Raw genomic sequence first — 72,089 nt, forward strand, 5'->3', positions numbered from 1 at the left:
ACGGAAATTGTCAAATGGTATTCTGGGAAAGAAAAAGGTGAGCACGGGGGTACCATTTATAGAAACTTAAAATTAGGGGTACCATGTGTAATCTATCAAAATTCAAGGTTATAATGAGAAATTTCCAATATTATAATGATATAGTTTAAATCTTTCATTTAAAAGAGAGAGAGATATTCATACCAATAAAACAATAAAGGGAGTATTATTTTTTAATTGTTATTTTATTGCCACGCCATCAAACTTAACGTCCATTTACAACGGAGGTATAAATCCAACCCAACCAACACCTTTTTTCGGGGTGATAGAGTGATACACCCCTCCGTTATAATTTACAACGGTTATAAGCAAGACTAATTGAAATAAATAAGAGTTAACCCACGTATGTATTAATCTTTTATTTTTTTTGAAAGAGATATTTTAATAACATGTAAACAAATCATTAGATATAGAATGTAAACATTAAACACTTATAATGTTTTTTTTTTTTGCATTATAAATAAGTTAATTACCTCGTTGCAACGCACGGGCATTCAAACTAGTTTTAGAATATTATAGAGTGTATTACGTTATGGAAACTCTACCCCTCATACTAGAATAAGAATACAGTTCTGACTCTTATTATATTCTCTCTAACTTCTCTCTACAATTCACTCATTTCTTTATTTCACAACATTATTATCTTATCTTGACTATTATCAATATTATATATTAAATCCAGAAACCAAGGGACTTCACCGTAATTAAAGAAAGTTATACAAATTAATTATACTATATAGTTTTAAATCATTAGCACCGTGTGATGGGCCCGATTAAGAGATCTTAATGCAAATATTATATAGTTTGGGTTAAAATTAAATTATATAGAAGTTTGGTAATTTTCCTAAACATTTGTAAGAGACTAAAACATGGTCAATTTCCTTAAAATAAAATAATTAATTAAGATGGTCAATTTCCTTAAAATAAAATAATTAATTAAGATGATCAATTTCAAGGAGACTAAAAGAAAGAAGATGCTTGGTAATTTTCCTAAATATTTATAGAAGACTAGAAGATGGTCAATTTCCTTAAAATAAAATAATTAATTAGTATAAATATGCACACTTATGGTATTAATTATTATCATCATAAAATTATATATTAAATTTAAAATCTATCCAATTTTATTAAACTTCATAGTTTATTAAATGTACAGAAATGTTAATTATTTAACATACAAAAATATAATATAAGTAGGTTATAAATAATTCAAGTTAGATTCCATAATATATAATATTGCATAATTCTTTCGATTTGATTTAATGCATATATGTAATATATTTATATAAATATATAATCCAATTAAAACTGCATGCCTAAGTAGTAAAAGTAATTTCGTCAGTAAAGAAAATAATTGTAGTAACATTAGATATAGTTATATGATAGTAATCACTCGTTTGAATAGTAAAAGTAACAATATTATCAGCGAGATTAGTGAAAGTGGTAGAAACAACAATATGAGTAGTGAAATAATCAATATTAATGCGGCAATAGTGAAAGTAACAATAATTACGGCGGGTGTGACACCCTTAAAAATTAGCGATAAATAAACGCGTAAATTCTACGGAAAAACTGGTAGGATATGTTTGTAATTGGTCCAACTATATAAAAACCTGTAATTTCAAAAAAATTTCTAAACCAATCACAACATTTCCAACATTCCCAAGAGGCGGGTGCCAAAACCTGCAATGCTAACGAACTAATTTACATGCTATAGCTAACGATAAGAAAATGTAATGATACAATCCCAAAATAGAAAAGGGAGACATATGTCCCTTCAAATTATATACAAAACCAAAAGTTAAAAGGTTTACTATAAGAATAGCCAAAACTAGGTCCAAGGTTCCTTATGCTCGTCTGTGACCCCAACAAAGCATCATCAACCTGTCAATCGCATTTTATACAAACACGAAAGCCACAATTACGTGGGGAGTAACTTCGAGTCCTCCCAGCCACGAATCGTCATAATTAATGTAACATGTAGTAAAACATGTAAACAATATGATAATTAATCTAATTTCCAAGTATTATAACATATGAATACTAATTTGACCAATTTAAACTATCATGTGAAACATATAACAAATTGTAATCCAAACATTATCAATTGTAACCGGCTTACATCTCACCTATTACAACTCATAAAATCACCATACAAGAAAGGGCAATATATCAAAGACAGGCATAAGTTCTTAGTACCGTCAATAGTCACTCTGTAACTCGAGTCTATACCACGAGGTAGGGAAGGTAATCGAACCGGTATCTTGGCTCAGCGGTTAATATTAATAAAACATGGCCAAGACACAACACAACCCTAGCCTAAAATCTGCGCAGACCTAGACATGCGGATACACACCACCGCACCCAAGACCCACAATTTTTCTAAAACAAAGTGAGTACCCTAAGGAGTCCACCAAAGGGTTGGCTAGTACTTAAGCTGACCACTTACTATCAAAATAAGTAACGAGGTCATGCCCCAACTTGGATATAAATCCACTAGTCAGGAACACAAAGGCTATTAAGCAGTGAACATATACTCGTCAGAGACTATAAAGACCTATCTATGACAAACACAACAACCTGCAAGAGATATTCAATACCCATTTCAATTCTAGCAAATTTTAACAATATTAAAGGCTTTAGGGGAACCTAGGGCCATTTCTACAATACAAGACACTATTAAATTCAATCAGCTATACATGTGAACTAAAGCTTGATAAATGGCCTAAAACAAGAAAAAGGCCGATTATCTAATTCATATAAAATTTCATCCAACCGAATTTTTACCCGCAACCCCCGCCTGCGACAGTGTACGGGTTAAATTGCGGCCGACCAATCACTCAATTAATCGACATCGAATCGATCAAAGGGACTAAGGCTCAGTTTTCGGCACAATCATCAAAACATTACAATTATAGCTATATAATTCATTTTGAGCCTATTAATTACAATTTCATTTTGTAAACTATCCTAACATGTGATAACTATCAATATAACATAATTTTTTTACCATTAACATAATTTTTAACTACTATTATGATTCATTTCCTAAGTTTAACCATATGTTACTTATTCTAATTATATCATTAATGACCCTAAAATGACGAACAAAGCATGGAAAACCGCGAAACAAGCACCGGGTGACCCGAGCCGCCGTGGCCTGCCGAAATTTCTTCTTAGAACTCGCCGCCACCCCCACACCTCCATTTTTCCATTTTTGTTCAGTATAAGACCGTCTGAAACATAATTAATCGTTCCCAATACTAACTTGTTAACTAAAACTAACAAAAATACATGGATTAAACATGCATGCAATCATTTTAACATGTGAAATTAACTACTTAATTAAAAATCACAAAAACATACAAAAATCAAAGCATGTGACGATTTTTCGTCGAGTAACTCGAAATATGTTACCTTAAGCTAGAAAATGAGCAATTAGCACCTTAAAACCCAAACCCTAACATGTACTAGCCGCTATCCTCGACAATATACGAGTCCCCAAACTCGTCCTCCAATTCTTCACCTAAATAAACAATAAAAACACAAAAATAAGTATATAAAACCGAAATTACCCAAAATTCGTCTTAAAACAACTTCAAGAAAACTGAAATTAAAACATACTAGGTTGTAGATCTCGACGAGGGGATTCCGGAAATGTAAATTTCGTGAAAATCCGATAAGAAACGAGAAAGATGTGATGATTTTTAGCTTGAAATGTATAAAAATGGTGTTTTTTAATCTTTTGGAAGGTTTTAGAAGATGAACACAAGAAAATTCAGAAAAAGAAAGGAAAGGGGGAGGGGGAGCCGCGGGATAGGAGAGGAAGAAAGGAAAAGAGCGGGTTTGAGTCGGGATTTTACGAGTCGGTTTTGGCTCGTTTCGATAATAATTAGAACCGTTGGTCAAATACAAATTCCGACAAGACCAAAGTTCTTAAACACGAGATTACAAGAAAATTGAATACTCATACGACCCATTTCCAAATTCGTTTACCCAATGTTCAAAAGAATTGTCATTTTCCCCCCGATACGCCCTTATTTCGAAATAAAAAGTTTTACACGGTTTAAACTATTTTTAAACATTTCGAAACTATCAAAATAAATACTTTTCTTCAAAATATAATAAAATTATATTTCTTTGAATTATTTTTACTTTAAATACTTAAATATCAAATTTTATTTGATTAACAAATTATTTCCGAAATATACTAACGGTCCGAAATTACGGGGCGTTACAATCACCCCTCCTTTTAAAAAGTTTCGTCCTCGAAACTCAGAAGGAGAAATTATAGTATACAATATCTTAATAATATAATTATAAGAAAATATAGGTATCTTTTCAATGAAACGGTGATACTCTCGTTGATCAGACAAGAACATCCACATTTATATCAAGACATAAAAATATTTCTACACCAATAAATGAGAAAACCCATTATTGGGACGTCACCAACAACGAGATTTAACATTCACTAATGTTAAAACCATTAAAAATCCTAAAAGCATTTTCAAAATTTTTGGTTTAAAGTTCTATAATAAGAATAATATCTTACTAAATTATAATTAGATAAGGCTTAGTAACTCGGAAAAAGAGTAAGAAAAGGAATACCTTACGAGAATAATTCAGGATATTTAGCTAACATAGAAGCTTCAGTCTCCCAAGTCTCTTCTTCGACATTTCCACAACGCCAAAGAACACGGACTAAAGGTACAACTCTGCTCCTAAGTTGCTTATTGGCTTTTTCAAGAATCCGAATTGGCCTTTCTTGAACCACCAAGTTAGGCTCCAATTCAAGAATCTCTTCTTGGATGATATGGCTAGGGTCACTAATGTACTTCCTCAACTGAGAAACATGGAAGACATTATGAACCTTGCTCAGATTTGGGGGCAATTCTAAACGATAAGCAGCTGGACCAATCTTTTCAATCACCTGAAAAGGTCCAATATATTTAGGGCTCAGCTTCCCTTTAACACCAAACCGTTTCACCCCTTTCATAGGTGACACTTTAAGGAATACTTGATCATCAACCTCAAAGGAAAGTGGTCGACGACGGACATCAGCATATGATTTTTGACGATCCTGAGCGGCCTTCATCCGCTCCCGAATGATTTTAACTTGTTCAATGGACTCGGTCACCAAATCAGGTCCTAACATTGGAACATTTTGGGTTTGATCCCAACAGACAGGAGTACGGCATTTTCTACCATACAGAGCTTCATATGGTGCCATTTTAATGGAGGCTTGATAGCTGTTGTTATATGAGAATTCAACCAGAGGTAAACATTTCTCCCAAGAAGTTTGGAAATCTAAGGCACAAGCACGAAGAAGATCCTCTAAAGTTTGAATTGTTCTCTCAGTTTGACCATCAGTGGCGGCGTGAAAAGCAGTGCTCATCAATAGTTTACTACCCAAGGCCTCCTGTAATGCAGTCCAGAAACGAGAACAAAATCGAGGGTCTCGATCTGAAACTATATTTTTAGGAACCCCATGATAGCGTACTACTTCATTCACATAAGCACCAGCTAGAACTTCTAAACTCCAGGCCTCTTTGATGGGAATAAACCGAGCACACTTAGTCAATCGGTCCACAACCACCCAAATAGCATTCTTCCCAGTGGAAGTCCTGGGTAAAGCCATCACAAAATCCATGGATATAGACTCCCATTTCCAAAGAGGAACATCCAAGGGTTGAAGCAAACCCCCGGGCTTTTGATGCTCTATCTTTACTTTCTGACAGGTGAGGCATTTACTGACATACTCCATAACTTCAATCTTCATCCTAGGCCACCAGAATTGCAATCTCAAATCTTTGTACATTTTGGTAGTTCCCGGATGAACGGAGTAAGGAGAGAGGTGTGCTTCATCAAGAATTCTTTTTCTCAAATCAGCTACACTCGGAACATAGATTCTATTATGATAACGAAGATACCCATCATCATCAATCTTACAATCCTTAGCTTGCCCAAATTGAATTTTAGCTCGAATAGATATGAAAGTAGGATCATTAGGAAGGCAAGTACGGATCTCACGGTAGAAGTCAGGTTCAGCTGACATGGCATCAAGATGGTGAGAGCCCCTTTTTACAAGGCTTATTCCTAGTTTTTGAAGTTCTAAAGCAAGTTCAGGAGGTAAGTCCCGAAAAGAGTTCAAAGAATGACAGGATTTTTCGCTAAGAGCATCACCACCACATTAGCTTTTCCTTCATGATAAATTAGATCGGCATCATAGTCATTCACCAATTCTAACCATCTTCTTTGTCTCATGTTCAGCTCTTTTTGGGTAAAGAGATATTTCAGGCTCTTGTGGTCGGTGTAGATGTTGCAATGGACTCCAATGAGGTAGTGTCTCCAAATCTTCAAAGCATGCACCACCGCAGCTAATTCAAGATCATGAGTCGGGTAGTTAATTTCATGAACTCTAAGCTGTCGAGAGGCATAAGCAATGACTTTCCCTTTTTGCATCAAGACACAACCTATACCATGCTTAGAAGCATCACAGTATACATCAAAGTCCACTCCTTCTTCAGGTAAGGTCAACACCGGAGCGGTAGTCAACCTCTTTTTCAATTCCTGGAAGGCATTTTCACACACCTCAGACCACACAAACTTGGATTCTTTCTTTAGCAACTGAGTCATCGGCCTAGCAATCTTTGAAAAATCCTTCACAAATCGCCGATAGTAACCCGCCAAGCCAAGGAAACTACGGATTTCCGAAACATTGGTTGGACTTTTACAATCAACAACGGCTTCAATTTTGGCAGGATCTACCATAATGCCCTCTTTTGAAATGACGTGCCCAAGGAAGGTCACTTTAGGTAACCAGAACTCACATTTAGAGAATTTAGCATACCATTTTTCATGGCGCAAAATCTCCAAAATAGCACGAAGGTGTTGGACATGTTCTTCTTCAGATTTAGAATAGATCAAGATGTCATCAATGAACACTACAACGCATTTTTCAAGGTGTTCTCTGAAAGTACGGTTCATCTGATCCATGAATACAGCTGGAGCATTGGTCAAACCGAATGGCATCACCGTAAACTCGAAATGACCATATCAAATCAAGGCGGTTTTAAGAATGTCAGCTTCTCGGACTGGAATTTGATGATAGCCCGAACGAAGATCAATTTTAGAAAAAGTAGAAGCACCACGGAGTTGGTCGAAAAGATCATCAATTCTAGGAAGAGGATATTTATTCTTGATAGTAACTCGGTTAAGTTCACAATAATCTATGCATAATCGCATAGATCCATCCTTCTTTCTTACAAAGAGAACAGGAGCACCCCAAGGTGAAGAGCTAGGTCGGATAAAACCTTTGGCAATCAAATCATCCAGCTGAGTCTTCAGCTCTTTCATTTCATACGGTGCCAGCCTATAAGGAGCTTTAGCAATAGGGCCGGTACCCGGAATAAGATCAATAGCAAATTCAACTTCCCTTTCAGGAGGAATTCCCGGTAGCTCATCAGGAAAAACTTCGGGAAATTCACATACTACAGGAATGTTCTCTTTAGGAGGAAGAGAGGAAGAATTTGAAGTAGTCACCATACACAAAAAGGCTTGATGACCCTTTTTCATCGCATTGACAAACTTCATAGCAGAAATTAATTTAGTACCGGTTTGTCTTTTAACCATTTGATAAGACACACGGTGACCTGAAGGGCGTGTAAGAATTATTTTCTGGTCTCGACATTCAAATCGAGCATGATAAGTATGTAACCAATCCATGCCCAAAATGACATCAAATTCTTCAAGTGGAAATTGGAAAAGATTTGCTGGAAATATAGATCCCATAATAGAAATAGGGACTTCCAGATAGATTTTAGAACAGGAAAAGACATCACCAGAGGGTAAGGATATAGGCGTGCTTTCTTCATGTGATGATTCAAGTGATAATTTATTGGAAAGTTTTATTGAAATAAAAGATAAAGAGGCACCCGTATCAAATAGTACCAAACAAGGAACATCAAAAATAGAAAATGTACCAGTAATGATATCAGGATGTGCCTCAGCTTCTGCTCGGCTCATGACAAAGATACGGCCCTTCGGCCTCACTGGAGCGGCAGGAGTAGTAGGAGCCGTCACCTTCCTCTCCGGGCAAACATTGGCCTTGTGGCCCGGTTTGTTACAAGAAAAACATATGATAGGATCAACAAAGCATTTACCAGGGTGCGCTGGTTTCTTGCAGTTATAGCACACTCGGTCTTTAGTACCTTTATTATCATTAAAAGCTGAAGATTGACCACCCCGGTTAGCTTGCACATTAGAAACAAATCTCCTCTTGTTTGAGTCAGAGGGAGAAGAGATGAACCTAGGTGAAGGAGTAAAGGGCCTAGAAGATGGATATAAAGGCCTCTTGCCAAGATTAGAACTAGTTGCACGAGCTTCAATTTCAATCTCTTTCAATGAATTTTCAGCCCATAAAGCATCATTATAAATTGAAACAAAGCTAGTGGAATCCCGACGGACCATGCTTTTGATCTTAGGGGAGAGCTTTTCAAGATAAAAGAAGGCTTTTTCATTGTCATCCTTCACCAATCTAGTGGCATAATGAGCCAACTCATTGAATTTATCAGTGAAGGTCTGAACAGGAAGGCTTCCTTGCTTCAACTCCATGAATCCCTTCAACTTCTTTGTTTCAGACTCTTGCGGATAGAAACGGGCCTCCACTAACTCCTTGAAACGTACCCAGTCAAATCCGGTTCAGTGAAACGGTAGGCCCGATCATGGACCACCATCGATCGCTTCTCGTACTAGGAAGTGAGAGGCTAGCTTCACTTTATGTTCCTCCTTAACATCATACAACGTGAAGCTTTTCTCCAACTCCCGAAACCACCCTGTAAGAGCAGCTGGATCAATCTCTCCACCATAAGTGGGAGTGTTGATTCGGGTTAATTGATTAGCCACCCAAGTATAGGTGCCTGGAGTACCCTCAGCAGGCGGAGGAGGAGGAGGAGCTTGTTGATTCTGCTGATTTTGTTAATTTTGGAGAATTTGAGTAAGAACTAATAAGATAGCATCATCAATGTCCCTTCTTGGCGGAGCCATCTTACAAAAGAGAAAATTAATTAGTACCTAACAATTAGCAATCACAAATAGACTACCACATAAAATCCTAATTCTACCCATCCTACCCATCTCTCAAGTTTATTATTTAAAGGTCAAGTGATTTTTAAGTGGGGTGCACAAACGTGCGTCGGGAGCAATAGGCTCTGATACCAACTGTGACACCCTTAAAAATTAGCGATAAATAAACGCGTAAATTCTACGGAAAAACTGGTAGGATATGTTTGTAATTGGTCCAACTATATAAAAACCTGTAATTTCAAAAAATTTTCTAAACCAATCACAACATTTCCAACATTCCCAAGAGGCGGGTGCCAAAACCTGCAATGCTAACGAACTAATTTACATGCTATAGCTAACGATAAGAAAATGTAATGATACAATCCCAAAATAGAAAAGGGAGACATATGTCCCTTCAAATTATATACAAAACCAAAAGTTAAAAGGTTTACTATAAGAATAGCCAAAACTAGGTCCAAGGTTCCTTATGCTCACTAGCTGCCCAAATCGTGACCCCAACAAAGCATCATCAACTGTCAATCGCATTTTATACAAACACGAAAGCCACAATTCGGTGGGGAGTAACTTCGAGTCCTCCCTACCTACGAATCGTCATAATTAATGTAACATGTAGTAAAACATGTAAACAATATGATAATTAATCTAATTTCCAAGTATTATAACATATGAATACTAATTTGACCAATTTAAACTATCATGTGAAACATATAACAAATTGTAATCCAAACTTTATCAATTGTAACCGGCTTACATCTCACCTATTACAATTCATAAAATCACCATACAAGAAAGGGCAATATATCAAAGACAGGCATAAGTTCTTAGTACCGTCAATAGTCACTCTGTAACTCGAGTCTATACCACGAGGTAGGGAAGGTAATCGAACCGGTATCTTGGCTCAGCGGTTAATATTAATAAAACATGGCCAAGACACAACACAACCCTAGCCTAAAATCTACGCAGACCTAGACATGCGGATACACACCACCGCACCCAAGACCCACAATTTTTCTAAAACAAAGTGAGTACCCTAAGGAGTCCACCAAAGGGTTGGCTAGTACTTAAGCTGACCACTTACTATCAAAATAAGTAACGAGGTCATGCCCCAACTTGGATATAAATCCACTAGTCAGGAACACAAAGGCTATTAAGCAGTGAACATATACTCGTCAGAGACTATAAAGACCTATCTATGACAAACACAACAACGCAAGAGATATTCAATACCCATTTCAATTCTAGCAAATTTTAACAATATTAAAGGCTTTAGGGGAATCTAGGGCCATTTCTACAATACAAGACACTATTAAATTCAATCAGCTATACATGTGAACTAAAGCTTGATAAATGGCCTAAAACAAGAAAAAGGCCGATTATCTAATTCATATAAAATTTCATCCAACCGATTTTTACCCACTTGTTGACCCCTACTCGCGACAGTGTACGGGTTAAATTGCGGCCGACCAATTACTCAATTAATCGACATCGAATCGATCAAAGGGACTAAGGCTCGAGTTTTCAAGACAATCATCAAAACATTACAATTATAGCTATATAATTCATTTTGAGCCTATTAATTACAATTTCATTTTGTAAACTATCCTAACATGTGATAACTATCAATATAACATAATTTTTTTACCATTAACATAATTTTTAACTACTATTATGATTCATTTCCTAAGTTTAACCATATGTTACTTATTCTAATTATATCATTAATGACCCTAAAATGACGAACAAAGCATGGAAAACCGCGAAACAAGCACCGGGTGACCCGAGCCACCATGGGCCGTGGCTGCCGGCTCACGCCGCCACCCCCACACCTCCATTTTTCCATTTGTGTTCGTATAAGACCGTCGAAACATAATTAATCGTTCCCAATACTAACATGTTAACTAAAACTAACAAAAATACATGGATTAAACATGCATGCAATCATTTTAACATGTGAAATTAACTACTTAATTAAAAATCACAAAAACATACAAAAATCAAAGCATGTGACGATTTTTCGTCGAGTAACTCGAAATATGTTACCTTAAGCTAGAAAATGAGCAATTAGCACCTTAAAACCCAAACCCTAACATGTACTAGCCGCTATCCTCGACAATATACGAGTCCCCAAACTCGTCCTCCAATTCTTCACCTAAATAAACAATAAAAACACAAAAATAAGTATATAAAACCGAAATTACCCAAAATTCGTCTTAAAACAACTTCAAGAAAACTGAAATTAAAACATACTAGGTTGTAGATCTCGACGAGGGGATTCCGGAAATGTAAATTTCGTGAAAATCCGATAAGAAACGAGAAAGATGTGATGATTTTTAGCTTGAAATGTATAAAAATGGTGTTTTTTAATCTTTTGGAAGGTTTTAGAAGATGAACACAAGAAAATTCAGAAAAAGAAAGGAAAGGGGAAGGGGAGCCGCGGGATAGGAGAGGAAGAAAGGAAGAGCGGGTTTGAGTCGGGATTTTACGAGTCGGTTTTTGGCCGTTTCGATAATAATTAGAACCGTTGGTCAAATACAAATTCCGACAAGACCAAAGTTCTTAAACACGAGATTACAAGAAAATTGAATACTCATACGACCCATTTCCAAATTCGTTTACCCAATGTTCAAAAGAATTGTCATTTTCCCCGATATATCCTTATTTTGAAATAAAAAGTTTTACACAGTTTAAACTATTTTTAAACATTTCGAAACTATCAAAATAAATACTTTTCTTCAAAATATAATAAAATTATATTTCTTTGAATTATTTTTACTTTAAATACTTAAATATCAAATTTTATTTGATTAACAAATTATTTCCGAAATATACTAACGGTCCGAAATTACGGGGCGTTACAGCGGGAGTGGTGAAATTATTAATATTAATGCGGCAATAGTGACAGTAACAATAATTACGGCGGGAGTAGTGAAAGTAACAATGATTATGGGCAAGTAGTGAAATGTTATTACTATTGTTTCATTAATAAGAGTAAAATATTAATAGCGGGAGTAGTGAATTTGTCTCAAAATTTATTTAATCGTAATTTTAGGATATGTCATAGAAAAATATATTAATGATATATTTATGGGTTATACAACTTTAAGTAATTTTATTTAATGAAAAAAAAAATAATGGTAAGAAGAGGTAGCCCGGGCGAAGCCGGACACCAATACTAGTTTCTTTAAAACTTGATAACATATTAACAATTAGTCCGTTTTTCTTAAGATCATTGCTTTTGGTCTGAAATAAGGCGGGTAACATGTCATCATTTTACAATAAAATGTTGTTAATTTTTGATAACATGTTACCATTATTGTTCACATCATTTTCAGGGTAAAAAATGACACCTTTAGTCATAACATTTTGTTAATTAATTGGTTACATTTTCTTAAAAAATGGCAATATTTTATCCATCTGATAAATAAGACCAAAAATATCGGTCTGAAACAAGAATTTGTGATTAACAACCCGATCTAAAATTGTGAAAATCTGAAGTGACCCGACCTAAGCAGCAGTTGACCCAATGGCACCGTTCAGCATTTTTAAAAACTGTAGCGGTGTAGGAAGGGCGTACGCGTAGAATACCTATAATGCGCGTTTCTGGTATAGTTGTATGCCATCATAGTCCCCAGTTTGAGGAGACAGAGTAAATGAGTGAGAGAGAAACCATTATTACTGCAACACAACTCAACACTTGAACTTGTTCCTTCACGTAATTTGTATTCATTACCCATATTTATCATCCCTCACCGACTTCCATCATTTTCCCTAATTTCCCATCATTTTCCTTGCTTTTCATATTCATACTGTAAAGTTAAAACAAAATTAAAAAGAAAAAGAGAGCGTATGTTCCTCTGTTCTTTTTATTATTAATCATACATTCTTTCATAGATCTGTCACTTACTTAACCCCCAAGTTTCTACAATCTCTACTTTTTTTTTTGTTTTTTTAGTGATATACCCCCAACTTATTATAAAACTCGATTTCAGTCACATTGTTCAATTTGTTTCATTTATTTTTGAAAGAAAAATGGGGAAAATGAGAAATGGTTTTTGTTATTTGTTGTTGTTGATGATGGTGATTGGAAACAGTAAAGGAGAGAGTCCGTACAGATTTTATACATGGAATGTCACTTATGGTGATATCTACCCTCTTGGTATCAAGCAACAGGTATGTTAGTTGCTAGCTAAATTCTGGTATAAGGCGGTCTTATTTTGACTAAAATAATAATGGTGAAATTGGGAAAATGCAGGGGATATTAATAAATGGGCAATTTCCAGGACCTCCAATTGAAGCAGTCACTAATGACAACTTAATTATTAGTGTTTATAATGGATTGGATGAACCCTTCCTCATTTCCTGGTAATTTGTCTCTTTCCATTCTTTTTTATTCATTGCCTTTTTTTTTTTTTTTTTTTGTGATTTGTTATCACTTTTACTACTGTACTTTATTTTACCCATGATAATATACAAGGTAAATACCATGTCCTTCGAAATATGAACGACTGAGCCGTGGCAACTAGTCACACATATTCTACTCAACTTAATCGACCTAAACTAAACTTATAAGAACTGAAATTAATTCCAAAAGTAGAGATCCTAATTAATCGACTATTTGTAAGGTCGGTGTGGGAGTCAATTATAATTGTCGTACATAGATGATAGATACTTCAATACATACTTGGTTACATGTTACTATTTCGTCTCATTAGTCTTTTCGAAATCCTTTAGTTGATGACCAATATTTCCATAATCACAATCGATTATAGTTCTCCCTCTTGGCTTATTTCTAAATGATGATTTCTCGTCTCTCTAACATTATGATTTATTGAGAGACCGTCTCTCAGAAGACCAACTCGTAATAAGAATAAGAATAGTGGAGGAGTTTGCCCATCCCGCGTTCACTAGTCGCTAGAGCCTAGAAATCTTGGAAAGTAAATTGATAAGAGTATAGGAGGGTTAGGAAAAGATGGTTAATGAAGCACATGCAACGTTGATTGAACGATACTGAATGCCGATACTTAATACTTTATTCCACAATTTAAGACCAACGCCCACAATGTTGGACTATCTATCACATATTCACATGGACTACATACTGTTTCCTAAATCATTCTGCTTTAGATTTCATTCATACTCTTATTATATTAAATTGATGGCCACCGTCACTATCTACGACGGCCTATCAGTTAGTCTTGTGAAAAAGGATTGTATAAATTAAAGATAAAATGAGACATTGAATATAATCTAATGTGTCTTATACGAGTATAACATAAACACAAAAAGGAATTATTAATACGGGTTATGGTCTAGTAAAGTCTTTGAAACTCTGATGCAATATGGAGTAGTTTATTGTGAGATTTGGAAGAGCCTCCTTTGAATGAAAAGGCCGGTAAGAAAATGGAATGAGAGCCAACTTTGAGTTAAGAGATTGATAACAAATGGAATTAGCGCTAACATTAGTTTGTTTAGTTGAAAAAGTCATAGTTGTTAATAACATATAATCAACCCCATTAATATCAAAAAAACCCTTGATAACGTTCTTTGCGTTCAAAAGACGAGTGAACTAATTAACTAAACAAAACAAAGACCAAATTGTATTGATCTTATATAAAATTGAAGTAAATTTAATGGAATTGAATCAGTTTAAACAACACTGGTTTTGTTTTTCACACAAGATTAGGATCTACAAATGTTACACTTATATAGAAATACAGAAATAGGAGAGACCCATAATTTAAGCACCCGGATCAACTAGTAAGTTTTTTCGGGTTAACTAGCATTCATCTTCATAACTCTTCTGATGAACATACTCCAGCGATTCTTGACATCATTAAAAAATCCATACAGTTTTCTACAGATGCAAAGGCCTTAAAGATTTGAAAACAGAATGGTTGTGAGTTTTTTTCTGTTTTAAATGATAAGCAGGAATGGAATACAACAGAGAAGAAACTCATGGCAGGATGGTGTATATGGCACCAACTGTCCAATTCCTGCAGGCCAGAACTTCACCTATATCCTCCAAGCCAAGGACCAAATCGGCAGTTACTTCTACTTCCCTTCTCTCGCTTTCCACAAAGCCGCTGGTGGTTATGGTGGCATTAGAGTCGATAGTCGACCCTTGATACCAGTGCCTTTCCCTCCCCCTGCTGGTGACTTCACAATTCTTGCTGGAGACTGGTTTAAAACGAGCCACACAGTACGTAATGCTTGTGTTTGAAACTTAAAACTACTAGTTTTCACTGAGGAAGAAAAGTTCAAGTATCTGATTTCTTGTCGATTGATTCATTTTGGTGTTTTTCATTGTAGGATTTGAAGGCAGTATTGGACAGTGGTAGTAACCTACCTTTCCCTGATGGACTTCTTATCAATGGCCGTGGATCAAATGGATTCACATTTACGGTTGATCAAGGTACTCCTTTCTTATACAGGTTGTTACGATAGTATAGTAGCGTTCTACATTGTTGTGGAACAGTTTATCAGGACTAGTTTTCATGTCCCTCAAATATATGACACCATGTTTTGGATCAGGTAACACATACAGGTTCAGGATTTCCAATGTCGGCATAGCAACGGCGATAAATTTCAGGATCCAAGGGCATAACTTGCTTTTGGTGGAAACCGAAGGAGTCCACACTCTGCAAAATACTTATTCTTCTCTTGATGTTCATTTGGGACAATCCTACTCAATACTAATTACAGCTGATCAAGCACCACAGGATTACTACATTGTTGTTTCGACCCGTTTCACCTCTCAAATACTTACCACCACCTCCATTCTCCACTATAGTAACTCAGCTAACGGTGTTTCGGGTGATCCCCCTGGTGGACCCACTACTGAGATTGATTGGTCAGTCGACCAGGCAAGATCTATCAGGTAATTTCATTGTACTTCTGAACTTTCTTTGGCGGGTCATTAAACCTCGACAAATTCTTATACGAGGCTGAAAGCCTGAAAGTAATCCTACCCGTCAAATTCTCAAATTCTTCACTTTTTTCTATGTGAGACGGTCCAAAAAAAAAGAGTATAGAGAACTTCATTTGTGACCTTCTGAGCTCAAATTTTCTGTAAATATAAAACAGACAAAATCTGACAGCAAGTGGACCAAGACCTAACCCACAAGGTTCCTACCATTATGGGATGGTCAACACCACCCGAACCATCAGGCTAGCCAACACTGCTCCAGTCATAGATGGGAAACAAAGATACGCAGTCAACAGCGTGTCATTCATTCCGGCAGACACACCATTGAAGCTCGCTGACTACTTCAAGATTCCGGGTGTTTTCACAATTGGAAGCATCCCAGATAGTCCTACTGGAACGGATGCTTCTCTACAAACTTCTGTCATGGGTGCTGACTATCGTGCTTTTGTAGAGATCATCTTTGAAAATGCTGAGGAAACTGTCCAATCTTGGCACATTGATGGTCATATTTTCTTTGTTGTGGGGTAAATAAAAATGCAGTTAAATTTTACAGTCATATTTATATAGTTTGTTTGGATCTCAGTTTAGATGTTGATTTTTGCATCCTGGGAAACATTACAGGATGAATGGAGGACAATGGTCTTCTGATAGCAGATTGATTTATAATCTACGAGATGCTGTTTCAAGATGCACTGTCCAGGTATTTCTTCAGTTTTCCCCTTATACAGCTTATAGAGAGTTACAACCTGTATACTTCATATTAACCTAAGACTGTGTAAGATACGAGCGCTGAAATTTTGTGAGTTGTACCAGGTATATCCAAATTCATGGACAGCAATATATATGCCGCTGGACAATGTGGGTATGTGGAACATAAGATCGGAAAACTGGGCGCGACAATACTTAGGGCAGCAATTTTATCTTCGAGTTTATACCCCTACACTTTCCTTCAGAGACGAGAACCCGATTCCAAGCAATGCACTCCTCTGTGGACAGGCTACCGGTCACAGTACCCCGCTTTATTATTCAGATATACAGCCATAAGTTACCAACATCATACATTCATACTTATACTTTATAGGCACACACATTACTTAAGTTAACTTATTAATTTATGGGAGGCTTTGGCATTTTTTCATTAGCTCGGCCTTTTATGTTTGTTACTCCTCTATATATAAATGTCTTTTTAAAAGTTAGTTCACTAGCAGCAGTCATGATAATTGGGTTGTCAGTTTTACAGAAAATGAAAATGAATTTTATCGAAATTTATTGAATTTTCTGCCGTCTGCCTCTGCCGTGAAAAACAACTGTTATTTGTATAGATAAGTCTGATAACTTCCCATGAGAATGTGTGATGACGGTACATTTCTGCAAATGGTGTTAGGTCAGTTAAAAGACGTATGAAATTAAGTACAATTTATTCTCCAACTCAAGTTTTTGTGCAAAAATCATGCGCAAGTTATTGACCAGGAGTCCTGGCGTATGGAGTAGTACATTCTTTTTCCCAAAGATATTGTTGTAAACACACAATTCGTGTCAACGGACACTGAAAGCAACAAAATTCAGAATGGAGAAAGAAACATACACTTGAAAATTTGTCGATATTTGACATTGTCTGCTTGACTGCTTTGCAGGAAAAAGATATCAATACACTTTCAATAATAATTTGGATTAAATGTCATAATATAATTAAGGAGTACTTCTTAAAAGAAACTTCACAAGTCCACAACACATGGTTAATAGTTCTAAATGTCTACAGTGCAGAGACAACAACTTACAAAAGAGCCCTGAACCCCTTAGTTAATAAGGAAGAGTTCACCAAATACTTGCAAATACACCATAAACAGATCATGGGGGACACTTCCAACTTCCCAGCCAAATTTCTTCCTAAAACAACACTTTGTTGCAGTTTCTGTTTCAAACTTACTCCTAAATTTAAGTGACAAACAGAAATTTCAGATCTGCTTCTGTTAATTTTGCTAGAGCGTCAGACGATCCTCCAACGGTCCTATAAAACAAATTTGATTAATTAAATCGAAATATAATCCACTTTAAATTTTGAAGGGTGTTGGCTGGGGAAGGTATAAAATTAGTGTGTGATGAAAAGCAGACTCACCCTTCAAAAACTAGCTCTTTCTTCTCTTGCAGCTTAAGTATTCTCTCCTCTATGGTGTTCTCAATCACAAATCTGACGATCCTGAGAAAAAAAAAATAATGTTTATAACAAACAAAAAGACTTGAAAGAATGTGCAGTAAGTCCTACAAGGGCGATGAGATAAATTTACCTTATTGGCTTAAATTGCCCAATTCTGTGTATTCTATCCATCGCTTGTCGCTCTGCTGCCGGATTCCACCAAGGATCCATCAGGAAAACCTATAGGATAGCAGAGAGAAAGAGAGCAATTACATAAAAAAAAATCATGAAAAGTTGCTTTTAATGCCAAAGTAGTAGCCTAATTCAAACTGAACAGCCAATTTAAGTTAATATAAACGAGGGACAAAAACAACGTTATCCAAGAGCCTCAAGGGCTCCCACAAATTATAGGTAACGGGGGATTGGATGAACACGAATGTCCCAAAACCGTGGTGCCACCTGAATCCGACAATGGAGGTGACATACAAAGTATAAGTAATTTCTCAGAAAATCATCCATGTTCGGATTGCAGATATAACTTACATGTGAAGCAACTGTAAGGTTGAGAGCAACACCACCAGCCTTTAAGCTGATGAGGAAAATTGTGCAGTCGGGGTCCTCGTGAAACCTTTTGATTACATTGTCTCTGGCAGTGATAGTCATAGATCCTTCCAGGAGTACACAAGTAATGCCAGACTGTACAGTCATTTGCCCAAGATTTAAAAAGATGAAGCACGCCAATACAATAGCACACCAAAAAAATCAGCACACCAAAGAAAGCTGAAATTCAAAGATACCTTTTGCAAAGAATACATAATCAAATCCAGAAAAGATGTGAACTGGCTAAAAACAATCCCTTTTGCAGAGCCGTCTCTCTCAATCATGAACCTGATCTCCTCCCTCTAGATACATTTACAACAAAAGGTCACATTAATCATTGCATTATAGGGTACTTAGATAACAGGAACTAAACTAAATTGCTTACTTTAGAATTGCCCTACTTTTCAAGATTTGTGAGGACTACTTTAAACAGATAGGGCAATTCCTAAAAATCGGAGGGAGTATAAAATTTAATGAGTGACGAAAAAGAGGATAAGGAAATGATTTAATTATTCACTCATATTTAAGCACAATCCTAGTCTGCCAAATTACTTCCATAAAGAACACGTGGAAAAAGTTCTTCAAAAAAAAAAAAAACACCTGATCAGCTATTCACCCTAACCAAATAATGACAGATTTATCTTCCTTACAATAAGAAGGGTAAAGGTTGTACAAATTTTCGAATCAAACAACTTTCTTACCAGTGCATCAATCTTTGTGCTCGTCTGAAAATCATCAAGTCTAATTCTGTTTAAAATGCTTGAGCTTCTAAACCCTTTCACCTTAGACTTAGCTCGGTGGCTTGCAGTACTTGGCTTTGAAGTAAAATCAGCAGTAAGAGGTTTCGAGCAAGAAGGGCACAAGGGTTCTTCTAAGGCAGATGAGAAATCAAGGAGACAAGTTTTACAAAAAGTATGTCCACAAGATGTAACCTGACGAGATTCAAAGATAACACTAAGATACCAACACAATATATGTCACGGTACGCATGAGATTTTACAAATTGCACACGGAATCTAGATTTTAGGTATTTGGCACTAAGATACAATTCAGTACTTCACAATTGGTTTTGCAAAAAGATGCACGTGATAGGGTATGGTACCTAAAACTATGAAATATTTTATGTTGTAAATTGATAATAAGGTACCAAGTGAAGAGTTTCAAACTTCGACTGCATCATGTGCATTTACCAATTGCAACAACAATCTCCATATACGCTTGACATTCTCAACAGCAAATGAGTATTTATAAAAGTTCAGATTAACAGAATTGATTAAATGAAACAAGAGTTTCTTGCACTGCCTACTATGATATAATATAATCCAACTGTACTGTTTAGAGGATGTGTGACAATTATACTGGAAATGCAGAAATAATCAAACAAGAAGTAGATTTAGATTTGTAAACTTACCACTAAATCCTCCGCTGGATCATGACAAATTCCACAAGCTTGCTCAACAGTGTCAGTTTCAACAACACTTTCATTTCTTAAGGAATTAGTCCGTGAGTAAACCACAAGGTATGGGTGGTCAACAGCCTATACAAAGCAGTGAGAAATACTGAATCACGGTCATATGAAAAGATGACCAATTCCATTACTATCACACAGAAATAGAACCTACTGTATCGTCTGCAAAAGAAAGTACTTTCAGGGCTTATTTGGATGAGGGGAATATTTGGTGAGAGAGGGGGGGAGGGATCCATTTTCTTTCCTCCAAGACAAATCAAAATCCCTCCACCATAGGAAAGATTTGGAGGGAAATTGAATCCAAACACCCATACTTCACTTCCCCTCCCCTTCTCTTCCCTCACTTCCCTTTCCCCCTCCCCTCCCTTTCCATCCTACTTTGCTTTCCAAATAAGGCTGTAACACAACATGCTCATTACTCTCGGCTCTGACAAGCTACATGTTTCCAGGCCACATTACCAAAGCGGGCATAAATAGTGGGCATGTTGTGACATAGGAATTTTATACAACCTACTTTCAAATTCATACATCATGGTGGGAATAAATTCAGTCCAGATTTGTTTCAGGGTCTGATACACATTGTTCCGAACAAGCGTTGATGGCTGATTTAATTTTCTGTTACTTTGATGATTGAACAGTTATGTAAAACTTAAAAGCATCGCTGACTTGATCGATAGATATAAGAAATAAAGAATATGTAATTCTCTTTATGCTTAACATATAATTTCTTAGCATAAAAAACAGTATCTCCTCCATTTAACTAATATGCAAGAATAAACAAAACCTTTATTTAACTACAATGTAAGAATAAACAAAACTTATTACAGTGAAGAGATACCAGATTTTAACATCCAAATATAAAACAAATACGAGTAAGTTTACAGAAATTGTGAAAACAGCAAGTGATAAGGGGGTTCAAATAACAAATTACCTGTCGCAAACGCGTAAGGAGGTCAAAAATATGGGCATAGTTATTCATCAAAGTCCCTTTAGTAACATATCTGCATAAGTAACCAGAGTCAATGAAAGGGTCTTCATATGCTAAACCATTGTACGGTGGAAATAGAGAGAGGAGGGAGAGTAATATTACAGATTATAGCAGCATATCATTGACAAGTGCTACTAACCTCTTGTTTAAATAAACTCTCCATAGAAGACCTCTTAGAAAAATAATTCAAAAAAACTTTAAAAAAAATTGCATCCCAAACATAATCAATAGTATTATTTAAATGCAACTCCTAAAACACCTCAGAATTGCCACGCATAAGAGTATGATAGTGAAGACAATAATTAACAACAATATTAATTATCATATACTGGTTACCATAGAACTTAGGCCACAAGCTGTCACTAGTGTTAGTATTTCCAGGCCATTAACATCATTCAGTCCGGAGAAGCACATATGCACAAGTGTCCAATGCCTAACAAATCGGACAAGTCACCTAATTCCCATTCTCAAGGAAACTTTTACACTGACTGATTTGTATAATTGTATGGGGTCAACTCTCATAACCTTAAGCCTAAATCCTGTGACCTCTTATATTATCTAAGTTTCCGCACTTCTCCTTTATGAACTTCAGATGACAGTTGTTTATTTTGGAAATTTTCCAGAATTATGAAAAATTCAGAAAAAAAAAATAAAGGCCAATATACATGGAGCTGTGGAAGAAATCAAGTCATTCAAGTCATAGGTGTGTAACATCAACGTTTGAACATACTTCCTTCAATGTTGCTAAGAAGAAATAAACACTCACAGGGTAAGACCAAGCACAAACGCAAAAATGAAAACAAATGCAGGCAACACAACCTCAAAAGAAAAGCCACAATAAACTAACAAAAGCGCGAGAAGATAGAATTAACCTTCAAGTTCAGGATTACAGTCTACATGAAGCAGAAAACCAAATACCTTGATAACTGCTATAAACTCTTATATACTTTATCAACACAGTCCTAAATTCCTTTCAAGACGCATCTTGCCACAAAAGAGGTAGCTCAATCCACAAAACTATTCCTTATGAAGCTTTAAAGCACGTATCATCATAAAGAGTTTCAGTACTCCTAATTCCTAATTTCATCCACTATCATGCCGACTCGTTTAATGATCCAAAGAAACTTTACTGAAAAATGTAAATAATGTGGCAATTAGAAAAGTGGAGGACAGCCAAAAACAAAAACCGCGGAACTGCCAAATCAGCATCAAAATTTGACTTTCAAACAAGCTAAACAGGGAATGTCTGGCGAATACAGGAAAAAAAATGATCATATACCAGAAAATACTAAATTGAACAGAGATCTGGATGGATCAAAGCTATATCGAACATCAATCTAAAACTAACACAGACAGTCACACATACTTACGTGTTAAATTGTGCTTGACTTTCAGTATACAATGATTGATAATAGTCTTCTTCTTTGACATCCAAGGTATCTCTTCTTAAAGAAATCTATACGTCAGAATCAGAACACTCATAAGAAACAGCGTAAAGCACCAACAAGCATCAAACATAAATTCTATTAATTGATAACTTACAATTCTTGGAGGAAGGGCAAGATCTGAAGCCCTACCACTCTTTGTACGTCGTAGGAGGATGCTATCAAGAATTTTGTGCCTCAGCAAAATCATGGCTCTCTTCCCACCTGCCTTATTTCCACATGCTTGGATTGGTGTGGCAACATTCTTTCAAAACAATTGAGAGAGGAAAAAAAAGATAACATCTATAAGTACATGAGAGCACACGAATAAGTAAGAAATTTAGAAAATGTGAATGAGAATTGTAAAAGGAAAGTTATATAGAACATACTTTGTTCCACCAGCAGAAATGCCTGACAGCTTTGTGCTCGCAATTTTTGCATTCTGCTGACATACTGCAAGAGGGTGCAACGGCATCAGCTCAACATCTAATTCTAAAACACTAATCATAAAATGAGTGACATAAAAGTTAACATTTTGTAAGCAATAATGCACCACTAATTAATTTTTGCAGCAGTAAGAAAAAGGGTTAATTGATAAGAATAATCCAAACTATGACCCCCTGCTTAAAATAATCCGACATATTCATTATCCCAGAATAATCTAATCTATTATGTCATTTAACTTGTGTTGCTATCTTCCTCCTATTCACCTATTATCACCGGTAAGTTTCAATTTTTGCAAGTTATCTCTCTTTTTTTTTTTTTTTTTTTTACATAATCATCTTCTTCTTAGAGGGCATTTTTCGATTTTTGTGTGACAATGTCAAGTGTTGGAGTGAATTGAAAAAAGATTAAGCTTTGTAATTTGTATGGACCAGAAATTAAATCACTTAAACTCTAAACCCCCAAAACTTCCAAGTATGCATTTCCCACAGAAACACACCCAAGAAATGGTAGGAATAATTTACAAGTACACAAAGATAAATGATGAAGCCGTTGAATAAGTTGGTAAATGAAAGGAAAAAATGACTTAAGAATAAGAGGCAACCTGTTCAGCAGGTTGCCCTTCCGCCAAAGTAATACGGGTTAAATGATGGAATAGATTAGATTATTGTGGGATAATGAATAGTTTGTATTATTTTGAGCAGGAGGGTCATAGTATGGATTATTCTTATCAATTAACCCTAAGAAAAAATCAAACATAAGATGGTAGTATGGTACAAGCCATACACATGTTAAGTATATATGATGTACCTGTAATCAAGCGTCATACAATCACAATCCTTGCACAAATAATAAGAATAAGGAGCAATTTGTAAGAAACGAATCTGCATGTAGTGAAAGCAGAAGTTAGAAATTAGCAGAAACTAAAACAGAGAATAGCACATACTTATAATGGATACAATCTATACAGAATTATTTTTATGCTTGTTTGGTTCATTTAGGAATTGAGTTGCTAATGAGAAGTTTCGTGAAGGTGTTTCCTGTTTCCTAGGAAGTTTCACTTCCCGCATTACTTCCTGCCAACCAAAAGACCACTTTCATAGTAAAATATGAAATCTAACCAGTGAGTAAAGTTCTCCAACGCGATTTTGAAGGGGAGTTCCACTCAATGCCCATTTGTATGAGGATTCCAAAGCAAGAACTGCCCGGGCAGTATTGCTACGTCTATCTTTTATGCAATGTGCCTGCATAAACACAGTGAATTAATATGAAAAGTCTAGAAGGTATCCTTCAACCTACAGATAGCAGGGGTTGCAACCAGTAAATCAAGAAAAATCCCAGACATAATGATTAACACGAAAAGAGAAACATGACACTACCAATATGCTGCAAAATGACAAACCTTCATAACCAACTACTCCGTATCAACAATAAGAGATGACAGATAATAACCAACTCCTTCTTACAGTAATGTCAATGTTTGAACTAACCTCATCTAACACAATACGCTCCCACTTGACAGAGTGCAGAGCAGATTTCCGAACATCTACCTCAAATTCATCGAGATAATCCTCCTCCCATCCAGTTTCAGCGTTAGGGTTATTTTCATCACTGCATCCTTCACCACTCTTCCGTTTATCAACGTGCTTATCATCAGAGACATCTTTATGCTTACGCGACACTTTGTGGGATTTCTTTCTTTTACTGTCTTGTTTAGACTGTTTCTCAGTTTTAAGTGCATTTGGCCCACAGTAGTATTTAAGATGGATAGCCATCTTACGTTCATATAAACTTCTCCCACACCACCGACATTGCTGCTTTGGTGGCATAACTTTACGGTAATCAGCCTCTATGGTATTATAAGTGGTGATAATAAAGTCATACGCGAAGAATAGAATCGAATTTTTCACTCTTTTGGGCCCTTGATAACAAAGCACTTTGGTACTTCCTTCTCGAGTAAATCGCTCAATCTCCCTTTGCCACTGATGTAAGGCAGACGCAGGACAAATTACAAGCGTACACTTCACTTCAGGCAGGACAGAAGAGGAACTTGGGGGCGACAAGGATCTACCAACTCCACTAGTCGCCCTCTGAATTTCCCGTTTAGCAAGCACAAGAGCAATTGCCTGAACAGTCTTCCCCATTCCCATCTCATCTGCAAGAATCCCCCCTTTAATAGGGGATTCCTCCTGCTTCAATGCCCATGACAACCACTCCTTTTGAAACCTCAGTAGCCGAGCGAGTAATTCGGAAGGTTCCTTATGTGTTTCATCCATCATTTCATTCTGCTGATCCAAGTTAAGTTCCTTGGACATATAATTGTCTATCCATAATCTATGCTCTTCTTCCCATATGTCCCACATAAACATTTCCCTGAAATCCCCATTTTTCTTTTTCTTCAGCAACTTCTTCATCGCAAATGGATCAACAAACTCAAACCCACTTATACCCTCAAAACTTTCAACACTCGGAACATTAGTGTCCCCTTCTACATCACTACCCTCCTTGTTTTTCTTTTCCTTCTTCTTAGAGCACTTTTCCGACTTTTTCACAGGCGGCTTCTTTCTTTTCCTAACACTCGATTTAACTACCTCATCATCAGACTCAACACTACTATCATCAACATCAGGAGCCTCATTCAAATCTAACAGTTCTGCCGAAGCATCAAAATCACCTACATAAAAACAATGAATTACATCACTCTTCCAGTCTTTTCCATATTATACAACAAATCAAGTGCATCACAAAAAGAAAAAAAGGAATGTACCATCACTGCTCGAATCACTGTGATCAGAGCCAACATCAACAATGGATTCGTGTTCTTGGTACATATCATCCGGTTCTATTGGCTGAACTACGGCATCTGAGACGACAAAAAATCATCTTTTTATAAACACCAAGCCACAATTAATCGCCAAAACATACAAATTAAAACAACCACATCAACTGGTACAAAATCTTCCATTACTGCGACGAACAACATCAAATGAGCAAAAAATAAAGCACACCAAACAAAAATCACCAGGTTTTACTATTTCAAAATCAAACTAATTTCAATTTTCAACATTATGCTGGAAAACAAAGTTTCCAACACTAAAATAAACAATTATTAGTCATGTTCATACGAAATTTAACAGCACAAAAACATGATCGAACACCATAAAAGTAAAAAAAAAAAAAAAAAAAAAAAAAAAAAAAAAAAAACGATAATCCAACACATCTGCTTAAGAAAAACGTCTGAAACAAAGTACAATGATTGAATGGTAAAGCATGGCAGTACAGTGTAAAAAAAATGAAGAGTGAAGAGAGGAAGTAACCGAGAATGGGAGAGGATGAAACGCGGCGTTTAGAGCGGAGTTCCATGGATGAAGAAGGGAGACAAAGAGGAGAAAAGGGAAGAGGATGGGAAGAAGGAATAGGAGAGAGAATGAAACGGCGGGAAAAAGCGTTGGTGTTTGTGTTGGTATGGAAGTGTGTGTGAAGTGTGTCTGAGGGGTTTTGTCGTTTACAATTCCTGCTTTTGCCCCCAATCCACGATCAAAACTCAAAAGTGGTTTTTTTCTCTTAATTTTCATTTTGCTCCTTTTGTTTTTCTTAACGAATTTTTATTTGAGATGGGTACTCTCGTCTTAAATTTAAGACGAGTCGAATCGTACCAAGTTTTTAAGAAATGTGTCGGTTGAATGGATAGTGTGGTCTGATGGATTATAAGGGTAGGTAGTTGGAAATCAGGGCGACTTAAAATAAATGGAGGTCCGGTGTACCGAGAAAAAATGAGGCCCCAAATATGAATGTACAACGCTACTGCACTTCGATTTTTGTATTGAATTTAATCAATAAGGCTTATAAATTCGGTGTTCAAAACCGGAGGCCCGGTTCCTCGGCCCGTGGTTGCACGGGGTGTTAGACGCTCATGTAGGAAACTTCTATATCTATCTATATAATAACATAAAAAGCATAGCTTGAGCATTAGCTTGTGACACGTGGCTAGCTTAGAATCTCTCGGAATGATGTGTTTTGTAGCATTTGTGTAATCCTACAATTAATTAATTATGGCGGCATATCAATACTATTTTTATATCTCAAATCCCTAACTTTTCAAATTTCTAGCTATTTACTCTTAGTCGAGAACCTTACGCCCCGCTCCCTCCCTACTTGTTCTATAGCAAGCCAAAGACTTGTTTGGCCTCTCTCTGTCTTAGATCTCCTTTTCTAATGAATGCGCCGAGAATAACTAACTAAGCCGTGTGTGCCATAAGAGGTCATTCTCCAAACGTGAAAATCACGCTGTTAGAAAAAGCGTTTTCAAACTCGACTCTATTCTTGCTGCCAAAACGCACTTTCCCCGTCGTGCTCGTTATTTCTCGAAAGTATATTTTTTCTGGGAACATGCTTAACCAGAAATTTTTATGTTCGCGATTCTTCATCCGCTCCTCTAGTTGAAGTATCGGGCCTTTTTCAGACGGGTCGGGCTCTTCTCGATAGGATCTAGACCCATCTGCCAAGGTCAAAAGGATTCGTGAATGGGGTGAATTCTTCCTAGTTTTTGGTTCCATGGTAATCGTGATATAGATCTTGTGAAGAATTGATTATAATCGGATGCTTATTCATCTATTTTATTCATATTAAGGGAGAGGTCTGGAAGAACTCTATAGAATGCGAGAGGACTTCGTTTTAGATCGTTCTGTAATATTCTAGTGGTTGCCGATTTTTTGGATGTTAAATACTATTGGATGAGTTACTTTTTATTGGCATTGGAAGCACATCACATTATGGCCTTGCTGCTGGACTGAGCTTTCTAACTGCTTCGAAACTCTATCGCTAAACTAAGGTCCGTGGACGAGAAATCAAAAAATACAAAAAAGAAATAAAAAAATTCGACCAGGGTGCTTTTCTTTTAAGCTGGCTTCTTTCTTTGATTGTCCGGTAACTGGATAACCAGCACCGAAAACAGCCTTTGCATCGAGGTTACAGAGTGCTAGAAGGAGGGGGGGTACCTCTGCGATTCTTCGGGATCCTTCCTTTCTTCAAACGGAAGAAATAAAGCGCGGACAGCCGAAAGAACGAAGCACAGATATACTAGCCTTGCTTAATATCCTTCTTTCTTTGCCTCGGTTTCTTCCTCCCTTGAAATTCAAAATTATTATTAATCTATCTATAAATATAATTAAAAGCCTCCCCTAAATTGAGTAATAAACTCCACCTAGACAAAGCCACGTAGACTTGCAAAAAGCCACGTAGGACATTCTATGTAAACGTCAGCCTCTAATTATTGACACGCAGACATGTTTTCCACTCACACTGTCCTCTATCATCTATAAATATTATTAAAAGGGTAACCATTAAAGGCCACGTAAACCTGGACTAAATGCCACCTTGGTTTACGAAAATCTCACATCACCACCTTAAAAGCCACGTAGACATGGATTAAATGTCACCTTGCATTACAAAAATCCCACGTCACCATTTTCACATACCGTGGACTTGGCTATCGTTGCCTACCCACAATCGACATATACCATGTTTGCCCGTCATTTCTTAACACCAACTTTCTTACATTCTTAATCCCCTCTAATCTAGCTTCTTTTAGCCAACCCACATGAATTTACTACTTACACAACCTCCAAAATATCATCTTCCCCCAATTTGACCTTCACACAGTTGCCAAAGATGGCCAGTTCAGAGAGTCCTCTCGGCGCAGCCGTTGGTTTAGGATTCTATTCAGCCACAATGTGACATGGAAATAATTCGTTATGACACAACATTAATTTAATTCACTCATCTATACATACAATAATATATAAAAAAAAAAAGGTATGTAGAGCATCTAAGTAAAGGACATGTGACATCATCTCATGCTAGCACTAAACTCTTTTTACTTATGTCTACATAAACTTCCATCTTCCATCTTTATCTATTGTTTAATTATGTATTTACATTAGTATAAGTTCAAGAGAATGGAAAACTAATTAAGAACTCATTAATCACATAGTTAAAGAATCTTTATATTAATTTGACAAATTTTAATCTCATAAATTCATATAGTTAATTTACTCATTTTTATGTTTTAATATTAGGGAAGGGGAAGAGGCGTATCAAAACCTTTAATGTCTTAAAAAATGTATAAATGTACAAGTTTTCTCCCTCTTTCAATATCATATTCTCTTTGCCAATATTTTTTTAATTAGTTTTTTTTTTAATTAATATGTTTATATTTCCATATGCTAATTTAGGTTGACGAAGTTATATTTATCATTTAAAATGTTTTAATATTCAATATAGTATTATTTTACAGTTCAATATATAATTTTTTTGTATTAATTAGTTTTTTTTAATTGGTGTATTGTCGATATGAGATTTTAAGTTACTCATAAAAGTGTTTGGATTTGCAGGTTTACTTGCGTCAAGAGTTTCCACACTTGCAACTAAGCATTTGATCCATTTGGCCCTCATTTAGGTTAATATTTTTAGTTTGATTAATTTGATTGCCACTAACAAATGCTAAATTTTGTGAGGTTCGTTTAAGCAGAAACATGTGTATACATTCATGTTGAGGTTCTACTTAAAATTCCATTGTAACAATGCGAAAGTGTAACAATTCTCAAACTATGATAACAAATGACTACATCAACTAAGGGTATTTTCTTATTATATATGTGAGTAATTAATTTAGGTGATGGTTTATGCTCTTGTAACTTTCATTCCCTTATTCATGACTTCCAATCTAACATGTTTGGTTTATTATAGCTTTATGTTTTCCTATTCTTTTCACTTGGTTTTTAATTTTCTAATACATTTCATGTAAAATATTCAATTTTATAAACAATGTCTTGCCATTTAAGTCAAAGTATTTGTATTTTTAATGAAGTTTTGAAACATAAATTGGTGATTATTCATCAAGGTGAATTTTGTCGTAAACTTGACTTTGTGATATTCATTGATATTTATATGTTTATCATTCTTAGATATATATATAAAAAAAGTGACTCTTACTCAACAAATATGGTGGATATTAGTGCTTATTGTTGTTTGTTTCTATTAGCTTTTCATATTCTATCAATGGACAAATATTTGTAATACATATGAGCAATAAATTAGGCCAATTTCGTACCTTATGAATTTTGGAAATTTTAACCCTCTCACGATTAATTTTTCTCTATTATCCCAACTTAAATTTTCAAATCACAATTGTTGTAAATCATCGATATTAAGATTGTTGGTTGTAAATAGAAAAAATAAGAGAAAATAATTTCTATGAACATACAAAAAAAAAGAATTAGTTTTGTTGCCAAGTAAGATGAGTTACAAATGCGTATTTTACTACATTTCTCTTTGTTTATTACAATTTAAATGTTGGAACAAATTAAATAACACTATTAAACCAATTTTATAATATAGAAGTCTCACGAATTATTGGTAGTTATAAATTGGTATTCATAAATTTTGACATAATTGCATACAAAATTATTAATGTATTCACCTTTTAATTAATTATTCATGCATCTCAACAAATACCATGATGTAAACTAGGGATGGCGGGGAAGAGCATAAAACGGTTGACCAAAGGATCTGAATGATGACAATTTAACCTTGGCGAGATCTACAGCTCAGGCAAAAAATGGGACTAGCAATAGAGAGAGCAAAAATGAAGAACGACTGTTGTTTTGTGTTGGTTTCACCGACAGAGATACAACCAAATTTTAAAATGAAAGCGGAAATTCAAAACCGGGTTAGTTCTCATAGGTCATAACCAACCAAAAAGCAGAAAAAGAGAAAATAACGACAAAAAAATAAAACCAATTGGGCCTCCAAAATGGACAAAAAACGGGAAAAATGAAAAATCGAAACAAAGCTTACAGAAGGAAACCCAACAAAGAAACTTAAAACAAAAAAACCCGTGATTCTCACGGGTCCCAAAACTAGTTAATGACTAAAAATGTGACCTTATATCTAAGAGCGAGCAGGAAAAAAGCAATCTTTGAAAAGTCTATTTTACTAGTAAAAGTCTGTTTTCTTCATCGAATAACGCCCTTAACTTCTAAATTTTTATTAAAATAAAAGTTAAGTAAGAATAAAGAGAAAAGCCCTTTAAGTTTTAATAATTGATTCATTTTCCCAAAACATTAAACGCATTTTCCACATATTTTTAAGGATTATTTGATGAGTGGTGTTTCTCATAATACTCCAAACTTTATTTACCTAACTTTTAGCCCTCTTCTCTTTTAATAGAATCCCCCCCCCCCCCCCCGCCGTCATCTTTCTCGCTCACTTCCCCTCGTCTTTTTCATTCATACTTGAATATCTTCTTCTAACTTCATCGCCCACAAACGAACAACACCCTAAATAATTCACACTTTTAAATTCAATTAAATCAAATTAATTCCATTCTGCATAATACTAAATTTGTTCAATCACTTTTTCCATTCATAAATTACATAAAAGGTGGGATTTTTTTTTGGGTTTTTGAACCAATAAAAAAAGTGTCCGATTTTTTATGGTATAGTGTTCTGCAAATTTGCGATTTTTGAACCAATAAAAAAAGTGTCCAATCACTTCCTCTCAATTTTATTTCTGTTGTAATTACTAATTAGTATAGTGTTCTGCAAATTTGCGATTTTGTTTCAAAAAATTATGAAATTAGGGTTCATATATGCGATTTTATGCCATTGAATTAGTAATTTACAATTTTTGATTTTCTGCAATTAATTTAGAGTTCATATTTTCTGCATTTTTGTTTCAAAATTTAGGCGAGAACATGTCAATGGAAAGCAACTATGAAAGTAGTCATCATAGTGTTGTTGATGAGCAACCCAAAAAGTGTCTGTGCGGTGTCCCGGTTGCCATTTTGACGTCTTCCACACATGACAATCCAGGGAGGAGGTTTGAAAGGTGCAAGTTTTCTAACCCATCGGTGGTATGGGGGATGTCGTTGGTTTCGTTGGCACGATCGTGTTCAAACAGAGTGGCAGAAAGACATAATCAACAAGATGAAGATGGAGAAAAGAGTGAATGAGTATGAAGTTGGTTGTTTGTCTCGTGAAATTCAATGGTTGAAGGATGATAGGAAGAAGCTTCAGTTTGAGATTGAAAACTTGAAGAACAAAGCATTCATGTCTAAGTGTGAAAGGGTTAGTTATTGCAAAGGGTTTTCATTGGCAATTGTTTTTGCCATTTTCATTGTTTTGATCATAGTATGTACTAAGTAGGCGAAACTTTGGATGAATGTAATGTTATGAGTACTCTAATGTTCAAGAATTTGGCAGTAATGACAATGGTAGCATTTGGTTATGTGCGAATTTGGTGTTGATGAAATAATTTTGCATTTGTAGCCTTTCACTAATTTTCTGGTTTGATTGTTCATTTCTCACATTTACACAAGTAAATGCACTTCAAAAGTAAACAAATAAACCAGAAAATCACAAGGGCTTGTTCAATGAACAACCATCTAAACAATTGTTACTGCTTGAAAGGCAACTGCTGCAGTATACAAACAAACCAAACCAACTGCAACACACTTTCATCTCAACAAACAGCCTAAGAAGACTGAAATTGACATTCATCAAATAAACTTCATTGTTCAAAGATAAAATGGTTCAAATGATACTGATAATGAAAGAGCATAATGAAATTTCATTGTTCAAAACACAACAACAAAGCACGATTGTAAATAAAGTTCAAAAACAATAACATAAGATCAGAGCAGATTGTTTGAAGCTTGGGTCAACAGATCAGTGAATGACATAGAAGTGGTTGATGCTTGGTTGGGTGCATTTGCAGCAGTGGAGGTACTTGGGGAGTTGCCAGTGTGGTGTGCTGTTCTCCAGGTCTCTTTTCTTGCAGCCCTTGCCTGTCTTTTTTGCCTTTCATTCTTTGCATACTCACTTCTACCAAGAGGCCTTCCACCAGGAGCTGCAGCTGGCTTTGGAGGTGCAGGGGGTTTTTGCATGTTCTTTTGTAATGGCCTAAGCCACCACAGTGGCTACAATTGTTGGTCCTCTTCAACTTCTTCACTTGTTGGTCTTCCTTTTCACCGGCTGACTTTCTTCTCTTCTTTGACTTTGGTCTTCCTGGCATGGTCCTCATTGGTGGTGGTAGTGGCTCTGGTAAACCTGTTGGTTCCCATTGTTTGACACCAGGCATAGGAGAAACAGAGTGGGCATAGGTGAGCATGTACCTCTCCTTTGAGTATGCCTCATCAACATAGTCTCTGGGGTCCATTCTCTTTTCAAGCATGCATGCCATTGCATGGGGACAAGGCAGACCAGTTAAGTCCCAATACTTGCACCCACATGACCTGCTGTTTAAGTTCACAACATATTGCTCTCCTTTTAGCTCAACCTCAAACTCACCATCATCAGATTGCATAAAAGTAGCAAATCTGGCCTCATCCTTTGCCCATTCCAAATACTTGGTCACATATGGCATCAACCTCTCATCAACTTTCCTTCCACCCTCTCTTTTTTGACAAATTCTTTGCATTACATACCTCCTCATCCATTCTAAATGTGTGTGTATTGGTTTATCTCTTGCTTCTTTCAGAACTGCATTGAATACTTCACACAATTTGTTCAGGAGAAGGTTTGACTTGCAACTTACATCAAATGCATGCCTAGACCAATGTTGAGGGGGAATGTCATTCAAGTAGTCATGTGCCTCCTTTGACAAGAACTCCATGCCCTTCATTTCTCTCTTGAAATCAGCCTGTAATGATGGAGTTTGAGTTTATTAATTAGAGCATAAAGTAAAGCAGTAATTTTGAACTAGCTAAACAATTTAAACTGAAATAGAATAGAATTGAACTTACCCTTGTCAATGCTCTAGCTGCTGCCCAAAATGTTTCTTTGAATAACTGACCACTCCACCTGAGCTTAAAATTAGCCCAAATATGTCTTGCACAGAACCTTATGTTGGCCTTTGGAACCACATTAGCTAGGGCATCTACTAAACCTTTCTGCCTGTCTGACATAACAGTTAAGCCTTCCCCATCCACCTTCTCAATGTCATGGCTTAAGAGCTCTAAAAACCAGGTCCAAGAATCCCTGTTCTCTACCTCTACCACTGCCCATGCTACTGGGTAGATGTTATCATTCCTATCTAACCCAACTGCAACTAGACACATGCCAGGGTATACTCCTTTCAAATGACAGCCATCAATCCCAAGTATAGGTCTACAACCTGTTTTAAACCCTTCTTTGCAAGCTTTCAGGCATGTGTAAAACCTCTTATATAACAGGAGGCCTATCAATATTATCATAAACCACAAAAGCTGAACTGCCAGGATTATATTTGATTAGAGCTTCTGCATAATCCCAGACCCTGACATATTGGTCATTGCCATTCCCATGGATAACCAGCTTGGCTCTTGACCTTGCCAACCAACACTTCATGTAACTGACATGAACTCCAAGATCCTTTAACACATGGTTTTGAAATCTTTTTATCTTCCAATCTAAGTTAGTTCTCCAGAACTCCAAGTACTTGTCACAAGGAACTCGTAACTAACCTTTCTATTGTAATTTGACATTACACACTTATGCTTCAACCTCAAACCTTTGATCTGAAATGTCTCTTGGTCTCTCAACTTCCTAGCATGCACATAAAACCTACAAGGATTATCAACCCCACATACACACTTACCCAATTTTGACCTTTTCTTGTTCCACTCACATTTACACCTATTGTAGCATTGTGCTGTCACTCTGTCCCTTCCATTGTGAGAATACCAGAAATCATAACCATTCTTCACACTATGATGGATTAAAGCCTTTCTGAATATCTCAACACTTGGGAACTTTAACCCTTTGCTGAGTTTTATACTTTTCCCAAAATCAAAATCAGGATTAAAAGTAGGGTAAGGACATGCCTCATCATCAGATCCCTGAAGACTCCTTAGCTCATCCGAGTCACAATCCACATCTGAACTGACATTAACATCTAAGTCATCAACTCCAACTAGAACCTTCTCATTTGCTTTTGAACATTCACCAGCTTCTTTATTTGCCTTCTTTCCCTCAACACCTAATCCAGCTTCCACTCCCTTTAATATTGAGTCTCCCTCTTTTTCTTGATTATTAATGAAATAATCAAATGTATTCAAACCAAGGTCAAACTCATTCAAACCAAAATCTTGATCACTCAAACCTGCTTCACTAACCTCAGAATCACTAAACTCAAACTCGTCATTATTCTCATCACCCTCATTTGCTTTCTTTGCAGTCAATTTCTGTAACACCCCCATACTCCAAGTGCCTTACCAGGACCACTCAGGTATGAAGACATTACCATCTCGGTTACCCGAGGCAATGATAATCAAACAACAATAGTGAAACAACGTTTATTATAAATAGTTTAACGAATAGTTACAATCCATGAAACCAATTAAAAGTACGATACATTATTCTCAAATGATGTCTAACTGAAATGTAAATAAACTAAGGCTACAGCGGAAGACTCCTATCATCATGTCGTGGCATCCCCTATCCCAAGACTCATCTCAATACCGCTCAATATCCGCTCACCATCCCCGAATGGATCACCGCAGTTTACAAAACAACACCGGTCGACTAATTACACAATCAATATAGATAACAATAATAAGATAAACAGACAAATTTGAACCGTCACACACACACACACACACCACCAACTCCCATCATCTCAATACCGACCGTCCACTTTGGACAGCTACCCGATGGGGGACCGCAGCCGTTCCCACCTAAGCCCCGCTCATCGTACGAGCGATAACCCCGTCCCATTAATGTGCACATCCCCTTCCGTGGCGGGTTCCACGAAGGGCGAAACTAGGGCGTGAAGTCACTCCCGCAAGTGACCCCACTCAGCCGAGAACGCATCTCGAGAACCATCAACAGCAATCACAACCACAAACACAATACAATCATCATATCAAACAACTAACTACAGCACATCACCAATATCCCATTATGGGACTAATACCGAGTAGGAAATCCTACCTGGAAAGCACAACAAGCAGACGGTATCTACAAAGATTGTATCAAAACGCCTCTTCTACGAATCCTCCTCCTATCATATAACCACATATAGGCTATACATCACATACTACGCACAAAAACCCCTAATCCCTAAATTAGGGTTTAACCAATCTTAACAAAGCATTATAAAAATTATATTAAAAGCTTACCCTCGACGCAAGGAACTCGGCGATACGAATAACGACAAGAACCGACCGTCCGAACTCCGGAATTGCTAAGAATGCGATTAGGAAGATGAATCGATCGCTTTCTCTCTTAAACGGGGTTTTAGGTTTTGTAAAAGTGATTTAAAACAATGACGATTATGTTTAAATACCTTAATCGCATAATTAACAAAACCCGAGAAAAACTCCCCGTAAAACCGGACACTCGATCGAGTACCCAAGGTACTCGATCGAGTACCCCCTTACTCGATCGAGTACCCCAGCTACTCGATCGAGTACCCAACAAGTCAGAAACTATTTTATTTCGCAACTTGCCCTTACTCGACAGAGTAAGGGCTACTCGATAGAGTACCCCAAGACTTATAAATACGGAGTATTACAGTCTTCCCTCCTTAAAAGAAACTTCGTCCCCGAAGTTCAACCCACTACCAAACAAAGGTACTCCCCTAACATTCCCGACTCAGCAACCGAACATAAAACATGATACTAACCCAACTTATCCCGACAACCATCCCGACACAACATATAAAAGGTGTATAAAACTCTTAAAACTCTCGCGATCATCTCCTACCCCCCTAAAAGAAACAAGGTTACGTCCCCCGTAACCATACACACCTGATCAAAGAAGAAAGGGTAACGCTCTTTCATAGCTTCATCTGGCTCCCATATAGCTTCCTCGGTCTCGTGGTTAGACCAAAGGATCTTAAGCAAAACTGTCTCACCACTCCTGGTCTTTCTAACCTTTCGGTTTAGGATCTGCTTAGGCACCTCAAGATATGATAAGGACTCATCTAGCTCTAAGCTCTCTGCCTCCAACACATGTGATGGGTCACTCACATACTTCCGCAGCTGTGATACATGAAACACATTATGCACTCTCTCCAGCGCAGCTGGTAAAGCCAGACGATAAGCAACTTCCCCAACTCGCTCTAAGATCTCATAAGGTCCTATAAACTTCTGACTTAGCTTGCCTTTCTTCCCAAATCTCATAACTCCGCGCATAGGAGAAACTTTCAAAAGAACCTTGTCCCCAACTTGAAACTCTATATCCCGGCGATGTAGATCTGCATAACTCTTTTGCCTGTCCTGAGCTGCTCTCATCCGTTCCCTGATCATCTTAATCTGTTCCACCATCTCATGCACCATCTCTGGTCCTAAAACCACTTTGCCTCAAAGACTATCGTCCCAACAGATTGGACTCCTACATCTCCTCCCATACAAAGCCTCAAACGGTGCCATACCAATACCGGTGTGATAGTGATGCATTGTTGTAAGAAAACTCTATCAAGTCCAACCTCTCGCTCCCGCCTACCACCAAAATCCATCACACAAGCTCGCAACATATCCTCAAGAGTCTTGATTGTTCTCTCGATCGCCGTCTGTCGCAGGATGAAATCTTTGTACTCATCTTCAAAGTTGTTCCCAACGATTCCGCAACTCTTTCCAAAACCTCGATATAAACCTCGCATCTCGTCGGACACTATGTCCTTAGGGACTCCATGTAACTTAAGCACGTTCTTTCGATAGGCCATAGCCAATTGTGCCTTAGTCCATGTATCTTTCATTGGAACAAAGTGAGCTGACTTGGTCAGACGATCCACTATCACCCAAATCATGTTGTTACCTTGTTGACTCTTAGGCAAACCCACAATGAAATCCATGGAAATGGATTCCCACTTCCACTCAGGCACCTCTAAAGACCGAATCTTACCTTGTGGTCTTCTCTGTTCCCCTTTAACTCTATGGCATGTCAAACAACGGGACACAAACTCAATTTGTCTCTTTCTTCATCCAGGCCACCAAAACGTTTTCTTCAAATCCTTGTATAGCTTGTCTCCACCTGGATGAACTGAATATGGTGTGCAATGCGCCTCTGTCATGATCGTCTTTTTCAACTCCTCATCATTAGGAACACACCACCTACCATCAAATCTCAAGCTACCATCTGTATGAATAGAAAACCAGGACACTTTGTCCCTTTTTCTACTCCGACTCTCCACTCAACTATCTTAGGATCCAAAGCCCGCTTATCCCGAATATCATCATAAAACTCCGGATGTCTTTGTCATATCACCCATGGCATCTCCTTTCTGCATCATATGAATCCCAAAGCTCGCTACCTCATCCCTCAACCTCATCAAAGATAGAGCTGTACATAAGGAATGTACACTCTTCCTACTCAAAGCATCCGCAACAACATTGGCCTTCCCTTCATGGTAGATGATTTCCATGTCATAATCGCCAATCAGCTCCATCCACCTCCTCTGTCTCATGTTCAACTCCTTCTGCGTGAAGATGTACTTGAGACTCTTGTGATCAGAAAATACCTTAAAGATTGCTCCATAAAGGTAATGTCTCCAAATCTTGAGAGCAAACACACCGCACCCAACTCCAGATCATGAGTAGGGTAGTTCTCCTCATAAGGCTTCAACCGCCTAGAAGCATAGGCAATCACTTTACTATTCTCGCATCAACACACATCCCAACCCATTCTTCGAGGCATCCGTATAAACCTCGAAATTCTCGCTCCCTTCAGTAATGCGAGGACGGGAGCCGTGGTCAAACGCTCCTTTAATGTTTGGAACGCCGTCTCACAACTCTCATCCCAACGAAACCTGTTCTCTTTCCTCATCAACGCTGTCATCGGTCTAGCTATCTTGGAGAAATCTTTCACGAACCGTCTGTAGTATCCAGCTAAACCCAAGAAACTTCTAACCTCAAAGAACATTCTTCGGTGCTTCCCACTTTGTCACCGCCTCAATCTTCGCCGGATCCACAGCTACCCCATCTTTAGAGATTACATGCCCCAGAAAAGCAACTTTCTCTAAACAGAACTCACACTTGGACAATTTAGCATACAACTCATGATCCCTCAAAGTCTGCAACACGATCCTCGGATGCTCCTCATGCTCCTCCTTAGTCTTAGAGTAGACTAAGATGTCATCGATAAACACCACTACAAACTGGTCCAAGAACGTCTCAAGATTCTATTCATCAAATCCATAAACACCGCCGGCGCATTAGACAACCCAAACGGCATCACCACATACTCATAATGGCCATACCTTGACGTGAAAGCTGTCTTTGGTATGTCCACCTCTCTAATCTTCACCTGATGGTACCCCGACCTCAAATCAATCTTAGAAAAGACTGTTGCACCGCTCAACTGATCAAACAGGTCATCTATCCTTGGCAAAGGATACTTGTTCTTTATCGTCACACTGTTCGGCTCCCGTAATCTATACACGACCTCAAGCTCCCATCTTTCTTCTTCACGAAAAGAATGGTGCTCCCAAGGCGATACACTTGGTCTAATGTATCCCTTTTCTATCAAATCATCCAACTGCTTCCTAAGTTCCTCCATCTCCTTAGGACCCATACGGTACGGTGCCTTAGAGATTGGCCCCGTCCCTGGCTTCAACTCTACGGTGAAATCTATCTCCCTCTTCGGTGGCAACCCCGGAATCTCCTCTGGAAAAACATCTGCAAACTCTCCCACCACTGGTATCTCATCCACTGTCGGGCTCTCTATCCGGTCATCTCTCACATGGCACAAGATCAGAGGACATCCCTTCCTCAGATAAGACTTCAAGGTGACAGCTGCAATCAACTTAACTTTGGGTTTGACTAGAAACCCACGGTAAGACACACTAACACCCTTTGGACCTCGTAAGGACACTTTCTTTTGATGACAGTCTATCTTAGCTTTATACTTTCCTAACCAATCCATCCCAACTATCATCTCAAAACCGTTAAAAGGAAACTCTAGCAAGTCTACAGGAAATCAACTTGCCCAACTATCAAAGATACATCTCTAAACAACCTCCCACACGATACGGACTCACCCGAAGGTATGAAAACTTGCTCACTAACAGATTCATATACTCTCAAACCCAATCGCTTTACATGACTCGAAGACACAAACGATCGAGAAGCCCCGAATCAAACAAAACAAACGTAGGAATACCATTAACAAGGAATGTCTGGGGTGATAACGTGCGCATCTTCCTCACCGCCTTCTTCTCCATCATGAACAACTTGCCACTGGTCTTCTGCCCACCTCCCTGGACAGTACTGGCTGATGCGGTCGGCTTAGCACTCAACCCTTGATTGTTGTTGTTGTTCGTCGGTGTCTTCTGATAAGAATTACCGCCGTTGCGGTTGCCTCCACTGTAACTCGACTTCCCGGTTTGGCCATGATCCGGTAGGCCATTTGTTGCTCGCGAAGCTCTGTGCAGGTCTCGAAAGATCCCGGTGCACTCGTGCACTCATGTCTCTTGTGGCCTACACCACCACAACCAAAGCAGTCACTCCCGGCTATTACTCACACTCCCACGGCCACGCCCAAAGGAAGCCCCAGCACTCAACCCTGACCCAGAAGAAAACCCCTTAGACTGATTGTGGTTGCCTTTCTTGTAATTAGATTGGCCACCACCCTCGCTCTCAGACTTCCTCTTCTCACCACCAGACCTCTCCTGAGCCATCTCCACCAGCCTCTCCGCTCTTCCATCCCTCTCATAAGCTTCCTTAACATCAGTAAGGATCCCCACGGGTAACTTATCCATAATCGTGGTAGTCAACCCTCTTTCAAACCTCAATGCCAGGTTCTCCTCACTCAAACCCATATCCTCAGCATACCTGGACTTCTCATTGAACTGTCTGTAGTACTCGGCTACCGACATCTCAGCGGTCATCTTAAACTTATCAAACTCTTCCCTCAACTTACTCCTTACATGCTCCGGCACGAACTCCTTCCTCACAGCTCTACGAAACTCCTCCCAAGGTATAGCAGGTAAGCCTTGGTTGGTGTATATCTCCTTAGCACTCACCTTCACTGAATCCCACCACTTGCCTGCTGCCTCCCTCAGATAGAACGCAGCATGTTCCACTCTCATCTCATCAGGACAATGAACCAAGTCTAAGATGTTCTCCATCTCTCTCAGCCAACTATCAAGCAGATTAGGCTCCCCAACTCCCTTGTACTCTTTCGGGTTAAACCTCGCAATATAGAGGCTGATTTTAGAATGATCAACCTCCTTCTCCTTACTCTTATCCTTGTCCTCATTCACTCTCTTCAGGGTCTCAGTAAGAGCGTCCTGGTGCTCTAGCATCTTAACGATGTCATCCACGGTCATAAGCTCAGTTCTCGCGTACAAAGCAGTTCTCTTGGGCGGCATCTTGAAGCTATATAAGAAAGGGGTAAACATAAACACACGTACTAAACCTCAAAACACGAAAACACGATGCCCAGAACCCACTCGATCGAGTTCCCAAACACACTCGATCGAGTAACGGGCTACTCGATCGAGTGCCCCACGTACTCGATCGAGTACCCAAACTCCAGAACCAAACAGACCTGCTGATCTCTTTCCTACTCGATTGAGTATCTAGGCTACTCGATCGAGTGACCCCTACTCGATCGAGTACCCCTAGTTACTCGATCGAGTGCCCCAAAACTCGATTCTGGACTCAAAATCGCCAAAAACCCACCCGATCGAGTCAGCCCCACTCGATCGAGTAACCCTAGTACGTAAGAGCTACCCGCATATTACGTCATATACTAACATGCTAACTTTATAAATCACATATTATATCATAACAATCATGCTATTAATTGCCACGTTGTAAAACATTCCACATGCTATCATTTCATCAACAGTTTCTATATATATATATCATCACTTTTCTTTCACCTCTCAACTTCCAATTCGAACATCCATCAATCAACACATCCATCATATTTGTAAACAAGTTAACCAAACACACATACGACAAACACTTCCCCCATGTGACCGGTTCAAAGTTGTAGGGCGACCCCCGCGACTTTAGGACGTCTCCAAAGCCTTTGCACTAGCTCCTACAACTTTTACCCCGGGTTCATTTTAATTGACTCCCTATGTTCATTAAGTTCATTGGTTACAGGTTTCAGGATCGTCTCTCTGATACCATTTGTAACACCCCCATACTCCAAGTGCCTTACCAGGACCACTCAGGTATGAAGACATTACCATCTCGGTTACCCGAGGCAATGATAATCAAACAACAATAGTGAAACAACGTTTATTATAAATAGTTTAACGAATAGTTACAATCCATGAAACCAACTAAAAGTACGATACATTATTCTCAAATGATGTCTAATCGAAATGTAAATAAACTAAGGCTACACTGACGGAAGACTCCTATCATCATGTCGTGGCATCCCAGCTATCCCAGTACTCATCTCAATACCGCTCAATATCCGCTCACCATCCCCGAATGGATCACCGCAGTTTACAAAACAACACCGGGGTCAATACTAATCACACAATCAATATAGATAACAATAATAAGATAAACAGAATTGAATCGTCACACACACACACACACACCACCAACTCCCATCGTCTCAATCGATCGTCCTTTGGACCCCGCCGCGATGGGGGACCGCAGCCGTTCCCACCTAAGCCCCGCTCATCGTACGAGCGATAACCCTGTCCCATTAATGTGCACATCCCCTTCCGTGGCGGGTTCCACGAAGGGCGAAACTAGGGCGTGAAGTCACTCCCGCAAGTGACCCCACTCAGCCGAGAACGCATCTCGAGAACCATCAACAGCAATCACAACCACAAACACAATACAATCATCATATCAAACAACTAACTACAAAGACATCACCAATATCCCATTATGGGACTAATACCGAGTAGGAAATCCTACCTGGAAAGCACAACAAGCAGACGGTATCTACAAATTTGTATCAAAACGCCTCTTCTACGAATCCTCCTCCTATCATATAACACATATAGGCTATACATCACATACTACGCACAAAAACCCCCAATCCCTAAATTAGGGTTTAACCAATATTAACAAAGCATTATAAAAATTATGTTAAAAGCTTACCCTCGACGCAAGGAACTCAGCGATACGAATAACGACAAGAACCGACCGTCTGAACTCCGGGAATTGCTAAGAATGCGATTAGGAAGATGAACGATCGCTTTCTCTCTTAAACAGGGTTTTAGGTTTTGTAAAAGTGATTTAAAACAATGACGATTATGTTTAAATACCTTAATCGCATAATTAACAAAACCCGAGAAAAACTCCCGTAAAAAACCGGGACACTCGATCGAGTATCCAAGGTACTCGATCGAGTACCCCCTTACTCGATCGAGTACCCTGACTACTCGATCGAGTACCCAACAGTCGAAACTATTTTATTTCGCAACTTGCCCTTACTCGACAGAGTAAGGGCTACTCGATAGAGTACCCCAAGACTTATAAATACGGAGTATTACAATTTCTTCTTCCCTTTTTTTACACTCAGCTTCTTTTTCTCTTTACCAGTTTTTTTCAATCCACCTACCTCCTCATTTCTGCTTTCACTGACCTTAGCCTTCCCTTTTCTGTCACCCTTACTCACCTTGTCCTGCTCCTTGTTGTTGACCTTGACCTTGCCTTTGCCCTTACCCTTGCCCTTGCCCTTACCCTTTTTCGTCACAACAACGGACCCATCATCGCCCTCTTCAATGACAACCCACTCTTCTCTTTCCCTTATAACAATCCCAGCCGAGCACCAAAATTGATTCCTCCTCAAAGGCAACTTCTCCCTCTGAGTTGTGACATTGATAATTTGTAGATCTGAGGTAGTTATCTGTTTTTCATAATTTTATGTGGTAGAGTTTTGTGTTGTAGGTTTCTTTTGTCTAGGGCTTTTTCTAAGGGGTATGGCAGAAACTTTATTTGGGGTTGGTAGCTTTTGTCTGGGTGCTTTGAATGGTAAAGAGTCATTAAGGCTGTTGTGGGCCCCTTTCAACTGTTTTTTGGAAGATAAAATATTGATTCCCTCCTCAGAATCTTTTTCCCCTAGGCCCACATTCACACTCACACTTTCTGTCCTTTCTAAAACAACAGGTGCAACACTAGATGTTGTCCTTGGTATAGTAATCCACACACTTACTGTATGGGTTGTCTTGCACACAGTCTTCAAAATATTAACAAGATCAAAACTAGAAACCAACAACTCCTTCCCATGTGGATCACTAATACTCCTCATTGGCCTTCTATACCAAATCTCATAGTCCTCTCTCTTAGTTAAGCTAGTAGCCAATTTCTTAAAAAAATCAACAGTGAGATTTTCTAAGAGAATACTGTAACACCCCCATACTCCAAGTGCCTTACCAGGACCACTCAGGTATGAAGATATTACCATCTCGGTTTCCCGAGGCAATGATAATCAAATAAACAATAAAGAAACAACGTTTAAATAGAAATACTTAGTGAAGGGTTACAATTCTCAAAACCAAACCAAAAGTATAATACATGTTCTCAAACTGACTGTTTACTGTTCTAACTGAAACGTAAAGAAACTAATAAGCTACAGCGGAAGACTTCTATCATCATATCGTGGCAATCCCAGTACTCATTTCATACCTGCTCAATATCTGCTCACCATCCCCGAATGGATCACCGCAGGTTTACAAAACAACAACCGGGGTCAGTACTAATCACACAATCAATATAGATAACAATAATAAGATAAACAGACAAAATTTGAATGTCACACACACACACACACACCACCAACTCCCATCGTCTCAATCTCGACCGTCCACTTTGGACCACCGCGCGATGGGGGACCGCAGCCTGCGTTCCCACCTAAGCCCCGCTCATCGTACGAGCGATAACCCTGTCCCATTAATGTGCACATCCCCTTCCGTGGCGGGTTCCACGAAGGGCGAAACTAGGGCGTGAAGTCACTCCCGCAAGTGACCCCACTCAGCCGAGAACGCATCTCGAGAACCATCAACAGCAATCACAACCACAAACACAATACAATCATCATATCAAACAACTAACTACAGCACATCACCAATATCCCATTATGGGACTAATACTGAGTAGGAAATCCTACCTGGAAAGCACAACAAGCAGACGGTATCTACAGCTGTATCAAAACGCCTCTTCTACGAATCCTCCTCCTATCATATAACACATATAGGCTATACATCACATACTACGCACAAAAACCCCCAATCCCTAAATTAGGGTTTAACCAATATTAACAAAGCATTATAAAAATTATGTTAAAAGCTTACCCTCGACGCAAGGAACTCAGCGATACGAATAACGACAAGAACCGACCGTCTGAACTCCGGGAATTGCTAAGAATGCGATTAGGAAGATGAACTGACTGCTTTCTCTCTTAAACAGGGTTTTAGGTTTTGTAAAAGTGATTTAAAACAATGACGATTATGTTTAAATACCTTAATCGCATAATTAACAAAACCCGAGAAAAACTCCCCGTAAAACCGGACACTCGATCGAGTATCCAAGGTACTCGATCGAGTACCCCCTTACTCGATCGAGTACCCCAGCTACTCGATCGAGTACCCAACAGGTCAGAAACTATTTTATTTCGCAACTTGCCCTTACTCGACAGAGTAAGGGCTACTCGATAGAGTACCCCAAGACTTATAAATACGGAGTATTACAATTTCTTCTTCCCTTTTTTTACACTCAGCTTCTTTTTCTCTTTACCAGTTTTTTTCAATCCACCTACCTCCTCATTTCTGCTTTCACTGACCTTAGCCTTCCCTTTTCTGTCACCCTTACTCACCTTGTCCTGCTCCTTGTTGTTGACCTTGACCTTGCCTTTGCCCTTACCCTTGCCCTTGCCCTTACCCTTTTCTGTCACAACAACAGACCCATCACTGCCCTCTTCAATGACAACCCACTCTTCTCTTTCCCTTATAACAATCCCAGGCTGAGCACCAAAATTCAGATTCCTCCTCAAAGGCAACTTCTCCCTCTGAGTTGTGACATTGATAATTTGTAGATCTGAGGTAGTTATCTGTTTTTCAGAATTTTATGTGGTAGAGTTTTGTGTTGTAGGTTTCTTTTGTCTAGGGCTTTTTCTAAGGGGTATGGCAGAAACTTTATTTGGGGTTGGTAGCTTTTGTCTGGGTGCTTTGAATGGTAAAGAGTCATTAAGGCTGTTGTGGGCCCCTTTCAACTGTTTTTTGGAAGATAAAATATTGATTCCCTCCTCAGAATCTTTTTCCCCTAGGCCCACATTCACACTCACACTTTCTGTCCTTTCTAAAACAACAGGTGCAACACTAGATGTTGTCCTTGGTATAGTAATCCACACACTTACTGTATGGGTTGTCTTGCACACAGTCTTCAAAATATTAACAAGATCAAAACTAGAAACCAACAACCCCTTCCCATGTGGATCACTAATACTCCTCATTGGCCTTCTATACCAAATCTCATAGTCCTCTCTCTTAGTTAAGCTAGTAGCCAATTTCTTAAAAAAATCAACAGTGAGATTTTCTAAGAGAATACTGTAACACCCCCATACTCCAAGTGCCTTACCAGGACCACTCAGGTATGAAGATATTACCATCTCGGTTTCCCGAGGCAATGATAATCAAATAAACAATAAAGAAACAACGTTTAAATAGAAATACTTAGTGAAGGGTTACAATTCTCAAAACCAAACCAAAAGTATAATACATGTTCTCAAATGATCATTTTTCATCGTTCTAATCGAAACGTAAAGAAACTAATAAGCTACAGCGGAAGACTTCTATCATCATATCGTGGCAATCCCAGTACTCATTTCATACCTGCTCAATATCTGCTCACCATCCCCGAATGGATCACCGCAGGTTTACAAAACAACAACCGGGGTCAGTACTAATCACACAACTCAATATATATCAACAATAAGATAAACAGACGACTTAATCACACACACAACCACACCAATTCCAATCATCTCAATCACCGATCGTCCTTTGGACCAATCACGCGATGGGGGACCGCAGCCGTACCCACCAAATCCCCGCTCTTCGTAATGAGCGATAACCCTATCCATTAATGTGCACATCCCTTCTGTGGCGGGTTCCACAGAAGGCGAAACTAGGGCGTGAAGCCACTCCCGCAAGTGACCCCACTCAGCCGAGGACACGCCTCGAGAACCATAGACAACAATCACAGTCACAATCACAACCGTCACAATACAATTACTATATCAAACAATCAATCTCAACACATCAACAATCATCCCATTATGGGACTAATACTGAGTAGGAAATCCTACCTGGAAAGCACACTATCAGACGGTCTCTACTGCTGTATCAAAAAGCTTCCTCTATGAAACCTCCTCCTATCATACAACATACAAATGCTACCAAATCACATACTACTCAAAAACCCCCAAAACCCTATATTAGGGTTTAACCAAATCAAAGGAAAGACAACAAAAAGGGTACATAGATCTTACCCTCGACGCAAGGATCTCAACGGTATAACCAACGATGAGAACCGACCTTCCAAACTCCGGGATTTGCTAACGATGCGATTAGGATTAAGAACGTACTTGCTTTCTCTCTTTAACAGTAAATTAGGTTTTGCAAAAGTGTTTAGAATAATGACAACGAAGGTTATATATCTTAATCGCATAATTAACAAAACCCGAGAAAAACTCCCCGTAAACCGGCTACTCGATCGAGTACCCAAGGTACTCGATCGAGTACCCCCTTACTCGATCGAGTATCCTAGTTACTCGATCGAGTACCCAACAGGTCAGAAACTTTTCTAAAACGCAACTTACCCTTACTTGACAGAGTAAGGCCTACTCGATAGAGTACCCAAAGACTCATAAATACGGAGTATTACAAATACCATGCTTAAGGTGTACAGCACCACCAACATACTCAAATTTACCATTCTTGCACTCAAAATCACCCCCATGAAAGGCACGAACAGTTACCCTCTTGTAGGTTGTTTCTGAGGTCATTTCCTACAATGTTACCTCATCAACAATTAGGGATGTGAACTTATGAAATAGTTTAGGACAAAGCAATTAGAGTTGGGGGTTCAAAACACAGAAATTAGGGTTTCAAACCCAGAATTTAGGGTTTCTAACCCAGAAATTAGGGAAACCCAATAAATTAAAGTTTCAAACCCAGAATTTAGGGTTTCTAACCCAGAAATTAGGGTTTCAAACCCAGAAATTAGGGTTTCATACATAAATATTTGGGCTATAAACACAGAATTTGACGAGTAATCCACATCAATTAGGGAAATCAATAAAGTAATTTGCCAAAATTAAACCCAGAAATTAAACAACACAAAAAAAAAATTAGACGCAAATTAAACCCAGAAATTGACTTGCAATGAACCCAGAAATGAATACACATGCAATTAAACTCAGAAATTAGGGTTTAAAACAAAGAAATTAAAGCAATGAACATGAGTAGTGGGTGGAAACTTACAGTTAATAATCTAGAATCGTCAAAAATCACTGAAGGAATCACCACTGCTCTAATTTGAGGGAAAAATTTTGAGTAAAAATTTGAATTTCTGAGTAAAAATTTGACGATGAAAATGGGAGGGAAGAATGAGATGTAAAAAAGTGAATGTGAAGAGGCAAACAGGTGAGGTTTGGTTAATGATAAAAGAGGGGCAAAACGGTCAAAAAACACGACTTTTCACCTTAAAGTTCAATTGGGTGCAATTTTTGACCTGAGAACATTTCATGGGAGTAAAATAATAAAAAGTTTTCAAAAGGGAGTAAATTTAGAAAAGAGGTTTCTAAAAGGGAGTAATTATTAAATTACTCTTGCATTTAACTACAACATGGAAGTTAAAACCCCCTTTTCTATAAAAGATTGGTGACATACTCTTTGAATATAGGAAGGAGGCATCAATAGCCGTATAACAGCAAGATAATTATTCATTTGTTTTTGTCCGATGTCGCTCCACAGCAATGTGCTCAAAGTTGTTGGCCTTTTTCACTTGAGATTATTATTTCATGGAGGTGCAGATTTATAGTGTTCCATATTTTGGACCTCAATTTATCTCTCATAAATTAAGGTTTTTTTGGATGTTGTGATTATTGATTAGCTCAAGTAAAATGGTTCCCTATAAAAGAAATATTTTAGATGTAGAACAACAAAAGTTACTTGGGTATTTCTACTTTGTTCAATTTTTGGATTAATCAGTTGATTTTAGAGAACGGTTTGAATATTTTTGACGATTTGTTCAGTTTTAGGATTAATTAATTATCTAGACAATTTTACGACTTTTGGAGAAGATAAATGGTGAAGACAAGAAAAGCAGAATATCAATGGCATTTTGGTGTTTTGGAGAAGAAAGAGAGAGCAACTTGTTTAGCAGGTAGCCCTTCTACCCGTTTCAATAAAAGAGAAGGGGTGTAAAAGTTAGGTATATTCATAGTTAAAATAGAGTTTGGAGTATTTTGAGAATTACCCCGACAGTTTGGAGTATTCCCAATAAATAATCCTATTTTTAAGTGAAATAATGGGTGAGTTAAAGTATGGCCAAACGAACAGCCATATATATAATAACATAGAAATGTTAGATTGAGTAGCTAATAGAACGATACATGAGAGAATACAATTACATGGTAGATTAAAAGAAAAAGAAAAAAAATAGAACACAAAAAGAAAAAGTAGTAATCACTAATCGCCCATCTTATGTAAACTTTCATCTCCCTAGCATTAATTCACCTCATAATGACAATATTTATCTCTCTTTAATGCAAAACTTTCACATTCTACAATTATGAAAACACAACAAATTTTATGTATAAAAGGAGATCAATTGAAAAGAACTCTAACATGTTCTTAGCAAAAAAAAAAAAATGATCGTTAAGTTTCTCCTTTTTATGATTTACTCTATTTTCATTACTAGAATATTTAATTACATATTCTATAAGATTTTTCAAAACTTTCCGTTGAAGAAATAAGAGGGAAAATAGAAGAAAATAGAAGAATATGACAAGCATTTGTATTGTATAGTTCGTTCTTGGCGTTATTGAATGTTTATGAAATCATTTGATATCGTCGATGATCGAATATGACTATTTTTTTTATGGTGGAGGGAGGTTAAGTTTTGCTGAACAAACTCTAGTATCTTAACCAAATTATAATCTTAATTTTTTAGTCTCACATCTTTAATATTGATATAGTGTTTTTGTGAAAATTTTAATGTATTCATAATTGATAATGTGTAGTGAATTTATTTGAATTGTATTAAAATACAATAGATTACAAATGTATCGACCAAAGCAGGTTTAATATAATTTGTAAGTATAGCATTCTCTTATATTTTTAACGAAGTTGGTTAAAAGGGTAGCATGTCTTTTAATTTCGAATTTTTAGTGTGAGAATGTTTCATGAATATCTATATGATTTTATCTAAAATGCCCATCCCATTTAATTTTTTTTTATTTGATTAATCGGTTAAGAAAAATGAGTGAAAAATATTTTTAATGATTAAATATCATTAATTATTTCCAAATTTACAACTATGGTAATACTACTTACTACTTTCATAATATTATTATCATTTTAATAAAGTTGTAAACTAAGAAAAGTATTATACCGATGTCGAGCAAAAACGATATCACTCCGCCATATCAGTCAAATAAGAATATTAAAAACATATTCAATAACCATTAAAGAAGAGTTAGAGAAGTTGTGACACCCCACGATGATGCGGAAAATATAACTAATAAATTTAAGCAAAAATTATGAAATTTTTAAAACTTTTTTTTTATTAGATAAGGCTTAACATGCGGGAGTCACTAATAAAATGAAACAAGTGCAACGATACGCAAACTTAGGTTATTACAAACCAAGTCTAGCAAAATAGGGGGAAAAGATATCCCATGAATAACAAGTCTAAAAGGTGAGTCTAAGCATAACGACAGACAAAAATCCAACGGTCAAGGTGCTTGCTAGCTCACACATGTCTTCACCTCATAAATGCACCAACTAATACATGTCATTCATGTAAATATGAACGCCACAGCCAGTGGGGAGTAACTCAAGGTTCTCCCAGCCACATTATATCAAAATGAACATAACAAACAACTCAATAAGGCAAGACATAATAAATACGGGATACAATTCACTTGAACAAATAAACATGGGATCATTCATGTTAGAATAATAAGAGGAAGCAAGATAGAATAGCAAATGAGCATGTCATAGGCATATTTAAATAAGTGAGGTAAAAGGAAGAACATAGATACGGTTAGTTAATCACAAGCACGAATTCCAATGGAATGTGACATATGCGACTATCCAAATTACACAAAACTAGAAATTAAGTCATGTGAGATAGATAAACGAGTAGTCAATCATCGCAATTCATATAGATGAAAACCATAGCCATTACTTTGGAAATCTTTAACAAACATTGCACGGGACGTGGCTATTAACGTCACATGCGCACTCATGGCTTGTATCTCACCATGAGAACGGATGGGAGCATCAATCATGGTGATCATATCGCAACTAGAAGGCTTGCATCTCACCTCTAATGTCCGATAGGACCAAGACTCTTACATTCAATCACATAAGATGTAAACTCTCGTGTAGAAAGATATGTGCCAATGACCACAATCAAGCAAGACATTTACTTATCTAAGACTCAATTCCTCCTGATAGGACGACGATAATATATATACGGCGGTCCTAGTCTAAATCTGGCCAGACTCTCGGAAAGTAATACTATCCGATTCGACATGCGAAAAAACATTTTGCATCCAAGACTCGATCGACAGAACGGAAGTCGAGTACCCCGAATTCGGCAGAACGGCACGAAAGAGGCGGAAAGAGCATGGGTTAACCAACACTTGGCAGAACGGCACAAATGAGGCGTAAAGATAAGTCAAGCAAGAAGCCATAACATTATGGCATTTTCACAAGAATATATACGACTCATTACCAGTAGTTACTTAAAATAAATCACTCATACTTGAAATATGATGAAAACATGAAAAGGAGCAAGTAATAACCCATAAATGAAATATACTAAGTCATTTCATACTTGTATAACATGGATAAACATTTTATTTCATATTTACAAGTTACTTGAGCTTAAAATAGAACAAGTGATAACAAATGAATTAAGTGAGACGAAATACGAGGCAAAACGTAAACAAACAAATGAGAACTCAAATATGAAGTATATAGCATCACTTCATACTTTTCTAACATGAATAAATATTATACTCCATATTTACATGTTAATTAAACATAGTATAAACAAACAACAACAAATGAATTAAGTAATGCGAAACACTAGGTAAAATGTAAACAAACCCAAACCGAACCGCATTTAAGCTTAACAACCAAAACCGATGTTTAGCATGTGAATGAGAAATAAGCAAGAGGCTCCAATGATAAAAAAAGGTGTCAACACACCATACACAAGCTTTAGGACCAAGGTTAAGATGCATACCCAACAAGAAACATAAAACCCAATTTACAACAACAAGTTTAGTACTCGACTACAACAAAGGTCAACTTCAAACAGTCATAACTTGAGTTCTAAACATGAGAATGAGGTGAAACCAATTGGAGGTGATAGCTTATCCTATTACGATTCTAGCGGTACCTCATAAGCCCAAAACAAACAAGTAACAAAGGAGTTATGGCCATTTTAGAAAATTGGTTCAAGCTGTAGCCAAAGTTGATCGACAAGAATAACCAGTCGATCGATCACTTGCAACAGACGAGATTCCAGCAACAATTTGACAGCCCATTTCGAGGCTATTACCCAACAATTCTCAAGCATGAACAAGACGGAATTCACCCATGTAAACAACCCAATTCGATAATGAATCCATTGCTTACTTAAACATGTTAACAAGGCTTATTTAAGACGGATTGTAATTAACATATGTAAACAAAAGACTAGCAGAAACGATAAGTTATACACTTAAGACGGATATTTTTATCATCATAATATTATTATACATGTAAAGCCATATTTTTATAAAACCGATTTAAAATACAAAATAATGAAATGGCTAATTAAATTATAAATGCCAAAACGGAAAATTCGCGGGTGTTACAATCATCCCACCTTTTAAAAAGTTTCGTCCTCGGAACTTGAAAGCAGAAACGAAAAGTTATAAAGATAAAGTCGGACTTTTTGAAATCGACAACGAAAATATTTACAAAGTTTGATATCATAAAAATTAGACTGCTTCAAAAAGTTTCAAAGAGAACTTTCCAAACGCACAAGTTTCTCGTCAAAGGAACGGAACTGTTCTCGTTGTGCATTCAAGAACATTAACATTCCAAATCAAAGACAAGGTCAAATACAAAATCATTTGCCGATAAGCGTAGAACAAGTTAAACGTCTCCGATAACGAGTCCTAACATCCCACCAACGTTAAAACCAAGCGAAAATGATAATCCACTCAAAGTTTTTTCAAGAAAGCCAAGTTGAAAGTAAAAGATCCATTTTCAAACTCTAAAAGAGGTCAAGTTTTTTAAAATGTAATATCAAACTTCGACAAATAATCAAAATTTTCTAAGAACCTGCCAAGTTGAAAGCAAACTTTCATTTTCAAACCTTTAAAATAAGTAAAGTTTTGCCAAAGTAACACAAAATTTTTGATGGGGCATATTCTGCACCGCTGACCAAGTCAACATATTGAGCAAGGTCAAAGATATCCACAGCAAGTCAATGACTTAGATAGCCTAGCCGATGCAGCCCATCGGCCTGTCAGCCTGGGTCTCGGCATGACAACCTGCCAGCCGGGACACATACCCGCGTACTCACATCCAAGACCCCTCGGCGGTGGGTCAACAAGGCCCGCCGGCCTGCCATAGGTCCCTCGGCCGAGGGGTAGATCAGTCTTTCCACCTGCTAGCCACTTGGCCACTTGGCCACTACGAGACAAAAGGTGAAAGCCTATAAATACTCCTCAACCTTCATTGAGGAAAGGATCCAACAAATGCGCAACTAAATCTAAATACACTATTCATCTGGTGATATCTTCCTTATCTCTCTACAATATACATTCAGCCAAGTAACGACTTATCCTTTAAGATTACTGACTTGAGCGTCGGAGTGAGTACGCTTGGCGCAAAGCCAAGCCCTCAGTTCGTTCATTGTTGCAGGAGAGGCCGAGAGGAACGATTAAGACCAAAGGAGAATCCAACTCAAGACATCATTCAACAAGCCACGGGTGGTAACTATACTTGCTCTGGAATTACACCCGGAACAATTGGCGCCGTCTGTGGGGAAGATACTAGAAGCTAGTCACATTCATTCCCAAACAAAAAAAAAACAACAAAAACCCACCCAAAAAGCTAAGATGTCAAAACAACAAGACGCAGTCGTGACCGACGAAACCGCATTCTACCACGATGACACTCTCAACAATTCTGGAGTCGTGCAGCCCTCCACCGGCGGAGTAATCCAACCAGAGTTCGGGATGCCAATAATGCCGGACACGTCGCTACCAGCCAACCAGGTCACCATCATGGGACACGTGGTTGACATAGCAAAACTGAAAATGGTCCTGGACCTAATTAGTAATACGCCTGCTCACACTGTCACGCCGACAAGAGCGGCGGAAACCGCCCAGGAGACCAGGGCCCAAAACGTGACTCCGAGAAATTTGAACGGAGCACTGGGAGAAGCAGACCCAGCCAAGTCGCCGGGGGAGCCCAAAGTGGGCGTGGTAGACCTAAGTCCTTCCCGCACTCATGGGAGGACAGCGTCCCCGCAACACGAACGAGGCTTACCCCAAAGGAACCAGAGGAGTCCGACTCAGCAGAGTTGGAGAAGAAGTCCGAGTCGGAGAAGAAGTCCTTCCCGCTATGAGGAGAGGAGCCGGATTAGGAATGCGAGGAGCCGATCGCCGCGTGTCGTTCGACACGTGGTCAGACAGCCCCTCAACGCCTACGTCCTAGAAGTCCAGGTGCCAACTAAGCTCAAGTTGCCACCCCTATCATACAAAGGAGATAGTGATCCAGCCGACCACGCTGAGGCTTTCGAGTCTTACATGTCGGTATGGGAGCAGCCCGATGAGGTCTGGTGCCGAGTCTTCCCAACAACTTTGCATGGGATGGCTCAAAGTTGGTACAAAGGGCTTCCCGACGGCTCGGTATACTACTACGCCGATCTAAGGGACGCCTTTCTAGCCCAGTACTCTTGCAACAAGAGAAGGGCCGTGGAGACGTCGGACCTCCTAACTATCAAACAGGAGGGGGGCGAGTCTCTGCGAAGCTATGTGAAGAGGTTCGACGGAAAGGTCCAGCAGATTCGAGAAATTAATCCCGAATTGGCGGCCTTCGCGCTGATGAAAGGCCTCCCAAGGGGAGACTTGAAAAATGAGCTCATCAAGTGCGGAGGCCTAAACTTGGACGCCGCTAGGAAGATGGCCGACCAGGCCATCAAGGTAGAGGACTATCACAAGACCTGGGTAGGCCCCAGCGAGGCCGAGCACTCAGAAAAGAAGAGTCACCGGGAGGACAACCCGGATGAAAGACGCCGTGGCAACAACGGGTCACGGTCCGACGAAAGACGCCGTGAAAATAATAGGTCGCGGTCGGACAAATCTGCCAGGAAACAGAACTCGGCGGATGCCGGGGGGAGCTCGGGAACGTATTACAAAAAAAGGTACGATGCCCACACCCCCCTAGTCGTATCGGCCGCCGAGGTCTTCGCGTTGAGCAAGAACGAGGGCCAGAAGTGGGAAAGACCCCTTAGACCGAGGAGTGACGGTGACACGAGCCAGTACTGTGAGTACCACGGCCACACCGGTCACTTAACCAACGACTGCCGACATCTGAAGAATGCCATTGAGGAACTGATCCGAAAGGGGAGCCTCGGCAAATATGTTGCCGGAGGCCAAAAACCAGATGCCGGCGGGTCGCATAGCAAGTCCGTCTTCGAACGGATAGGAGTAATCCATGCTATCATCGAGGGCAACGAGAATGGTGGGTCCGCTCATGGGCACAAACGGCACCTGAATGAACCGTGTCAGGCCATCAACTTTGTGCCCAACACAGCCACCCCCGCTTCCAATATCCCCGATATGACCATTGGGAAGAAGGACTACGAGGGAGTCGTCGCTCTTCACAGCGACCCACTTACGGTCCACCTAAACATAGCCAACCACTTGGTGAAGAGGTGCCTGATTGACACAGGCGCCTACACAAACATTATGTACAGAGAATGCTTTCTCAGCCTCGGTCTGAGAGTCGAAGATTTGAGCCACTGCACCAACCCGCTGTACAGCTTTTCCGGGGTCGGCCTGGTACCCCTGGGGTCGGTCAGACTGCCGGTGAGGTTCGGCGAGGGAACTGCGGCCAGGAATGTTATGTCTGAATTTATAGTTATCGACGGCACATCTGCCCACAACGTGCTCATAGGCCGGGTCACTTTGAGTGAAACCGACGCCGTAATCTCCATCCGGGCCTTGACATTGATATACGTCTCAGACCGGGGGGAAGCACATAAGCTCGCCTCGAAGAACGAGAGGGAACCCGGCGTATGGGAGATACACACCAACGGCCCTTCCACGACGGATAGCTCGAAGGCCAGTGTCGTTATTTTTAGCCCAAACGGAGACGTGTTCGAACACGCCTTGGAGCTTACCTCCTTGGCCTCAAACAACGAATCCAAGTACGAGGCAGTGATAACCGGAGTCAGGCTAGCCAGAACCACCGGGACGGAGCATGTCGTGGTGAAAACAGATTCGCTCTTATTGACCAATCAGATCAAAGGAGAGCACAAGGCTCGGGACCATAGGACGACAAGGTATCTAGAGAGGGTGAGAGCCGTCGCTTCAAAATTAAAATCCTTCCAGATACAGCACACTCCCAGGTCCGAGAACGACCGAACCATCAGCATGGTTGAAGGAGCAGAGACAGAGGAGGTGGAAATTGACCCAGGTCGCACCGTGACCGTCGGTGTCAACCTGGAACCAAAATTCAGAGCCGAACTCCTGGACCTGCTAAGGAAGAATAAGGACGTCTTCGCCTACTCAGCGGCCGAGATGCCAGGCGTGAGCCGGGAGGTAATTATTCACAAGCTGAACGTACTCCCCACCGCTCGCCCTGTCAAGCAAAGGATGAGGAACTCCTCAGTCGAGAAAGATGAGGCCATCAAAGCCGAGGTAGATAAACTTCTTACGGCGGGCTTTATTATGCCTTGCACTTACCCTGAGTGGTTAGCCAACGTTGTGATGGTAAAGAAATCATCGGGGGCATGGAGAATGTGTGTAGACTTTACCCAACTTAACAAAGCATGCCCCAAAGATTGTTACCCTTTGCCTCGAATAGATAGCTTGATCGACGCCACGGCAGGATACACCATGCTAAGCCTGCTAGACGCCTTCTCGGGGTATCACCAGGTGTTCATGGCTGAGGAAGACATGCCTAAATGCGCATTCATCACCGCTAACGGCACATACATGTACAAAATGATGCCGTTTGGTTTGAAAAACGCCGGCGCAACGTATACAAGGCTGGTGGACAAAGTGTTTCAAAATCAAAAAGGGCGAAACATTGAGGCCTACGTCGACGATGCTATTGTGAAAAGCAAGTCCGACAGCGAGCACCTGGCCGATTTACACGAAACATTTTGTTCACTAAGGAAATACAAGATGAAGCTCAACCCAATGAAATGCAACCGGTGTCGGGCGGGTAAATTCCTCGGTGTACTTGTCAGTGCCAGGGGCATTGATGCAAATCCAGACAAAATCCAAGCAATCCTAGACCTGCCGGAACCAAGGAATCGGAAAGAGGTTATGATGCTAACCGGGAGAATGGCGGCTCTCGCCCGTTTCATCTCTCGGTCAGCCGACAAGAGCACCCCATTCTTCAAAGTGTTGAAGGGGAATAAAGACTTCAGCTGGGGGGAGGAACAGAGCACAGCTTTCAGGCAACTGAAAGCTCACCTTCAGACTCTCCCAACTCTGTCCAGGCCGATACTGGGGGAGACGCTATACCTATACATAGCAGTTACCTCGGCCACGGTCAGTGCAGTGATCGTCAGAGAAGAGGACAAGCAACAGCACCCAATCTACTTTGTCAGCCATACGCTGTTACCCGCCGAGAGAAATTACCCACTAATTGAAAAAGCAGCCTTCGCCGTCGTCGTTGCCACGAGGAAGTTAAAACCCTACTTCGACGCACACCCCGTGACGGTCCTAACCGATCAGCCATTAGAGAAAGCTTTGGAAAAATTCGAACAATCCGGCAGGCTCATCAAATGGGCAGTAGAACTCTCTGGCTTCGGCATTCAGTACAAACCAAGGCCTTCGATAAAGGGGCAAGCACTTGCAGATTTCCTGGCCGAATGCACATATCAAGAAAAGCCGAACCCAGGCGTATGGGAGGTTTACACCGACGGCTCCTCCACGACGAACAGCTCAGGAGCCGGCATCCTTATCATCAGCCCAAACGGGGACGAGTTTGAGTACGCCTTGAAATTCACCTTCTCGGCCTCGAACAACGAATCCGAATACGAGGCGGTGATAACCGGAGTCGAGCTAGCTAGGGCTGCCGGAGCAGAACACATTGTGTTGAAGACAGACTCACTGTTGGTTACTAACCAAATCAGAGGGGAGTTTGAGGCTCGGGACGACGGAATGGTAAGGTACCTAGAGAGGGTAAAGGCCGACATAGCGAAATTGAAATCTTTCCAAATCCAATGCGTTCCCAGATCCGAGAACAACCGGGCCGACGCTCTCTCCAAACTTGCCAGCTCAACCATCAAGAATGTCAGCCGAACCGTGCTGGTAGATATCAGGAATGCGAAGAGCATCACTGAGACCGTCGGCATGGTGGGAAACATAGAGGCCGAGACAACGTGGATGACTCCGATAATGAAATACAAACTTACAGGTGAATTGCCAGAGGGCCGCAATCCCTCGGCCAAAGTAAAAAGGATCGCCGCCAGATACCTGGTGTTCGAAGGGGAACTGTACAGAAGATCCGTAATAAGACCACTCTTGAAGTGTGTCGGTCCAGCCGACGCAGAGCTGATACTGACAGAGATTCACGAAGGCATCTGTGGACACCACATGGGGGCGAGAACACTAGCCCACAAAGCTCTCCGCGCTGGCTACTTCTGGCCCACCATGCTTCAAGATTCCAGAACAAAGACCAAGAGGTGCACGAACTGTCAGATGCATGCCCCGGTGATACACACACCCTCCAGAGACCTACAACCGGTGCTTAGTCCCCTTCCTTTCGCACAGTGGGGGATGGACATGCTAGGACCGTTCCCAACGGCCTCCGGAGGAAGAAAGTTCTTGATCGTCGCCGTCGATTACTTCACCAAATGGGTTGAAGCTGTAGCAGTATCAGCGAAGACCACAGCGGCCGTCAGAAAGGTAATCTGGGAAAATGTTATAACCCGCTTCGGATTACCCCAAGTTATGGTATTTGACCACGGCCGGGAGTTTTGGAGCGACCTGATAATGAACTGGTTAGAAGAGCTTGGCATCAAGTTTGCGTACTCCTCCGTCTGCCACCCACAGAGCAACGGGCAGGCGGAGGCAGCCAACAAAACAATCCTAAACGGTTTGAAGAAGACAGTCGAAGACCTCAAGGGAAGGTGGGCCGATGAACTACCCGGTGTCCTGTGGTCCCTTCGGACCACGGAGAAAGAAGCAACGGGGTACACCCCCTTCCACTTAGTCTACGGTTCCGAAGCAGTCCTACCAATTGAAGCGACGGTTCCAACATTCAGAACGGCTACCTTTAACCTGATTGAAAACGAGGAAGGCCTGAGAGCTTCCTTAGACCTGGTCGAAGAAAGCCGAGATACAAAGACGCCTCAACTTGGCAAAGTATATCAAAACCGGATGAAAAGAGCCTACAACCGAAGAGTCCACAAAAGGGACCTAAAAGTGGGAGACCTAGTCCTAAGAAAGTCGGCTGCCACCAATAAAGGAAATATTCATGGTAAGCTGACGGCCAACTGGGAGGGTCCCTACAAAGTGGTGGAAGAGATGAGGCCGGGCACATACCGGCTGACAGACATGGAAGGTGTGCCTTTGATGAGCCATTGGAACACCGACAACTTAAGGAAATACTTTGTATAGCGGCGGAGGTGTCCAACCCCTTGTGGACACCCCAACGCACGATCATGACAAGCAAATGAATCACCCAAGTTTTCCATCAAAGTGTTTGTCCTCTCCATAATTGCCACCAGGCGGTCACTAGAAGAATTGCTATCGAGCCATAACCCCGATTACCTCGGCCTTAGCCGAGAGCGACGGGGATACAATGACCGGTACGCTAGAAGAATTGCTATCGAGCCATAACCCCGATTACCTCGGCCTTAGCCGAGAGCGACGGGGATACAATGACCGGTACGCTAGAAGAATTGCTATCGAGCCATAACCCCGATTACCTCGGCCTTAGCCGAGAGCGACGGGGATACAATGACCGGTACGCTAGAAGAATTGCTATCGAGCCATAACCTCGATTACCTCGGCCTTAGCCGAGAGTGACGGGGATACAATGACCGGTACGCTAGAAGAATTGCTATCGAGCCATAACCCCGATTACCTCGGCCTTAGCCGAGAGCGACGGGGATACAATGACCATGACGCTAGAAGAATTGCTATCGAGCCATAACCCCGATTACCTCGGCCTTAGCCGAGAGCGACGGGGATACAATGACCGGTACGCTAGAAGAATTGCTATCGAGCCATAACCTCGATTACCTCGGCCTTAGCCAAGAGCGACGGGGATACAATGACCGGTACGCTAGAAGAAATGTTAAAGACGTTACATAGTTGAGATATGTATTCTAGCTGCCTCGGCCATGCTGACGGTAAAAACGAAAGCACTCAATTAATAACACAAGAAGATAAGCAAAGGATCGTGATCAAAGTCCCGGCCAAGCCGAGGACCGAACAGATAAAACTTTACTAGAAATAATTGCAAGGAGAGTACAGACGACGGCCGTCCCCACAAGGATAGCCTAAACTCTACCTACCAAAGCTTTACAAAAAGCAAGGAAACAAAAAAACAAAAGGTTACAGACTTGGGATTTGAAGCGCCAAAAGATGGCAGGGAGAGAAGGCTCAATAATTGGCCCCCGAACAGCTAAAGCTATCCGAGACGCCAGGTGAGTCTGGGGACGACCGCCCGTCTCCCTATGCCTCGTTCTTTGTCCTCCATCAGCAGCAGCAGCAGCCTCGGTGGCTGGCTCGGAAGAGGGCTCGACATGCTCAAGTGCCTTTAGCCTGTCACCCTCCTTCACCTTTGCATCATAGGCCGCCTTGTCCTCAAGAACTTTGAGCCGCCTTCGCCGCCTCCGTCTTCTCGCAGCCGGCCGCTTGCCTCCGCAGCCTCAGCCATCTCGTCCAAAAGCTGCTCAAATTTATCCCACGGGAAAGAGCCCTCGGGGACGAGCTTTCTTATTGCCTCCCTGGTCGCCTCCTCGGCCTGGTCCCGGAATTGGGCGCACATTTTAGGGAGAAGATCATCTTGAAGCATTGCAATGTCCTTCTCCTTTTGAGCAAGGGCAGCCTGCGCGTCCCTGAGCCCCTCCGCTTGGTTGTGGAACAAATCCTTCCACTTTTCCCCCTTGGCAACCACGGCGTCGTAACCATCCTTGTACCTGTCCCGCTCCCCCATCATTTTGGCGGTGGCAGCGTCAGCTTCCTCAACCTTGGCCCTCTCGGCCGCTAGCAACCTCTCAAATTCTTCCACGCGCTTCTTGGCAGCAAAGAGATCCAGCTTAACCTTCGCGGCTTCCCCCCTTGCGGCAGAGAGGTCAAGTTTAAGCTTCGCGATCAGTGGCGCAGCTTGGGCCATGGTTTTCTCCTGCTCCGTGATATAGGAGCCGGCTTGTTGGGTCCACCTCGCCAGCCTCTTGTACAATTTCACACCCTCTGCCACAAGCTCGGAGGTAGAAATTTGCTGGGCCGAGGAGTCAACGATGACATTTCTGTCAACCGCCTTCTCAATAGCCTTCACAGGCTGCTTCCCCATTTGCCGTTCAGTGAGAGCGGCAGCTACCGAAGGAGGATCTACAAAAAATTTACACAGAGCATCCATGTCACCTTGCATTGACACATCAGAAAGCCGGTCATCTGGGATGTCCAGCGAACCAGCTAAATCCGAACCACAAGTTAGATCCGTACCAGTTTGAACCCTCTTCGTTCGAGGGCCGGCTGAGTCAGTCTTCCCCCCGGCAGCGGTGGAAGCAGACGGTGGCTCTTTCCTCTTCTCCCCGGCAATGGTGGAAGCAAGCGGTGGCTCCTTAACGACAGTCACCGACCCCCCAGTAATATCAATGACCTCCACAGCTCCGAACAATCTGGGTCGAAGAGGTCGCCCGCCCGGATGCCGCCAACCGGACGCCGCTTTCTTTGTTCTCTTTGGCACGCCCCCGAGAACCCTTGCACGGGCGCCGCGGATCAAGCGACTTCATCTCCTTATCCATGAGTTCGTTGGGAGACGGTCTACGATCACTTTTTCACCGTAGGATCTTTGCTCAACGACCTTCCCGTCCTTATCAAGGCCTATCCTCTTCAAGGTACTCTCGGACAGATCCCGACCAAACCGATCTGCAAGAAACCAAACAAGAATTACATGAAAGAAATAAAACATAGCTCTAAAAACAGGAGCATAACGTGCAAAGATGGGCCTCACACCGACCCCACTCACCCTGGCTGAGGGCCGGTATGAGGCCGACGTGGCCAAGCAGCTCATCCTGAAGAATAATCTGAGTCGGGGGTAGCCATCCCTTCTCAGCGTCAACAACAGACGCCCGCTTCTCATCCTCGCAAGAAGGACCATCGAAGCATCCATCTTAGCCTTACCCCGGGAGATACATTTATCGTACTCTTCCCGGCTCTCACACCGAAAGTGAACAGGGCTCTGGAAAGACCGAGGCAAAGGGTAGTCCTCCGGCACTTGGACGTACACCCATCGCCGTTGCCAGTCTTTGCAAGAAGTAAGCTTGTTCACGGAGGCATATCCTGGCTCCGTCTGCACGCTGTACCATCCCACTTTACCGGGGATCGACGGCCGAAGACTATGAAGTCGGCGGAACAAGTTGACTGAAGGAGTCTCCCCCTTAAAGAGACAGAGCCACACAAAGCCGACTACCGTCCTCATGGCCAACGGATGCAGTTGGGCCAAGGCAACGTTCATAGCTTTGACAATGGCCGCGACGTGTTCATTCAAAGGAAACCGGAGCCCATATTCCAGGTGCCTGATGTACACGCCGGTGTGACCCGGTGGAGGGCAACAGACCGCCTGACCCTTCTTAGGGATAACAATCTTGTACCCCTCACCGAAGGAGAAATGGCCTCCGAAAAATGTTTCGCCGGAACAACTGGCGAACTTATGGGACCAAGCACGGTCGAGACCAGTCGTGCAGGGCTCGCCATGATCTGGGATAGACAGCCTCCTACCGACAGAAGGAATCCCCTCATCCTCATCAGCGTCGTCATCCTCATCCTCCCGTCCCTCCAAAATTGGTGGATCGACTGCGGGAGAAGGAGACCTAGGGCCCCCAAACCTTATCGGGATGGCGTCTAGTATTCCCTCCCCATCAAGACGCGACGGAGAACCCCCCGCCGCAGAAGTGCTAGTCCCGGCCTCAACAGAAGACATAATAGCAATAATTATTTAACAAAATAAGGAGTGAAGAAATTTGTTTGTTTACCTTGAAGAAAAACAATCGCCGGAGTAACAATTCTGAAAAATCGAAGACAAAGAAAACCCTTGAAAAATTAGAGGAGAAAATTTTGGAGAATGAAATTGGTGGCCAATTTCACGGGATAACTGCCCTATTTATAGGGAAAAGCCCATGAAGAAGGACCAATCAGAGAACAGCCCATGAAGCGTCAACCAATCAGCGTGCAGACACGTGTCGGACATGCAACCACGGGATGTCAATCGTTGCAACAGTTAGACGTCAATCAATGCAACAGTGACCAAGCGTCTTCAACACGCCTATTCACATCTCTCCGCCTATTCACCTTCCTCAACAAATTACCAAGCTAAGTAGCGCCGGCCGGGGGCAACCAAAAACAACCGGCACACTCAATCCTGGTCTCGGCCAGCGTCACTTTCTTTTCCACATCGGATGCCCTTTACACATCCATGTGGAGGGGGGATATGGTACGGCCTAAGAAAGACCAGACCGAGGTAAAAGAAGCCGTCGCAGAAGAAGCCGATGCAGAAATTTTCCGCAAATTACTTACGCAGAATATACGCTCAAACGTACATCGGAGCCCATACCACGGCATAGACTACGCTGGGGGCAAATTGATGGGGCATATTCTGCACCGCTGACCAAGTCAACATATTGAGCAAGGTCAAAGATATCCACAGCAAGTCAATGACTTAGATAGCCTAGCCGATGCAGCCCATCGGCCTGTCAGCCTGGGTCTCGGCATGACAACCTGCCAGCCGGGACACATACCCGCGTACTCACATCCAAGACCCCTCGGCGGTGGGTCAACAAGGCCCGCCGGCCTGCCATAGGTCCCTCGGCCGAGGGGTAGATCAGTCTTTCCACCTGCTAGCCACTTGGCCACTTGGCCACTACGCGACAAAAGGTGAAAGCCTATAAATACTCCTCAACCTTCATTGAGGAAAGGATCCAACAAATGCGCAACTAAATCTAAATACACTATTCATCTGGTGATATCTTCCTTATCTCTCTACAATATACATTCAGCCAAGTAACGACTTATCCTTTAAGATTACTGACTTGAGCGTCGGAGTGAGTACGCTTGGCGCAAAGCCAAGCCCTCAGTTCGTTCATTGTTGCAGGAGAGGCCGAGAGGAACGATTAAGACCAAAGGAGAATCCAACTCAAGACATCATTCAACAAGCCACGGGTGGTAACTATACTTGCTCTGGAATTACACCCGGAACAATTTTAATAATGAACCCAAAATGGTAAGTCAAATTGGTTAGAAATTGCACAAAATGGAAAGCAACTTAGACATCCAATTACAAAGCACAATAATGGAATTCAAACTCAACCAACAAAAGGACTAGGTTGAGCTTTTAGGACCCCTAAAAGCTCAACCTAGTCCTTTACATAGTTGTCTAGAAGAGTATAGTTAGGGAGACGGGACGAGCTTGATGAGTCACGAGACGAGTCTAGTTGACTAGAAGAGTATAGTTTCATGAGTTGTACTTTTATTCATTTATTTATGTTTATGTAAATCATTAAGCATTACATTAATAAAATGTTTTTGAATTGAAGTTTTGAAACCCTACCTCGGGAAACCGAGATGGTAACGCTCCACTTATCTTGTCCGGATAGTTGGGGTGTTACAATTATAATATGTTGAAATTGTGCTTGGTGATGCCGAGATTTATGTATTGTTGCCTTGAAGCTCCTTGATCTGAATTGAAGTGGAAGGTCATGCCATGATACCGGTCGTTGTAACAAAAAATTGGGTAACACCACTGTACAACACTGGTGATAACCGTCAAAATCTCTACAAGGGGTTTGTAATGATAACTTTTAGGGCACAAATCTAATATCTTGTACACAAATTCTCATTTCAAACTGTCATTTTTGTCTAAAGGTTTTAGACATGACCCGTCTGGAGCCTTTAGTCAAAAGGAGACCGACTATACCTTGTATAAGTTGGATTACTCGGACAACTTTCTAGGTGTAAACATAATATTTCCTTGGAAATAATGTCAATTAACAATTAACATGGAGCAGCAACAAAATTCTGCATTCTGATTTGCCAGTATCTTGATTTTGAGTATTTGAACTAGCAGATGAACAAAGAACCAAAAGCAAGCATAAGATAACAATCGAAATCTAACTGCTGGCTAAAAATTTATATCCAATTGGTACGCCGAATTCCCAAAACTAAGAAGCAAACTCAGGCCTAACAAAATTTTAATCCTCTTCAAAACTTGGAACATTGGAAGTTCCTCTTCGAAAAAAACTAGTCACAATCAAAGCATTCTACACAAAATAAGCGCCAAAAAACATTCGTCGCCCTCAAACTTACTCGTGTATAATGCTGCTGCTTTGTATATTTATTCTGTCCATTAATTAAATCAATCAGAGCCAAAAATACAATGATACTCGAGAAAACGATTGAATTACATCAAAGTACATTGCATTCTGCAGTAAATCAAAGAGCATCCCCATCTCTCCTCTCCCTTAAACTCCGGAGGAAGCTTCTTTCTCGAAAGATTGACCTTTAAATTAGCATCCTATATGAAAGGTCGGATGTTCGACACTAAGACTCTTCGTTCTATAGTACAGCGAGAATACCAGAAGCAACAGTGTTAAAAATGAAATCCGCCAAAATCGCCCCCACCACCAGGAAAGCCCCCTTCAAAGTGAAATGTGTATTGTTGTCCGCCACCGCCGCCAAATGGGTCAAAGCCACCAAATCCATAACCACCATGGAAGCCGCCGCCATGTCCGCCACCCATACCCATTCCCTCTTCATCTTCTCCTCGGTCATATCTTGCTCGTTTTTCGTCATCCCCAAGAACCTGCAAATTACAGCACCAACATTAACGCCTGAGTATTAATCGAATATATACTCTATCACCACGTTATTGACAAAAATAATTGCTTTCTGTTCACTACTTAATCATAATAATAAGGCCTACTTCTGACTGCCTCGTCACTTTGCTGACCTGGTCGCGTCTAGATAACACTGTATACTGACACAACACAGGACAAACACAACACACACGCACTGAGGAAGGGTAGGAGAGAGTGTGTGTGAAAGCAAGGGTAAAATAAGTTAGGATGAGAGGGGAGAGGAGGTTTCTTGGGAAGTACTAAAAAGCCCAAGAGAAAAAAAAGACATACTATGATATAGAACCTCTTAAAGTAGAGGTTTCTCGGTGGTCATGACTTGTCAGATGTTCAAAATTTCAAATATGACAACCCATACATTCGGTCTCACAGAAAGTCGACAGAAAGCTCTTTTTGGTATAACATAAAAAAAAAGTCATTAAAAGAGTAGATCTGTGGAAGTCAAAAGACTCCTTCCTGGAACATATTCCTTCAGTCTAAAACAACTAGGAGTCTCAGCTGAATGGCTAAGACCTTGGACACTCAAACACGATCTGTTGTAGATCACAAAAAATCTGGCTGGAATTGTCAGTCTTTATTCTGGTGGCAGCCGTGAGCGTCACACCCAATAAGCGCAACAGTACCACTATGGTGCCCATTCTAATTGTGCGGGGCACTTGATATTAGGCTCAAATCTTGAAATTTTTCCACCCAAGTCTACACCACCTCATTTTTATACTTGTAGTGGAGTTTGAGCAATGAGCCCTCAAGCCACCAATGAAATGTAGTGTAAACACAAAAGGGCGTAGCTACCCTTCCTGAAAACCATATGCGACCCCAAAACTGTAACTTAGTTTATTGGCTGTCCAAAAAAGTATTAAGGCGGGTCTGTAAAGAAGCATAGTGAAAATATGATGTACACTGTAGTAACTGTACCCATCATAGTAACAATTTGATGTCACATCTGTGACAGAAGAGATATATCGAGTAACTGAGATTGTCTACAGACTATGGGACAATGACGCACAAATGGGAAAAAGGTTTGATCAGATCCAAATTCTTTTAGGACGATGGTTGGTGATATTTGCTACAACCTCACAGGATATAGGTGTAAAAGATGGTGGCCTGGTGCCAACTAGATCAGGAACAGTGGTTGGTACGTTACCTCCCTACACTCGATAACATTTCATTAATACAATATAACCATCAGACTCCTGAGCCAAGTCAATGTGAATGACAAAACTTCATAAGAACAAGATGACTAAATTGATCAATAGTCTAGAACGACATGAAAAAAGGTACAGACAAGATGTAAATATCCACTACATATAAAGAAAAAAAACAAATGAACAAGTGCCAAAATCTCACCTCATATGCAGCTGCTATTTCACGAAACTTGTTTTCAGCTTCTTCTCTGTTGTCAGCATTCTTATCTGGATGCCACTGCAAAGCCAGCTTTTTGTAGGCACGTTTTATATCGTGAACGGATGCTGTTTTTGAAACACCGAGAATTTTGTACCAATCTTTGCGCTTGCTCAACTTTAGTGCCTTTTCAGCTCTCATCAGGGCTTCCCTAATGGCCCTATCCTGTAATTAAGGCAAAATTTAGTCAAGCTATCAATTTACTGCACACAAGAAGTAGAAAAGAGTAAAAATTAAGCTGTTATATTTCCAGTTTACTCCAATAGCACTACCTACTGTTATTTTTTTCCCCTGCTTTTCTCACTATATCAGAGAGGAATCATGAAATGCCAATTCATTGTCTTACCCTTATCATCTGAACATTGGCGGCAGAACCCATTTATCATATTGTTGGGACTTGCGATTGTAGCTGAATATTTCATGCTTATATATCATCGATTTTTCTAACCTATTAATATTTCTCAGAACATGGAATGTGAATCAAACCCATGTTTGAATTGAAATTGAGATACTGATGCAAGTTTTCCCTTTCTGAATAAGTTCATATCTGAAAGAGGTTGATAAAACCCCCCTTGGAGTACACATTAATAACCTATATGAGAGAAGATTTTTAATATGGTAAATCAAACCTCAATTTTCGTGAGAAAATCTTGCGAATCTTTCTTCATATAGGTTCAACGTGTGCTCTAAGGGCAAGTGTTAGAAAAACCGAAAATGTAAGTGAAACTGTTACGGAGTATTAATTATGCAAGTTCACTGTAAGAAAAGATTTGTCCTCCAAAGGAAGAAAACAAAGTGGATCATCAACTATAGTCGAATTCATGCTTCATTGTAAAGTAGCACTGCTTCCATTTTCAGTATTATCATCCAGAAATAGCCTAATCCTCCAATATACTAAGAGAATAAAATTTCTCTCTAGTTTTCCCTCCAAAATGCTCAAGCTTATATATGGAAACAACTTAGATTTTCATTTATTAAACTAATTTTCCATTTAAAATAATCTTTTCATCATTAAACTTTAAAAATATAATATTTTAACAAAAATAAAACAAAATTGGTATAAATTATAAAACTATAACACAAAAACTTCACAGAGGCGGTCTTTCAATAGCGTTATTGAGAGACCTCTCACATGAAGGGGTGAGGAAGTTAATGAATTTCTTTTCCCTGTTATGTCTCCCACTAATTTAGTGGGAGACGGTCTCTCATGAGACCTACTGAAACTATAATCTATACACATAAACTGTATCTCTTATTATGAACTTCGTGACGAAAAAAAATTTATTAAAATAATTTGAGGTAGTTAAAATATTTTCATAAAAAACACACTTCATGGAATAACTCAATTCTCTTGATTAATTTTAAGATTAATTATTTTTTATAAAAAATCATGAGATATAAACCTAAAATCTATAAATAATAGAGTAAAAATTAAAAGGCCTATATTTACCGCGCATTTGCGCGGGATCTACACTAGTTATTAACAAAGGGGTAAGGTAGCATATAATTGATTCCCCCTACTCCCGCCATTGGGATCTTTGAGGCATTATTAAGAGTAATATTGTTGGAAATGCATTGTGTAAGAAGGTAGTTTTGCCAAGAACATAGAATTCATAAAGAGGACAGATTTCTAGCGAACAAAAGAAGTCACACAAAGAGAGAGGATGAACATGTTGCAGTATGCAAAATAGCCTTGCAATGGAGCATAGGGACCCTAGTTACAAAGCAACTATACACTAGAAATAATCGTACATCGTAAATTAAGAATCGGAAAGCATAAATATTGTAATTGGGACTTTGGAAGTAATAAAGCAGATATCTTTCAAAAACAAAGTGGAAATACATGCAGAAATGTATAAAAAACGAAGTTAAAGGCTTCAATAATCTTAACATAAAAAATCCATCAAGTTTAGTTAAGGTAACCAACCTGCGGGGACTTTTGAGCTGCAGCTTTCAGATCCTCTACGGCTCCCTCCCAATCTTCTGTCAAAAGTTTTGCTTCGCCTCTCTGTAACAGTAATGTAATCTCATCAAAAACTTGGGACAACACTTTCAGCCAATCAGACAGTCTAAACTCTACAATAAACCGAGGAGTGAGATTTTTTCATAATAAAATGTGGCAGGGGCATTTATCAGTGAAAGTGACACAAACCTGAACTAAAGCTTCAATAAGTTCTTCATCAATGTCCAGAACTTCTGTACAGCTACTCAAAGCATCTTTTCCCCTACCCAGTTTCACCAAGACTTTGCACAAACCTAGATGAAGATGCACGTTGTGTGCAACATGAATAGGATCTAGAGCAAGAGCAGCTTTGTAATCTTCCACAGCAACCCGCAGTTTACCCTTCTCTGCATTATCTTCAGCCTGTTAAGAGTAGTTGGTTTAACAAATATTACTTAAAACTCACAAGGCAGACTTGGATCAGACTTGAAAGTTAAGTTAAGGTGTAATAGGTTAAAATGAAGGTGACAACGGGTGGAGATGGTAGTAATTGAAGGAGGGCAACTGGGATCATTAGTCATTACCCTTATTTGATGATAAACTAGTACCCTCCAACTCTTCCTCCTTTCTTCCAACGACCACCTTCACCCATAATCAATAAATATACATTTGATTTAGCTTTATTACTCTCAATGCAGTTTCGTGCTCCAAGCCTCCAAGCATGACTTTAAGTAAACATTTTTAGTAGCAAATACAAACCCTCTTGCGATTCCTACGAAAGGATAACTCAAACATCTAACATATGTAGAGATTGTAGGACACTTACGCTCTTTGTCTTCTTTAGTAAATTCTTCAGGCCAAAATATGCTTTCTTTAACTCGCTATGCTCTGGATCTAGGCGAAGTCCTTTCTGGTAATGTCTGACTTAATAGAAACAAAGACTATCAACATACTCGCACAATTTTCTATATTCTGTGATATGAAAAGCGCAGTTTTCAAACAAACCTAATCGCAACATCGTGATCTGCTAGATAGTAATATGCACGACCTCTAACCAGCAAAGCATCCAGGTTGTCCTCGTCTTCTTTGAGAATATAGCCGGTTTCAGATATTGTGCCTGAATAATCTTTTGATGCTAGCAACAACTTCACCTTCAGGATTTTGGCCTGTCATGCCAAAAATTTTAAGTGAATACATAAAGCTTTCTACATAAAAATTGTTAGACACTTCAGAAAGATTAATGGAAACCTTTGAGCATGAAGGGGAAAAGACCAGGACAATCTTGTCCACATATTCTAATGCTTTCTTGAAATCTCCTGACTCAAACAGATTTGAAGCTGTTTCCAAAGCACTTTTTGCCTGATGCAGCTGAGAAAGTTCCTTCTCAGCAGCAGCATTTCCAGGTTTGAGTTCCAGGAACTTGTTGTAATTGATCTCAGAATCTTCATACCTGTAATGATAGACCATAGCGCTATGACTTTAAATACTTTTGAAAGTCTTTATTTTGCTTGAGAGATTTCTACTTGTGGCAGTGTCCATGTTTAGACAAGGTAATGTGAACCAACAATGTTACTTAGAGAAGACTGGCAGGATTCCGGTTAATATGAATAACATCTTCAAAATGGGAGATTTCTACTTGTCGCAGTTTCCATCTTTATGGAAGTCATTATTGAGTATAATTATCTTTGCCTTGTCTCTTTCATTGGCCGACACTAGATTTACAAGTTGTCGAGTACGTCGTCGTCACAATTTTATTTTTTCTAATAAGTACTGTTGTCAAAGAATTGCAACAAAACAGACAAAAAAATGGATGTTTCTTGAATTCCAATTCCTCATGTCATAATTTCATCACATAGCACTGCATTGCAATCTGTAACTATATGTTTTAACCACAGGAAACACAAACAAATGGATGCACAAGAAAAACTTCTAGTTCAATGGAAACAAAAACAGATTTCACAGGTTAGAAGTTAGAACGTATAGGTACCTGCACAGCTGACGAAGAACTTTTGCACGGTGAGAATATGCCTCTGAAAGTGTCGGATCAGCCTCAATGGCAGCATTTAGATCCTCTAGTGCTTCACTGTAGCGTTTGACTTTTATACTTTGTGAAAC

General features: G+C 39.7%; 4 protein-coding genes across 4 annotated transcripts in view; 1 reads left to right on the top strand and 3 right to left on the bottom strand.

Annotated features, from left to right (window-relative positions):
* Positions 1–12,774: 12,774 nt before the first annotated feature.
* Positions 12,775–17,391, top strand: LOC141647676 (L-ascorbate oxidase homolog). The gene is made up of 8 exons (XM_074455968.1): positions 12,775–13,296; positions 13,379–13,488; positions 15,055–15,325; positions 15,436–15,538; positions 15,658–16,003; positions 16,210–16,575; positions 16,673–16,751; positions 16,865–17,391. Exons 1-8 carry the CDS (start codon positions 13,156–13,158, stop codon positions 17,093–17,095), a joined length of 1,647 nt encoding a protein of 548 aa, XP_074312069.1. The 5' UTR covers positions 12,775–13,155; the 3' UTR covers positions 17,096–17,391.
* Positions 17,392–17,709: 318 nt separating this feature from the next.
* LOC141647677 (ATP-dependent helicase rhp16) lies at positions 17,710–26,666 on the bottom strand. Its single transcript, XM_074455969.1, has 16 exons — positions 26,427–26,666; positions 25,877–25,972; positions 24,600–25,783; positions 24,231–24,353; positions 23,920–23,993; positions 23,055–23,118; positions 22,784–22,930; positions 22,612–22,697; positions 21,185–21,254; positions 20,197–20,322; positions 19,487–19,717; positions 18,983–19,087; positions 18,729–18,881; positions 18,337–18,425; positions 18,168–18,248; positions 17,710–18,059 (listed from the first exon to the last, which is right to left on the bottom strand). The coding sequence occupies exons 1-16, from the start codon at positions 26,470–26,472 to the stop codon at positions 17,987–17,989; spliced, it is 2,748 nt and encodes a 915-aa protein (XP_074312070.1). The 5' UTR covers positions 26,473–26,666; the 3' UTR covers positions 17,710–17,986.
* Positions 26,667–32,829: 6,163 nt separating this feature from the next.
* LOC141649139 (uncharacterized) lies at positions 32,830–34,228 on the bottom strand. Its single transcript, XM_074457835.1, has 2 exons — positions 33,914–34,228; positions 32,830–33,810 (listed from the first exon to the last, which is right to left on the bottom strand). The coding sequence occupies exons 1-2, from the start codon at positions 34,226–34,228 to the stop codon at positions 32,830–32,832; spliced, it is 1,296 nt and encodes a 431-aa protein (XP_074313936.1).
* A 31,858-nt stretch (positions 34,229–66,086) lies between these two features.
* The window catches only part of LOC141647678 (dnaJ protein P58IPK homolog), an 8,781-nt gene continuing 2,778 nt past the window's right edge, over positions 66,087–72,089 (bottom strand). Inside the window, exons 2-9 of the mRNA XM_074455970.1 lie at positions 71,962–72,089; positions 71,223–71,424; positions 70,980–71,140; positions 70,801–70,894; positions 70,185–70,397; positions 69,960–70,040; positions 67,979–68,197; positions 66,087–66,579 (exon numbers count right to left, since the gene is read on the bottom strand). The exon at positions 71,962–72,089 is cut by the window's right edge and continues 38 nt beyond it. Of these exons, the coding sequence (XP_074312071.1) occupies positions 66,367–66,579; positions 67,979–68,197; positions 69,960–70,040; positions 70,185–70,397; positions 70,801–70,894; positions 70,980–71,140; positions 71,223–71,424; positions 71,962–72,089 (1,311 nt within the window). The 3' untranslated portion in view covers positions 66,087–66,366. The remainder of the gene's footprint in view (positions 66,580–67,978; positions 68,198–69,959; positions 70,041–70,184; positions 70,398–70,800; positions 70,895–70,979; positions 71,141–71,222; positions 71,425–71,961) is intronic.

This window comes from Silene latifolia, chromosome 3 (genome assembly GCF_048544455.1).
Source record: "Silene latifolia isolate original U9 population chromosome 3, ASM4854445v1, whole genome shotgun sequence".
Classification (NCBI taxonomy): domain Eukaryota; kingdom Viridiplantae; phylum Streptophyta; class Magnoliopsida; order Caryophyllales; family Caryophyllaceae; genus Silene; species Silene latifolia.

Excerpts from the sequence above, each read along its gene's own strand:
- LOC141647676 (XM_074455968.1), top strand. The coding sequence starts at position 13,156 with ATGGGGAAAATGAGAAATGGTTTTTGTTATTTGTTGTTGTTGATGATG. Across the intron at positions 15,326-15,435 it reads GGTTTAAAACGAGCCACACA|GATTTGAAGGCAGTATTGGA; the intron begins GTACGTAATGCT and ends TTTTCATTGTAG. Across the intron at positions 16,004-16,209 it reads GACCAGGCAAGATCTATCAG|ACAAAATCTGACAGCAAGTG; the intron begins GTAATTTCATTG and ends AATATAAAACAG.
- LOC141647677 (XM_074455969.1), bottom strand. The coding sequence starts at position 26,472 with ATGGAACTCCGCTCTAAACGCCGCGTTTCATCCTCTCCCATTCTCG. Across the intron at positions 22,931-23,054 it reads ATTTCTGCTGGTGGAACAAA|AATGTTGCCACACCAATCCA; the intron begins GTATGTTCTATA and ends TTGTTTTGAAAG. Across the intron at positions 21,255-22,611 it reads AGTCAAGCACAATTTAACAC|ATATGTTACTAAAGGGACTT; the intron begins GTAAGTATGTGT and ends TTACTTATGCAG.
- LOC141649139 (XM_074457835.1), bottom strand. The coding sequence starts at position 34,228 with ATGTGTCTAGTTGCAGTTGGGTTAGATAGGAATGATAACATCTACCCA. Across the intron at positions 33,811-33,913 it reads CAGCTAGAGCATTGACAAGG|GCTGATTTCAAGAGAGAAAT; the intron begins GTAAGTTCAATT and ends CCATCATTACAG.